Source organism: Neolamprologus multifasciatus, chromosome 4 (assembly GCF_963576455.1).
Source record: "Neolamprologus multifasciatus chromosome 4, fNeoMul1.2, whole genome shotgun sequence".
In the NCBI taxonomy this organism is placed as follows: domain Eukaryota; kingdom Metazoa; phylum Chordata; class Actinopteri; order Cichliformes; family Cichlidae; genus Neolamprologus; species Neolamprologus multifasciatus.
Window position 1 is genome coordinate 29332787 of NC_140442.1, and position 51779 is coordinate 29384565.

Here is a 51779-nt window from a genome sequence, read left to right on the forward strand (position 1 = left end):
AATGTCTCAAGGTTTCTGTAATGTGCTAATGCATAAGCCTGACACTGATGCACAATGATATCGACCGATACCAGATGATCGCGTCATCCAGGGGTTTCAATCGTCTCCTACATTTCCTGTATCAATAATGTAGTGTCAACTGTTCTTTGCCAGACAACCACTAAAAAATTCCTTTCATACACATAAGGATTACATTTCTAAACATAAAATTATAGAAATAATGACCACAAATTCTACTAAATTAAGGTGTGATGGTAACCATTAGTGTTATATACTTTACTTACTATACTGCTCAGGATGTGGCAAAATGTACAGATAAAATAATACAATTACAGACACTAAAATCAGTTACATAAGGACAATGTATTTACAGTGCAGGATACACAATGAAGACAGGTTGGAAGGGGTTAAATGGGAAATTTAATTGTTTAATGTGCTGTGACCTTAAACGGTGACATAACAAAAACAAAAAAATGACGGGAAATGAATAAAGAGAAGACACAGCTCTCGACTTCATTTGTCTGTGCTCACTTTGAGTTACAGTCATTGCTACCAAGTCTACATTTTACTTTCCGCGTCCACTAGAGTCAACTTGGCTCTGAGTGACATTACTTTCATCATTACATGTAACATGAACTAAATAGATCTTTTTAACTTATATATTTTAGCTGACATATTAACTGACTAGTTTTCTGACTTTTCAAAAATATAGTGCTTAGAAATTGAGTTCTAAGCACTATAAACCTTTCAATGGCTAATTGGAATGCAAATACTACAGAATAGCTACAACAACGTGCTCAGACAAAAGCAAAACTAGCTTAGACAGTGACAGGAACTCCCAAGCACAATAGAGTCAATAATTCACCTCTTTCTATCACATTGAACAGCCGTGAAGTAACAGTTACGAGTAAAATGTTAAGTGCATAGGGGTTTGTTTATGATAATTACCTTTCCACCTTTTGGAGCAATTACCAATGTAAAACCCCGCACTGGCCATTTCTACTGTTTGCATTCTAAGTGCATATTCATTACAGAAACAGTTGTGTAAAGCGCTTTGAGTGCTCAGAAGAGTAGAAAAGCGCTATATAAGAACCAGTCCATTTACCATCCCATTTACCAAACATAGTAAAAAAAAAAAAGTGAAAATAATAATGTAATTTATGATATATATCAACAGATATGCAATACTTGGAACTAAGAATCCCTTTTTTCTGATTTCACTGGTGAAGTACATATCTTTGAATTTATATTAAAAATGTCCGGTTGATTTTTTTTGTTTTGTTGTAACAATACTTAATAATGGATTGCATTTATATAGCGCTTTTCAAGGCCCTCAAAGTGCTTTACAATGCCACTATTCATTCACTCTCACATTCACACACTGGTGGAGGCAGCTACAGTTGTAGCCACAGCTGCCCTGGGGCAGACTGACAGAAGCGAGGCTGCCATATCGCGCCATCGGCCCCTCTGGCCAACACCAGTAGGCGGTAGGTGATCGAACCGGCGACCTTCCAGTTACAGATACGCTTCCCAACGTATCTGTAATAAGTTGGGAAGCGACCTGAGCCACGGTCGCCCTTTATTGCTACATTATTGCTACTTATTGCTACTTCTTAGCAATAATTCTTATACTATTGGAATGCCTTTTTATTTCCCTTAAATGGTGCCACATTTATACAAAAAAATGCATTCGTGGGTTGAGTAGCAGAGTTGAGCATGTGGGTAGCACCAATGAACAACTTGGACCAAACAGCTTATTCCGACTCTTGTTTTGAACTTGTGTCTGCTCAAAGCACACCATAGGGAGTATTTTAAAATGTGACCAAGCTGGTGACCAGCATTATGAGGAGGTATCAGGCTGTTGTGTATGACTCTTCCATATCCTGAAGCCCCTGCTTGTTAAATGAATAAATTGTTAAATAGCCAGTATGTCTTGTTTCTTCAGACTTAAATCATCTAATCCAGTAAACAAAAAACAAACAAGTCAGTAGCAGAATAACCTGTCTGGTACCGAAAGAAAAGATTTTCATGGGCGCAACCCACATAATCAACTCTGCTGCTCAACCCACAAATGCATTTTCGTTACAGATGTGGCAGCAAGTAAGTGTTAATAAACAGGCTTTCCAACGGTATAAGCCTTACTGCCAAGAAGCAGTGTTACAACAACACCAACAATACAAATATGCTTTTGTTTGAGTGACATACACTGGAATAAGGCTCGCTTTGGATAAAGGTATGGGCAAACTGTCATACAGTGTACACGTTTTATTTCAGTCTAAATGCATTTTTTGGATCCAAAATAACCAGTATTAGTTTTGGTCATGAAAAACAGGAAACCAAATTGGTTTCCTGTTTTTATAGAACTGTTTTATCCACTTTTTTCCTCCAAATACATTGGCCCATATCAAAATTCCAAAACTTATAGTTATCTGGGCACATGAGCAAGCTAGCCTATCCTATTTCAAGGAATTTCTCCCGAGCCCATCAGAAAGCTAGCACAAAGAGGCAACCACACACTCTCACAGTCGCATTCAATTAATAATCATTAACAACACTAACAAACATGTCTTTGCAATGTGGGAGGAAAAACCTGTTGGAAGCCAAACTGGCACGCAGAGCATGTATACTCAGGCTGGCTAGCAGATTCAACCCGATGACCTTCTTGCTGTTGCTGCTGTTCTGTTTGTGTTATTGTAGGGTCTTAACCTTACAATATAAAGTGTCTCGAGGTAACTGTTGTTGTGATTTGCTCCTTGCAAAATCGTGAGCCGTTAACCACAAACAGTTAGTTACTATAGAAATACGCAGAAATACGCAAAAAAGAACTTCTCTCGGTTATTATTTGGTTTGTTGTGTATTTTATTTTTGTTGTAACATAAAAGGCAATATCTCAAAATGGACACAGACGGAATAAAGATGGCGGGTTTAGTATCAGATTTCAAAATCACATATTCTTCCAAGGTCAGCACACACATTACACCTCGAGGCAGGGAAAGGAAAGTAAAGTCGGCTTCCAGTCTGTCAAGAAGCTGTCATAAACCTTTCTGCTGCTGATTTGTTCAACTTGGCTCGCATCAGGTTATGCCGTCACCTCTTCTCACCTCATCTCACCCTTTCAGCCCTTTTTTTAACTGCCACCTCGGCTAACCCTCCAAACACACTGCGCAACTTTTTCACATTAATATAATAAGACGTTCGTTTTCTCCAAGTGAGTGAACATGCTTGTAAAACTCATTCATGACAAAAAAAAGAGTCATAACTTGGCATGGTTGTCTTTGGTTGCATGAATATAAGCTGAAGATTATTTGTTAAAACTGTAATCTGTCAGGCAAAAACCCACAATGGAGTACCAGTCACAGGTCGCTACAAGTCTCTGTTTGCCCTTACTGTCTGTCTCCCTGTGATGTTCAGGTGCATTCCTACCTGACACCTGGAAGCCGAGGGCTCAGCACAGGAAGGTAAGCACCTCAGCAAACATGGAAGGTGTTTTAGTGGATCTATGGTTTAGGGTCCACACCCTGCACACTTATGGGTTCAGGGGAACGTGTCAAGCAAATGTAGACATCCAAGTATAGTTCTCACATTTTCCTCTGCCTTAGCAAGGTATGAGATTTCTTAGATAACATCTTGAAAACAAACGTTATTGGCCAAAGGAATGCCCGATCCAAGCTTTTGAGCTTTCAGTGTTGCTTTACAGCAATTCAGGAGTCATTTGTTATATGTTTACATGAAGATGTGATAAAATGCATGAAAATTTGAATGGTTCACATTACAATACAATACAATACAACTTTATTTGTATAGCACGTTTAAAAGACCAGCAGTTCAAGTGCTTTACAATAGAAACAGGAAAATTAAGACAATAAATAAAAGACTATTAACAAAGTACCACATATGTCATCAGGTTAAGGGCACTAATTATACAGCAATAAAAGGGAATATAAGAACAGAGTTACTAAGAACAGATATAGCTAAAAGATAAAGTACATAAATAAGAAATTGAACCAAATATAAAATAGTGACACTAACTAGATGGAAAAGCTATGTTGAATAAATGAGTGTTTAAACGGGATTTAAAAGATAAAACGGAGTCTGACGCATGGATAGCAATAGGAAGGTTGTTCCACAGATTCAGTGCAACCAGGGCAAAAGCACGGTCACCCCTAGATTTAAGTCTAGATCAAGGCTGAGCCAGGAGTAACTGGGCTGAAGACCTTGAGGGCTCGCCCAGGGACATATAGACTAAGAAGATCGACAAGATAATGAGGGGCTAAATTATTTATAATTTTAAAGGTGAGCAACAATATTTTAAATTCAATCCGATATTTTATGGGTAACCAATGCAAATCAATAAGAACTGGGGTGATAGAGGCTTTCTAGTGCCAGTCAGGAGGCGAGCTGCAGCATTCTGGACAAGCTGAAGTCTGTGAAGGAGAGCGGAGTGAAGACCAAAGTAGAGGGAATTACAGTAATCTAATCTAGAAGTCACAAAATCATGAATGAGCTTTACAAGATCTTTATGAGGGACATAGTGCTTAGCCTTAGCAATAAGGCGCAGTTGGTAAAATCTAGTTGGTAACATTAGAGAACAAACAGAAGTACAGATGTACAGAAGGGCAGATTAGCGGTTTTTGAGCATTGAGAATAACCAGAAACTGCTGACACGAGCCTGAGTATCCAGGATTAGCATCCACATAGCAATGACATACAACATGTGTTAAACATGGCATAATTATGGAAGAGCGTTTCTGCCACACACAAAAAAAAGTATCCATAACTCGAAATTTCGAGTTAGCGCTTCCAATCAGTAATCTAAGTGAATGAGAAAGTTTCCTTGTTACGCGGAAGCTGAAGCCCTCAGCTACAAATACTACAGCTAAGCTACCAGTATCACAGCCAGTCATGAATGCACAGATTGCTGAGTATTTTCAGTGTGGCTTCACAAATGATGAAATCCTTGTGTTATAGCTGAATCACATGGCGTTACTATCGGCCACGTACTCTCGAAAGCGTCAGCTTGTTGCCGTCTGGTTTTGAGTGTGCATTCCTCTGCGCCAATGACGTCATTTACATAGATTACAGACTGGCAGAGCTAACTCGAAATTTCGAGTTATTTTCTTTTTTGTGGCAGAAACGGGCTTCCATACTTAAAAGCACATGCACACACACACAAAACTGTAAGCCCACAGATATATTCAGTGTGTTACTTCAGTCAGCACTTTTAGTATTTGGTTAGGTTGACCTGTATGCAGATGAATGCACTTTGTGCTAGTGATAAATCAGAGTCAGAATACTTTATTAATCCATCCATTCGCTTCCGCTTATTCTTTTCAGGGTCGCGGGGGGCGCTGGAGCCTATCCCAGCTGTCATAGGGCGAGAGGCGGGGTACACCCTGGACAGGTCGCCAGTCTTGCTTTAATACTTTATTAATCCCAGAGGAAATTCTGTAGTCACAGTTGCTCCTAATGTATATGTTGAGGCTTTATGTATACTGAGCTGTTTTAGGAATAGTTTTAACATTTTCCTCCATGTGACTTTAGAAGTAGTAAAATCTAAGCATTCGGTAACCAGGAAAGAGTGCAGAAATATGAAGATGCCAATGCTGAGCACAACAGAATGCAAGACAGGCATCATAAAATCTAGAAATGCATTTTGATTAATGGTGTTGAACAATGGAGGAAGATTATTTTATTTCATAGGAGGTTAACATTGCTTTGCATAACTTTCCTTGCCATTCCTTTTAATGTCATGGTATTTCAGACAAGGACACAATGTCATGTTTGCACTCTTCCTAGTAACATTGTTTGAAGTCTGTGTTCTTCTTCCTTGTCACACCCTCTTTTTGTTAGCTAACCCATGGGTTTGGTTGGTTAAGTGTAGATTGTTTGTCACAGACACACACACACGCTAACACTGCCACACAAACATTTCTCCTCCCCTTTTCAAGTGTGTGCCACATGAAAGCGGCGTACAGCCGTCTCTCTCAGTGTCAGCGGTGTGTTATTAGCATCCAGAGACTCCAGAGTGTCTGCTGCGCTGTCACCTCCCACAGCCTCCTTTACACGCACCCTGCCTGTTTGTGTGTGTAAAATATATAGATGGGCGCAACCTGGATCTGCTGTCTGACTCACTCCGAGAGGCACACCAAGAGCGCGCCGTCAGCACTACGCCTTCGTGTGTTTGGTGTATTCACGCGTAAACACGGGTAGAAATGAAAACACCAGCAGCAGATTGAAATACACAAAATAGTACATTTTATTTTCGCTTTGCTTTTTCAACTTTACAGAAAAAAAAGCTCCAAAGGCACAAACTGTTGTGCTACTTCATATCTACACTTGACACTATAAATAAAAAACCTGAGCACAGCACACTTGTTGAAAGATTATAAACAACTTGTTTTTAAAAATATTTTAGCACCAACTTGCTAGGAAGTGAAAGGCCAGGGGATTTTGTTTTGCTTTGTTTTTTAAAATAAAAAAAGTATTACTGAGCTAGCGAAAAGACCAAAGGGCTTTAAAAGTGTGAGGAAATAACTAAAGTGATATAATGAGGGTTATCTCGGTTTAAGATTTAAATAAAGGCCGGGCTATGATGTTTAAAAGATGTGGGAATTTATACTACAATGTGGTGAATTATGGCACTTGTAGGTTGTACTTTAAGCATTAGCATTTTTACAGCTTGGCTCAGGCTCAGCTGCCCTTTAACTTTTTGTAGCTGCGCACCAAACTTCTGTTGGAGGCATTTATTATTAAAAAACGATTAACTGAATAATATGTCTGTCTTTGGATAGGCAACGCATATTCTGTGACCGGGAGTGGAGGATTCCAGCAGAGGAGTCATACTCCGCTCAAGTATGTGTGTTCACTGTGTAGCAACAGTTAGCAGCTAGTTAGCTTAGCCTATCTTAACTTAGATTAGTTCTACTTATATGCTCTTATAAACTTTTTAAAACCCTACACCACAACTTACGCCATAATCTGATGTGTACTTTCTTATAAATACAACTATGTTTCGGATCAGCGCCACCTGCACTGACACTTGAGACCAGTATCGCTGATTCCTCCTCTGCGCTAACGGCTACTTTCTCTTCTGTCTTAATTTTTTAAATTGACTGAAATAAAATCAACTTGAGGAGAGAAACTCTACTTCCAAATAATGTTTTGGCAGTGGTATTGCAGAGCAACAAAGGCTCACTACACACAATTGTAAATTTGTAAGCTAGATCACAGACTTTCTATAGAATAAATGCAAAGATCTAAATAAAGCTTAGGGCCCCAGAGCCCAAGAGACTGGTTACTGACCCCCCTGGTAACCACCCTCCACCAACTGGCAAATGGTTGCTGGCACGCCTAAGGTGAGATTGATCACAAAGAAGTATATGGTGCCACAAAAGTCTCCTTGTAATTGCATTGATTGCTAGCAGATTAGCATGTTCGCCCATAGTTTGTTTGGACGACTTCTCAGCAAACACTCACTAACTACTAGTTTAACAGTAGGGAAAACTGAAAAGGGGTGACACAAACCACCAAAGTGGTGAACATTTGCCTTCATAGTAAAAACTATGCCTTTTTAAATGTGATGGCTGCAGCACTGACATAACATTTACTGTGAAGGCAAATATTCTCCATGTGTAGTTTGTAGCACCCTTTTTAAGGTTTGGTAAATGGTAAATGGACTGATTCTTATATAGCGCTTTTCTACTCTCCCGGAGTACTCAAAGTGCTCTACTTGTCAATTAGTTGACTTGGAAAGTAGTTATCAAGTAAAAAGTATGTAAAAATTGACATTAGCTTTCAGGTCAGAAAAACAAAGCCAGTGCAGATGTACCTTATTCCTATCTAGGCCACTAGATGGTGATAGCTGTTGTTGCAAAAACGTTTTCTAACTTAGCCTCTGTAAACAATTTCCTGCTGAGTTCATTGTCTTAGTCACTTAGTTTGGGTCATACTGAGTTAGAGCTATTTTGGTAAAAACCAAAATCACGTTTCATCATACCATGTTTCAAAACTGAGAATTTAGCCCTGGTATTTTCCCCTCGCTTGCCCCTTCTTCTCACATTCAGTTTCTTGCCACCAAGACGGCAACGGAAGAAACGTTCACCTCATCTTTTATCCCATTTGCAAACAAGTCCATGTCTCCTATGCAAACTACAGGCAGCTGTGGCACTCTGCTTTTGATTGGCGCAATTACAAAGTGGTTTTTGATGCAGCACCCCCTTTGGGACCAATTTCACCCGTTGGCTGCAAGCAACCTCCAGGACTCATTCGCCAACCAGATGGGGATTATATATTTTTCACAACCAATATGGCAGACTGCATCATGCCATGCACTGACATTATGGGGTGGAATTGAATATGAGCCACTTTTTAAAAGAGCATCTATAAGTGTTTTTAAAACATATTTCAGCTAGTTTAGCTTTGTTTCTAACTAACTATATTGGCTAGAAGCAGCTATTCTGGCTTTTAGCCACTAGCCCCCAGAGGTGAGTTTAATACACTGCTTATACTCATGTTCAGATGCTAACTTTGTAGCTACAACCAGCAGCTGGTTAACCTGCCTAACCCTTGGTGTAAATACTGGAACAAGAAGTGCGGCTCTATCTGAAGGGGGGGGGAGGGGGATCACTTTTAGTCTAAGCCAAACCTCTAAACTGAGAGCACAAGCTTTGCTCTTCACTTCCACACAAACCAAAACCACCTGTTTGCTTGTGTTGCTAAGTCCGCTTTGTTGTTCCACAGAGGAAAACAAGTTTCATTCCTGCAAATGTGAAATTACATGCTGGTAATTTTTCTCCTCTGTTTCGCTGTTGCGTTGATCTGTTATGCGTGTAATGGTCATCAAGCTGTCATATTCTATTCTATTCTAGTGTGGCAGGCTTTCTTTTGATGGGCGACTTTCAGTAGTATTACCAGTTTTAGTGGAATAAGTCTGTCTAACTCCCCCTTACAGAAAGAAGAAACGTGTGAGGGAAATACTGAGCATTTCTATATTTTTCTGCATAAATATATTCATAATTCAAATATTTATAAACAAAACATGAACTGTTATCAGTGATATCGAATATAAATGTCAGTCTCTGCACTAAAAACCCATTTGAATCACCCCGGTCTCCCACGGTGTTGTGAGTTCACCGTGTGAGTGGTGGAGGGTAAATGAGGCCGACACTTGTTTTCAATCCACATTTGCAGCCTGTGTGACAACATGTGTTTCGGGTTTTTGCAGTTATGACTCGGATTAGATGATCACTGTCAGGTGTTTCTGCGCATAGCACAGCTCAGAATCATCCAAAAAAAAAAAAAAAAGCCCCAGGTGAAGCCCAGGACTCCAGTCGAAATGTTGTCCATTTTTCTACATCAGTAGACGGCTCCCATACTCTGTGTGGCCGACGGAGCAGTTGGTGGTGCGTGGTGCACTTGGCCTGACTGTGAGAGACCTAAGTGTGCACCCTGCTGTTGGTACCAGTTCTGGTGTGTGTACTCCCCCATATAGGCAGGTGAAGAATCCACGGGAGGCTGATAGGGAACCTGCCCCCTACTGGTAGGATCCAGCATTGCACTATTTTTGACGCTACCGTTGCTGACGTTTGGGTTGTTGCCGCTCCCGCTGCTGTGGTTGCTGCTGTTATTGTTACCATTGCTACTGTTGTTGTTTTCCCACACAGCTGGGGATGGAGGAGAGTTGCAGGCCATGGAGTCGCTGGCGTCTGGACTGTGTTCAAGAGGAATATCACCGAGCGGAAACTCTCCGTTCTTGTAGAGCTTCTTAAACTTGGAGCGACGGTTCTGGAACCAGATTTTGACCTGAAGAAGATAAAATGTTGAAGCAACTTAAATATTAGGATTTGGTTTGTGGCCACTTGTGGGTGACATATTGTAACTATATAGTTTGAGCATAGTGTGTAACTATAAAGTCAGAATAGTAAAATATCCTTATTTGGCTTCTTGTTTGGAATTTCACTAGGATTGATACCATAAAGGTGTCGCCTTGGTTTGGATTTTTTCCATCTTAGAATTTTGTATATTTTTGCCTTCACATGCAAAATCATCTATTTTATGCTTTTTTAAAAAAGCATCAAAATAACTACGGCAGAAACAGAGCTATTGAAGTTTGCCTCACTAGCCGTTTTTGTGTTTGCTGTAGCGGGGAGGTTCAACTTTTAAAGGTGAAACTTTTATTTCCGATCGACTAGCAGTGAGTGTTTGCAGACAAGTCGGCATCTTCCATAAGAACTACAGGCGACTGTGGCAATCTGCTCATGACCAAGGCAATCACAAGGTGGTTTTAAGTGCATGCACCTTGTGACAGTTGTGGAATACACATTGTTCCTCCGTGACCGGTTTCCACGTACTGGAAAACTCATGTGAGAAATTTCTATTCATATTTTTCAAAACCAGCTGTATATATTACTATATTACGCATAATTGACTGGTAAGATTAGTCAGAGATATGGGTGAATTATAGTGTTAATCTAAGCCACAAGCAGAATGGGGAGAGTTTGAAGATAAACTTATTCTTCCTTCAACTTTCTATGCTAACTCTATAGCTAAAGCTAGCACCTAGTTAGCTTACCGTCAGTTTTTAATGTACCTATTTTCTTCCTTCTTTTTAGCACTGTTTTGCAAATCAAGTAGAATTTCTCTGCATAAATGTGAGTTTTCTCAGGCTTTCTAGCTAAAACATGCAGTAAAAAGCTTAAATAATCTAATTTCAGGCAATTTGTGTTAATTATATGAATTACAGACAAGTTTAGCAGCTAGCTAGTAAATGCTATGTAGCATTTAGCTGCCGAGGAGGCAAAAACTGAGTTATATCCATTATGTGGCCAAGACAAAGTATTCCAAGTCTATTATAATATTTGTCATATTTCATTAGCCAGTATTTTAAAGAAATATAGATTTATACAAATCTTTTGAAAACTCACTGTATCATTGCCTTAATCTTATCTCAAAGTCATTTCTAAAACGCACCTATTAAACAGCTGTTACCAAATAAACCTTGATGCAGCTATTTTTAAACAATAAATAAGATTTAAAAAAAGAATGAGGCATATTAATTCTTGTTTTATGCGGACTTTAAAAAGATTATTAACCCTATTATTCTTTTATTTGTCAGTGAATGCAAATCATATTTCATGCTTTTTCAAACTGAAGGGAACTGTGCTCATGTCTGTGTTTGCTTAAAGCTTGGGAATGTTACCCGAGCATGACGCAGTGCAATGATTTACAACAGTTGTGATAAAACAACTCACACCTCAAGTTTTGTCTTTTATCACTCAAGCACAGATAATACGTCTGCTAGTAAATCATCAGCGCACGGAGATTACGACAGCAAAAACCAGACTGACACACTGGAACAACTCGCAGCGCTGCCTACAGTCGAGGTCAGACGTTCAGTGTAGTGCATTTGTCTTCTCCTCTATTTTCATCTGGGAGGTTTTAAAGCGTGATTTTTCATACATTTTACATTTTATTTCGAAGTGATCCCAGTTCAGTTTTTTGTAAATTTTATATATTGTAGCATCTTTATCTTCAAGTTTTGAGGCCTCTGAAACTTTAGAGTACACCTCAAACACCTCAGCTATCTGCGCTGCTTCTGCATCTCCACATTAAATGCTGTGAATCTTTGCATTCAGCTGACATCGCTGCTAAAAAGCCAGCGTCACTGTCCATTCAGCTGCTTTCATCTCTCACGTCTCTGATAGTTCCACTGCTTTAGGGCCTTTTCATTTTAGACCCTGGCTTACATATAAAAGGACCTTAGGAAGCCAAATTTGAATGTGAAATACTATCAGCGCATCCATTTCACAGGACACTTCACATCCTTTCCGTGCTTCCACTTCGGCCGGTACTTCCGATGCTTTTAAATTCTGCAAGTCATGACTGAACTGCAAAGTTATCACCCATAAAGTCTCACCTGCGTCTGTGTGAGGCCCAGCTGTGCAGCCAGCTCGGCCCGCTCTGGCAGGGCCAGATACTGAGCTGTCTGGAATCTCCTCTGCAGAACTGCCAGCTGGTAGCTGGAGTAGATGGTCCGGGGCTTGCGTACCTTCTTGGGCTTCCCGTTGACAAGCCTAACTTCCACGTCTGGTTCTTCTTTTACTGCAGTGGCGGCGAGGGAAAACAAAAAAGAAGTAAAAATACTGCAATATTTTACCTTTTCACACCTACGTTTCTCACACAATGAACTAAACTTGCATTGTTTTACTACAGGGCAGTTGGTGCAGAGACGTTTTAGCACAAAAATAGCCAGAGCCACTGCAAACCCCGAAATTTCAAAGAAATTCCGCACAGCACTCTGAGCTTATAATTTTGGTCTGAGTGTCTCCCACAGCTGGGGAGGGAGACAGAGATTTATAGGTGCTTTTCATGTAGCCTGGAGGCCTGACTGTATACAACGCCGCTCATTTGTCCTGTTGTTATTCTTGTATCCTTTTTGGGGGGTCTTTCTTTAAATATACAACCCCTTGTTGTTTGTATTTGAAGAACACATTGGGCGGCTCTGGTCCAGGACACAGTGTGAGTTATTTAGTAATAAGAAAGTCAGCGAATTGATCTTCGGCTCCTCCGGTCTGCAGTGTTCGACAAGCGAGTAGTAATAATCAATGCTAAATGAATCCCCATTGCATCATCAGTGTGTGATTTGTACAGGTGCATTGAATAAAGCAGCTTTTTAACAATAGTAAAGCACTGCGTGCATGCCTGAATCTGAACGGCGACTATTTACAAAGCAGTCTATATCGACGGTTTTTTACAAGCTATTTTAATTATAATAGGCTTAAAAACATCATTTTGAAATTGCTTTTCACGTGTAAGAGTTCCAAAAGAGACTCATCACATTCCACTCCAGTGTTTTTCTTGCAGGCTTTGTAGCCAAAGTGGGAGTTATTCTATACTAAACTTCTATATTCTATATTAAACCACACACTGTGGTTGTTTTAAAAGTCGTGTGCTAGACTCCGTACTTTTGAAAGAGAATTTAAAGGATTTATAAAGGAGAATAAATGTATTTAAAGAACCAGTTTATACTTTAAAAAAAGGTCTACATTTCTGGGCTGTGTTTAAATTCATTAATCGTTTGGTTAGGGGTGATAGGGTTTACATATTTGCACCTTTGTTTGTTTATTTATTTTTCTGGGCGTGGCGACAGGCTTTGCGTGATAAGGAACCATGCACGTTGAATGATTCAAAGGCCAAGGCTGACTGACATGTCGTGACACCTGATGTACGTGGCTGTGGGCCAAAGTCCCCCGGGGCCGTTTCCAGGAGTGAACTCCCAACTGGAATGCCAAAAACAGTGCACCAGTCTGTCAAGCTTGTTTTTTCCCTGTTGTTTGCGCCGGCACACCTTCCAAGCTCTAAAAAGGAGCCCAGAGAGAAATCTTTTTGAAAATGTTGACGTTGCTGTGCTGTAATACCGACACGGGATCAGCACGTTGAGCCCACCGTGAACCGGTTGCGTGTTAAGTCGTTCGCTGCTGATACCGGTGAGGTTGAAAAGTCACTGATTAGAGCTGGAACGTGGATCCCATCCAAAGGCCTTCGGCCTGCTCGTCATTTCCCTATCAAAATACCATCTGAATCAGGTTCAAAGCAGATGACAAACAGGAGCGTTTTGCACCGAGGCTCTGCTCGCAGTGGCTGAAGCTCACCGGTGATGAGCCCCGTTTCTTCGAGGAATATATACCCATCACGTCATCCTGCCTCATAGAAACTACACTGATGCCTTAATTGTTTATGATATCCCAGACAAGCTTCTCATTGATATGTTTATTGACGTTAAAGCTTAGATTTTTATAGACTTGTCTTTCCTTTTTTAAAGCGTTTGGGACTTTTAAAACAAGGTAACACAAACTGTAGCACTCCATCAGCTGCATATCAACATGGTTGTTTTTTTGTTTTTTATTTTGTAGAAAAAAAATACTTTTAGAGTTGAAGAACAGCTACTCTTCATAATATCTTTGTGAGTCTTCTTTCTTTCTTTACACAGACACGTTACAAGGTTATTTCTATAGCCAGCGCCTCTCCCCTGAGCCCTGCACCATTGTGTGTGGGATTTTGCTCCTGCCTAATCATTTTCTCGTGATGAACAATAGAAAGTTATTTGAGAATCCGTTGAATGCTTCCACGTATCTATGAAATGTGATGTGTGGAGAGTTTGACGCAGTGGAAAAATGAAAAATGAAAAACAAAAATAACTTCCCTTTTTTTCTCGTGCGTAAAACTCATGCGCAATTATTGGGTTCATGCGGCTAGACATGAGCTCTTGCCATACATCAGCCTCAGGTGGTCAGTGTGGCTTTGACAAAGATGGAGAGCAGCTTACGCAACAGTGCGTATCACATTTATGCGCATATTTTTTTTTTAAACTTTCCGTTACGGGTGAACTTACCGCTGTCCTGCAGACTTGGCTGAACCTCTCTGTTGAATGCTCCGTGCTCCCTGTATGCTGCATGGGGGTAAGGGTACTCTGCCTTCCCAACGGGGTAGGCACCGCCGGGACCCATTCCGTTCAGGCTGTAGTGGTGGTATGCGTACGGGTTCATGTGCTGAGCGGAGTACGGCTGCTGTGCCGAGTAGAAATCCTGCGAGCCGTGGAGCGCGCTCTGGCCGCTATAGAAGCCCATATCTGTGGAGGAGGACTCCGGCATGGTCGGGGAATCCTTGGAAGCCGAGATGGAACCGCCGGCCACGGGGATGGAGGGCTTCTTCTCCTCGAAGACAGGTGAGGACTGCCCGTTCATTTTCAGGCGTTTATCTCGCTGTTGTCGTCTCAGATCGGGTTTGCTCTGAGCTCCGAAGCAGCACTGTTTAGAAACTCCTCATACAGTCTGAAGCTTGCGTTCCCAAACTCCCTTGACGCAGCAGCCAGGCTGTCCACCGTGGCGGCGCCCAACCCAACTAGAGCCCCTAATTACAGGGCGCGCCGAACTGAGCCAAGCCGAGCAGGACAGAGAGGAGTGGATGTCTCCTTCTCATTGGCTCGCCTGCTCGTTCCCTGCCTCTGCCCTGAGGCCAAGACAGCGCTGTCGCCTGTCTGGCTCCCTTCTTTTCCCCACATAAACCTCCAGTAAGCCTCTCCTAGGGCCTTCACCAGAGCGCGTAAACAGCTGGCAGGACTTACTCAAAAGTCCTTATTTTATCTACCTCGAAATATATTCAAGTTAACATAGAGGACCGTGAGCAGAGCAGATCAAATATGTAGCTACTAACCAAACTATGCGTAATGGTGTTGCGATAAGGAGTGTTAACGCATTAACGTAATAGTGCTGCCTCCCATTTAAATGCAAATAGAGCCAGGTGCTGTTTAAGAACACGTTGGGAGTTATTTACAGTTAATCAAGGCTTGTCGTTTTCTTCTTTTACATGTGTCAATGTGGGGCCCCGGGCTTCTGCTCTGCCTGGGATGGGGGGAGAGAAACGGCCAGCAACAAACCTACTGTAAGTTTTGAGTGCATGTGACATTCCCGAGAGACAACACAGGAGGATGATGGGTAAAGCTTCCTTGCAGTAGCTCAGTTTGAAGTGAAACAGTACAAAGTGCTATAGTTTGCAGTAACAGAGGGAGTTTGTTAAAAACTGAATGCTAATTTGGCTTTTTGCATACACAAACTTCCATCTCCCTCACAGGCTCTTTGATCGAATAACACTGAATCTCACCACCAGGCGTCGCTGTTGAGACTACAGGGTTTTTAATGAAAACGCTTTCATGAACCAGTCGGACAGCCGGCCTGATGTAACAGAACTGTTCTTGCCTCTAAGCAATAATCGCAGGATTTGTTTAAAGTTTAACACTTTTAACTGAGAAGCTCCCTCTTTTAGGAACACATGTAAACCACATACTTGTTTCTTTTTAGCTAACTATGTTAGCAAGTTAGTCTTTACTTTTAGCTAACTATCGCCTTTAGAATGCATGTTTCCAACCTGAAACTGTTACTGTATCTATTCGTATATATGTTTCTTTTTTAACCATTCTTTGCTTTAAAGAAAACATCTTAACCATTTACTGGTTTTCCTCAGTAACAGAAATATACTTGAGCTTGCATCGAGTTTTCTCTAACTGCTCGTAAACACATTCAACCTGAATTGTAGCTACTGTCGCCATTTCCATATTCATTGCTATTAATGTATCAGCTACCTTTAGCTAATTATACATTTCTTTATTGGAATACATTTAAACACTGCTTTAGCGAAAAGTCCTTTGTTGCAAGAAACGTAATTTTTTACCAAGTTGTTCATCATTATCCTTCAGCCACGTACTCATTTTAGAAATATTTTTCATTTCAGTTTGGTAGCTAATTATTAGTCTTAGTAAAAGCAATTTTTGTAACCACTGCCTTCTTCACATGCTAGCTTTTACATGGCTCACCCAGAAGATGCTCAGCAGATTCCCCTTATAATTAACTGAACTTATCAATATCATTGGTTGACAGTTAGTTTACTACAGGCAAGTAAACAAGTTAAATGTCATTTTCAACATACTACCAAAGTTGCTGGAACAATAAAGAGTGAATGGGTGATTATTCCCAGTGTTGTAAAAGCACACCGCTTGCAGGTTTGACTTTTTTTATTAGCATTTTTCTTTCTCTATGTCATATATGGTAAACCTTTGAGTCCTTGCAAAATTAAGTTCCCAGAAATGTACAGCTTTATTTTCTTCAGCAAAGCCTGCCCTTTTCTGCACAACCGACTCATCATATCTCAGAACACAGAGTTCACCATCAAGTCATATCTTAAGCCTCAAAAGCTCTTCGTGTGACTGACCGAGCTCTCAGTGGCAAGGTATACTCTGTTCTTATGGATTATAAAAAAAGGGGAACAGTGTGAATACATCATCAGGCCTGGGATGAACAGAGGCGCTTGGCAATGTTATATACAAACAGGAGGTGGGAGTGCAGAGGGGAGGAAAGAGGAGGGGGTATTGGAGACCCCAGCATGGTGTGATGACTGTTCTCCCCTTTTCCTGTGGCATGGTCCCGAGTGGACAGAAGAGCAATTCCCTGTATGGTCCACAAATCCCAGAATGCCTTGTGAGTGAGCGAGTGAGCACACTTAGGGTGAAAACGTTAAAGGGAGAGGGTGGCAAAAGTTGTGGTAAGGAAAGAAGGGCTGTTTGATGTCCTGTGGACAACACGGGGTCCATTTTTCACAACAACAGATAAAATTCAAATGTTCGGTTTCAGGGCCGGCTGGAAAATTAAACAGAGCAGGTAGAATTCAGATCTACCAACCAACCAACCCACCTTCACCCTTTTTTTACACTCTGAGAACAGATCAAACATTTGTGTGTGTGTGTGTCTGTTTATAATACATTTATGTATAAGTGCTGTATATGTATTCTTTACTGGTATTTTACAAGATTCCCTGATGGCCAGCGCAGAGAGAAACAGGAACCAAAATAAAAACGAAACAAAAATAAAAAGGAAATGAGGCTCATCCAATTTTACATACAGTAAAAATCAGTGGTGGGAGAAAAGAAGAAAGGCGCAGTGCCTGGATTTGTCCATAGGGAGGAGCACTTTGTGTCTGATCAACCCCAATTAGATTGGAAGAAGAGACGGTGACAGGAGGGGCGGGAGAGCAGAGGGCTGAGGGAGGACCAGGAGGAGCGGGCAGTCCACCCTGTCAGTTTGCTGTTCTGTTGGGTCATCTTCAGTGGGGCAGCTGGTTGTTTTGCTTGCTGGGTTGTTGAGTGTTTTGTGATCTCCTCATCCTTCTCCCCTCGTCCCTCCCGGGTTGAAGTGAAGCAATCGACAAAGGTCAGACTGGCTCACGTCACTCCAGACAGGAGGACAGATGGTGTCACTCTGAGGAGAACCATAAAGAGAAACAAGACAGGAAAAATGATCAGCAGACACCAGGATGAGGTTAGTTTATGTTTGCCTTACAGGCAGCAGGACACAGCACACTCGGGACCAGGCTAGCTGCTTCTGATTTACAGAGCAGACAGAAAAGGCTCTTTTTTCTGTGCTACGTTTGTTTGAACATTGGATTGGGCACGTCGGGTGATGGAGGGATCAGACAACCTACCTACAAGGATTGAGGACGTACACACGCTTTTTAACCTGTCACGTACATATTATTGTGCCAAAGATAAAGTCATTGGACCTGTCACACACGTGACCCAGTACACAAAAACTCAGCTAAAGATACAGAACCAGAATCCTGGCTGCACAAACACACACAAAAAACACAATCAAGAACAAGCAGACCTTCAAATATTTTGTAATCTTAACTTCATTGTGTGTAAAAAATCTCTCAAAAATATGTCTGAAAAATATAATTTGAACAGCTTCTGATGAATAAACTGCAAATAAACAAAGCATGTTTGTAACCCAGCTCCTTGTTCAGCAAACCTGTACGCCATGAGGAGGAAACCCTGGCTCAGTGCAGCCACACCACCGTGTACCTTCTTCATATCTCCCCTCCAGGAATTTGCTGACATTTGTTATTCTTTATGAATGCTAAGATCATTATTCTTCATACTGAGACAGTGATTTTTATTCTCTCTGTGATAAATTAAAAAACTGCAGTGAAAAAGTAGCCGGTAATACACACGAGGAATCAACACAACAATAGTTGTCGTCTGCATCGCTGTGATGTGTTTTCACAATGAGCCAAAACTTTATTTATATAGCACCAAATCACAACAACAGTAGTCTCACGGTGCTTGAGGTATAGATTCTGCAGTTAGTGACACTGGTGACTTTTGCTTTTTCAGCAGTTTTAATGACAAGTTTAAACATTTACAATCGTTCTATAAGTGTGCATTTACGTGTTTGTATTATTACTAAACTACAATAACTCAAAGGATGGACTATTTTGACATCGTCATGTACAAAGTGTTTTGAAAGGCATAAATAAAACCTGTTTTTTTTGTTAATTTTAAAGTTTTTGTAATTTTAGGAAACATAAAAAAAGGAAATCATCAAAAAATATTTGACTTTAGCCGTGTTTTCTCCTGCTGCGTCGCATATCAGCCAATACTGGTGGAAAAACCCACAAAATATTAATTAATTATTCAATTTTCATCAGCTACCAGAATAATTGATGAAATCATTAAATCCTGGAGAACTATTCACTCAAACGATTCCCAATCTTACCTGTCAAAACACATTTTAAAACCTTTAAATCTCATCTCGTCGTCCATCAGTCCAAAACTCCAAAGAGGCTCAGTTTACAGCGATGAGATGGAGGTGAAGCAGTAAACACTCACACTAAACCGCTAACTACAGGACGTTCAACTCGCTGTGAGTCAATAATGATCATGCTGAAGCAAACACCACACCCAGACTCACAGTTGGCAGGTGAACACGAGTGATGTGACAGAAAGAGACGGCAGCGGCATCTGACTGAACCCCTGGTTCTGATCTTTAATTCAGTAACAAACAGGCTGACGGAGGTTTTCTATACTTTACAGTAAACAGGTCAGAGTCACCACAAATAAGCTCTGAGGTTTCATTTTTACAGGATTGGCCTCCTGTAAGATCTGCAGAGCCAGACACACATTTTACTGATTCATGGATTCAAAATATTTAAAAATTAAAATAAAATTCATACTTTGGAGAGTAACTCACTTTATTGTGTAGTTACTTCATCACTGCTCAAGACTGCTGGAGTGAAGTAAAAGCATCTTTCTACAGTGCATGTGAATGATCTCAATCAGACTCACCTTATGTAAGCTTCTTGGCTTTGTTGTAGAGAGAGTCCACCACTTTGCTCATGTTCTGAATGGTCTCTAGTGCCGCCTCGTACGTCTTATCCACCACCGGCTCATCAAACACAATCAGGACGCCTTCACCTTGGTCCAAAATACCTGTGGAGCAGGAAGGAGCCACAAAACATCATTATTTAAACAGGAAAACACTCGTACACAGTCATGGATAGAAGACCTGCATCAGGACTGTGAGTGAACATTATAAACCATACTGCACTAGGGCTGGGTATCGTCACCGATTTCTAGAATCGATTCAATTCCGATTCACAAGATCCCGAATCGATTCGATCCACGATTCGATTTAATTCGATTCAATTCGATTAGAATCTGGGAAATTTTGACAGTCAGAAATATTATAATTCAGATTAGTACATTTACATATTTTTGTATCTATAAAAAAGAAGGTGACACACGCAAGTCTTTATCAAAGGTGTGAGCGTCACAGCAGAGGCCTTTGTGTCAAAGTAGCTGAAGATAAAACACAGAAACACATGAAGGTGATTTTCCAGCGAGCTGTCGGCTTTCAGCCCCGACCGTGAGAAAGGCGACATCTAACTGATTCTGATCCGCGGGTCGCGCTGTGTGTTTACGTCTTTGTGCAGAATCAGTGCACCTGCTCTCATTTACTGTCTTAGCTGTTTGGTGGTTGTTGAAATTTTGTGAGATTTCACCTGAGATTCTGGCATTTCGGGCAAAATAAATTTATATTAAAAAATCGATTCAGGATTTTAATGAATCGATTTTACGTTATCAAAGCCAGAATCGATTTTAATCGATAAATCGATTATAAAAACCCACCCCTATACTGCACAATTTAATTCTATTTTTAAAAAAGACCTTTGACCAGGGATAATGTTTGACACTTGGGGGGAAAGTAGAACATAAATAGACAGCCGCCAGCTGATAGGAATATTTGTGGGCTTCTTGTTAAACTTTTGTAAAACTCCCTTAGTTGTTATATATTTTTCAAACATGTGCAAAAATGTGGAGGTCAACAGTTATTTAGCTACTCTACCTGTAGCTTAAAATATTGTCCCGAGGACTTTGCTTAAGCAAAGAAAACTTAGTGTATCAGATATCCACTCTATATACCTCGCTCAAGAATCAAAGAACACTTGTAGCATCACGTCAGTTAAACTTGTGGGACATTGATGTGAAGTAGCAGAGTTTCAGCTGATTAACAGCAACAATGAGACAACGTTCAAAACAGGACTGCTTTTACACTGACATTTTATCCTTTCTCATCTTTCACTAGTTTTGCATTTGGCTAAGGTGACCGTCACCACTGGTCGCATGAGGCGATGGTACATGGACTGGTTCTTATAAAGCGCTTTTCTACTCTTCTGAGCTCAAAGCGCTTTACACAACTTGTGCATTCACCCATTCGCACCCATTCGCACAAGCACATTGATCTAAGTGCTTTCTAAGTAGCATTCATAATATCTTGCAGGATATTTGGCATGCAGACTAGGGGAAGCCAGGAATCGAACCACCAACCTTCCGATCAGTGGATGACCTGCTCTACCGCCTGAGCTACAGCCACCCCCACACAATAGGATGTGTGTCATTGTCAGTCTCAAGAACATGAGACTGTGGAGGCTGCAGGACACAGACAGTTACTCTGGGAGAGCTGGACAGGGCCGTAGAAGATCCTCAACACATCAGCAGGATCAATATCTGCTCCTTTGTGCAAGCAGGAACAGGATGAGCACTGCCAGAGCTTCAAAGTGAACTCCCGCAGCCACAGGTGTGAATTTGTGTGACCAAACAATCAGAAACAGACTTCGTCAGAGTGACCTGAGGGCCCGATATCCTCTAGTTTTCCCTGTGCTCACTGCCCGACACCCTGGACTCCGACTTGCATTTGCTGTAGAACAGCAAAACTGGAAGGTCTGACAATAGCAATCTGTACAGGTGAGAGCAGGTTTACCCTGAACACCTGTGACAGGCCTTAAAGGGTCTGGAGTAGCCGTGGAGACGTATCCCGTCTGTAACATCGTTCAGCATGACCAGTTTGGTGGGTCAGTGATGGTCTGCGGAGGCATATCCATGGAGGGACACACAGAGTTCTCCCATGCTGGTCCTGGGTTATCTTTGGTGCACGACAATGCCCAGCCTTATATGGTGAGAGGATGCAGGAAGTTCCTGACAAATAGAGGAATTGATACCACTGACTGGCCTCCATCCTGGCCTGACTTAAATCCAACAGAACACCTCTGGGACATTATGTTCTGGTTACACCTCAGACTGTGCAGGAGCTCAGTGATGCCCTGGTCCAGATCTGGGAGGAGATTCTGCTGGACACCATCCATCACCTACAGTACCATTCTGAGCTGCTATTGTGACATTTTGGCAAAATGGACAAGCCCACTCCATCATTTTTTACTTGTGTGTCTTTGAATTCAGCCCTGTGTAGGTTGATCGTTTTTATTCCCATCAAACCATGTGGCATCCTTTCATTCCTAACACATTACACCATCCACATCATGTACACAACGCTCACACGTACCATGAAACTTCGAATCCAAGATCATTTGTGATAATTTCCTCTCCACGTCTCCCTGCAAGACAGACACAGCATGAGAGCAGCGATCACAATATAAACCTTTTGGAAATACTTAAAGCTGGTGCATAATGAAAATGAAATAACCAGCAAAAGCAAAACCTTACCTTAGAGAGTTTGATGAGGGAGGAAATGTGTGCTATCTGTCAGAGAAGAGAATACGAGTGCTTAGAAACACTAAGCAGTCATCAGCGCACTACACAGGTAGCTGTTATTCTATATGAGCCATGTTCATATCTGTCAGAAGTGACTGGACAGGATTACCTGGACCCTGGAGAATGGCTCGATGACCCTGATGAGGTTCTGCTCCAGCAGGTTATCATACAGCTTGGTCAGGTGGGTGCTGATGATGGGATCATCCCGCAGCTCTGCTTTGTACTCTGTTAGTGCCTGGGGAGGGGAAGTAGAGGGCATTTTTCATCACAAATGACAGGAGGGGGTTCAAATATTATTACAACTGAAAATGTAACCCACACAAACCAGTCTACTAACCACAATGTCAAGAAAAAAGTCATCAAACTCTACACACACTCACCTTTTCAAAGTCTGCCAGCGACCGGTTCTTGCTGGCTTGTGCCACACATTTCAGCGAGTCTGTCTGTGGGAGAGAAAGAGAGGGATGGATAACAGTAGAGCTAATGTGACTGAACAGCTTTTACTGACAGATACTGGACACAAAACAACCAAGTGTTCACAAATATACAGTAAATCCTGCAGAAAGAAAATGGTTACTGTTGCCACGGCGGCCCAGTCTCACACAGCATGTTATGCAGCTCATGGTGCAAAGTGAGGATCACGTCTGTGTAACTCTACTGGAGCGATGGAACGACATGCTTCCAAAACACATTCCCTCACTTGCTGTTGTGCTAACGCATCGGTCCAAAACCAACAGGTGTTCAGCTGGGGTGAGATTAAGCAGCAACATGTGGATGTTACAAACACCAGCCGGGTTTTTAAAGAAGCTCAAAGTTAGGGTGCTCCCACTCCCACTCTGACCTACAGGTGTGCTCACTCAGGCAGCTGTCTGTTTGGCTTTGTTGTGTTGAGGCCTTTTGCAGCATTTTTAATACTATGATCCATTCTAAAGAATTTGGCGTGCTGTGTGGAAGAGCCTGTTCAAAGAGTCTGTGCTTCAGTTTTGGTGAGTGCCTTTCTAGTATTCTACAGTCTTTACTTGGCACTAATGAGTAGCTACGTGTTTGTGCTACAACCACAAACACGGTTAACTGGGTCACTTCTGGCTCCAAAAGAAAGTCATTCAAAAGCAGACTTAAGCAATGCTAGCCCATCACTTAGTCCATCTTTATCTGGATTACAGGACCATGCACAGAGCAATCCAAAGCGCCACATCCTTTTTGAAGTCTGGCCAGGATAGAAATAATAGTTCCAGGCAAAGTCGATTGTTTTTAAGTTTTTAAGTAAAATAAAAAGTTGAAACAAAGAGTGATACCTGTCTGCCGGCATACCGCAGAGCTAGCTTGCCGCTAATGAGGGCCTGGACATCTTCTGGCCTGAGGCAGAGAAGCAGATATGTCAGACTCAGCATGGCGACTCCTTTGGAAACAGAGTTTTGCATTTCCAGTAGCTGTATTAACCTCTGAAGGCCGCAGTGATGTAGAGCACTTACGCATTGAGCATGATTTTGCAGAGCAGCATGTATTTGAGGGCTGTGATGGCTCGGGGGCTGTCGATGGAGTCGTAGCCCTCGAAGGCCTCGTAGAAGTAGGAGTAAGCCGTCTTCCAGTCTTTCTCCTCCGCTGCATGAATGATCCCTGGAAACACGTGAAATACACAAATGTCAAGCTGGCAACGCTGCAGAGACGCGCATTTTGATTTGTTTCTTGCTTTTACGAAGGGTACCTGACTGCATGTCTAAAGCTGCTTGTAGTTTGGGCGGGCAGTAGATGGCGTTGGCGGTTGTCCTAGCAGACGTGAGGGCTGCGCGGGCCTTGGGCAGGTTACTGAGGGCGTGGTATGTCTTACTCTCCAGCAGCTGAACCTCCACTAGCAGGGCCTTATCATCCATCTTCTTGAGCTCCTGCAGCAACTGGGAGCCTGGAGAAAGAAGACATGCAGTAGAGTCAGATCTCAGCGTGAGATTCTTCTTCAGACAGGCGGAAAACCTGGAGTCCTTAAATAAGGACTAAAACTATTTAAAAAAATAGTTTTATAGTACACTAATATGTTTTCTGCAAGTTGTACACACAAGGTTTGTCTTGTCAGGCAAATTAAAAACTGAAATGTGGGGAGATTTTCACCCACCAAGCTGCAGAGCCTCCTGGTAGCACTTTGTGTCGAAGTACAGTGAGATGAGTCGAGCCTGAGGAGAGAGGAGAGGTTATTTCTCCCCCTGAATGTAAACCTGATAAACTGTTCATTTCTGCTGATAAGAACATCCTGGGCTGATGAGCTGGGTTCCTTTGCTGCTCACAATCCAGATTACTGAGATTTAGTTTGTAGCTCTGCTACATGTTATTATTATTACTCTCTGGGTGTCTTCCAATCCTGATCCTGGTCTTCTTCCTGTTAAAAGGGAGTTTTTCCTTCTCACTTTTTCTTCCCCACAAGAAAAGGGAACAAAAAAGGGAACTAAACACATCCGCCTGTTCACAGAGTGTTACTGCTCGCCCAAATAAACGTGAAAGGTAAAGACCCGGCCACTGAACAAAGTGATCAGTGCAGTTGAGGCATAACAGCAGCACATCTCACCTCTAGCGCCTGTCTGAGGAAGGTCCTCTTCTCAGCCTTGGCCCACTCTATGCATTCAAGGCAGAGCTCTACCTCCTGACCCGTGGCAGCCTCCATGTCCAGGAACAGGTCCAGCAGGGAGCGGACCAGCCGGGCTGCCTTGGCCTTGGAGATGGAGTTGAGGAAGGGCCGGACATATTTTAGCAGCCCCCCGAGCTCTGAGAAGAGGATAAATGGAAAGAAATTATTTATCTGGGCAAATAAAAACAAACTGCAATTTCAGAAAAAGACAACTTCAAACTGTTTTCTCAGTAATGGAGGATATTTCAATAAAGCCACATGTCTTATGATTCATCTGTAAGTCACGAACCTCAATGTTTTCTGTGTTTGGACTCAACCGACAACTTAAAAGAATGGCCTGTGTCATTCACCGCTGCCAATAAAAACACAAACTCGACCCTTTAAAGTCCTCAGCAGTTGTCAGCAGTCGGGTCTTTCAGGTCTTTCAACATCGGACACCTACACCCAGACCCCATCAGACCCCAGCCTGCATCCCAGCAGCAGCCACCCATGGATCAGTCCTCTTTATCCACAGCCACCTTGTGGCTTCACATACAGACCAGAAAGCGCTCCTCCTAGCCACTCCTCTTAGGCCCAGTTGGTTTAGGACTTTGCAGAGTGAGCACCCTGCACCACCTTCTCTACTAGCTCCTGGCGCGTTTCCTTTCATTTGCCTCTTCCATATGTTCTTCCCAGGATCAGTCATGGCAGATTTCATGGCAAAAATCAGTCACCTTATGTTGACCTCATTGTGAAAACGTCATGGAGTTAAGGACAGATGTGAAGGAGATTTTAGGTTCTCCTTAAAGGCTTTAGGCAAAGAAAGCCTCACAGGGGACAGTGAATTTTGATGTTGTGGGTCTGAAGTGTTCAAACTACTTTGTCCCAAAGTCGAACTTCAAAAAGCACAGTTTCAATGCCCATATTATCACAGTCAGTGTTTTATTCTGGTTACACAAACAAGGAAACTCAAAAATACCACTTCATTAGCAGCCAAATCAAACAGCTGTATTAAGAAATGCTGCTCACGTAATTTCTTTTCTGCTACCATTATCCACATGAACTTTTTTCTTATAAAGGCTTTCATTATCTCAGCAGTCAGTTAATTAATGGTCACCCTAAAACATGGCAAAATTTCACTTTTATCGTTTCAAATGAAGTTTCTTTCAGTCGCTGCGTCCGCAGCAGGTGGATCTACATCCTTGACGTGATTTTCTTCCCACTTCCTGACACAACCCTCGCAGGTATTTATAACTCCTCCTGGTCTCGAACCCAGGACCTTTCATGTGTTAGATGAATATGTAAACATTTACACTACAGAGCCCACCACCATCATATTTAATACAATACCAAACAATTTCATAGCAAGGTTCAGAATTCAGCTGTGGGTGTTCAAGACACAGGCCTGTCAGTATACTAGGAAGTGACAGAACTCATTGACACGATCATCTTCGTCACTTATATATTATACTTCTGCATCAGATTTACGTCACAGCTTACATTAAAATTCAAACCCAATTGTCTCCCGTCGAAGCCTAAATCAAGCTTCAGCAGTGTTGCCTATTTGCTTCCCTGAACAGAGAGTTTTATTAAACCTAGCTGTGAACTGTGTGACACCATTATGTCCAGAGATCTGGCATCTGCACATGTCAGCCTGGAAGCCTGTAAACATGTTGGTCATTACAGTCCTGCTCACACTGAGAGGGCAAAAATATAATTTTTCATCCAGTCTCTTTGCCTTTCGGTGGTCCAGTGAATCCATAACTAAAGGGGGTAATGAAGGAAACAATGAAACACCTTTCCTAACTTCTGGGTCATTTCATTCACTCACTTATGAACCTTTCTTAGCAAACCTGATGATTCAACCAAACCCCGAGACCAGAACAAACTCCTAGGACACACAACAATCGTACTTGATCTAGCAGGGACCATAGCCCTAACATTTCATGTGACTCAGGTTTTTCAGGATTTTGCTCAAAGGTTTCATCAAGACGCCCAAACAAGAGTTGGTTAAAACTGGTTTCCTATTGGTCTAGCTGCTCAACATTCACAACGTATGTAAACAAATCATAAACAGCGTGTTAAAAATCAGGACACTGCGTTGTGTTTACCTGCGGCCTGTCCCGTCTTCGCCAGCAGCCCCCCCAGCTCCAGGATGCTCTGTTCTTTGACACGCACCGCCTCCTCATCGCTGTCCTGGATGTCCCGCTTCACTACAACACACATAATGATGATGTCATCTGATCCGTGTTAACGTTAATCACCGCGATATACAAACAGTGAAAATGCAGATGTCCCATTACCACTTCCGTCTCTTAACGCTACAAGATATAGCTATCATGAGCGGAATGAGGTGGATGGCGAGCAGCCAAGAGGCTCCAGAAGCTGCGAAATACCGGAGCTGTCACAGTGAAACAATAAACGGCATTGGCGACTAAACCGCTAAGCCTTTACAAACGACAGAAAGAATCACAACCCCGCACTGACATGCGTTATGATTAAGACGGTGATATTAGGCAACAAACTCATTTTCACTTAAGTTTCTTTGTCGGCCTGTCATCTGACCAGACAAGGGATAGCTGCTAACAACACTGGCTGCTAGCTAACATTAACTAGCCAGCTGTCACCCAAGTCACTGTCAAATGAATGAGCGGGGTAGCTAACATTAGCTTGTCTAGTAAGCTAGCCGGTATATTGCTAGCCGGCTAGCCCGCTGCTGCTGACTCACTGTGCAAAGCAGTCGGCAAAAAGACACGGGCAGCACTGAGCTAGCTAGCTCGCGTTAGCTTAGCCGCTACCTAGCGAGCAAAGAGCAAGCCTGGCTAACTGAGCTGCTCCAGGACTGATGGAGCAAAGTAAAAGGCTCTGTGTCTACTCGTGAAATAACTTTCTCTCTAGCGCCACGTTTTGCGGAATATATTTACCTATTGAATGTAAGATATCAATAGAGGCATTCCGGTCTGTTCCAAGAAGAGACTGTGCTCTCTGAAACTCAGCCACTGCCGCGGCTGCCATCTTTCCTCTGCCTGCCTCCGCTCCACTTTGCTGGTGGTTTTCCGGTCAGGTCGTTCACAGAGTCGGAACAATGTCTCCCTCTACAGGTCGCGCCCAGTACTACGCTGGGAAACGGCGCTTGGAAAACTTTCACGGCATATTAAGCTCTAACAGCAATGCACAGCATTAACTGTCTCATTTGTTAATTATGTTTTAACAATTTTAACATACATGTTTCCTCCAGTCATTAATTCCTCCTGCAGAGCCACAATGAGGCCATTTCTGTGACAAGTTTTTTAAAAATGCTGAGTAATGGGTTTTTAACGCAGCAAGGGAAAGACTGTATATTAAAGATGGACACATATTCCAGTTCTCAAACCAATGTGAAGGGGCTTTAAACCCCTTTCTCTTGTGCAAAAAACACATCACGTGTTACAGTAGAGGAGTGTCCTCAATAAACACTTTGCCGATGGGCTCAATTTTCAGTTTTAACTCATACTGAACACAACATGGTTTATATGTTCTAAATGATGTTCAGTGCAATCATTTACACAAAAAACTACACCACTCAGGTTTTACAAAGAGACTTTGCAAACCAGGGAGTTAGCAGAATGTAGCTACATCCTTTACATACAGTAAAGATGCAAATATGAACTTTTTCCCCATAAAGACAACATTTAACCGCCTCCACTTTACCCTTAACGGTGAGTTTTGCCATCTGAGTATATCAATAAAGACGTGATTTGACCATTAGAATAGTTTCTGGGTTTTTCCAATGGTAGCTGTATATGCAGAGACCAGTTTGACTAAGTTCTGATTTAAACCCAGTCATTTTGTTCTACAAGCATGAAAGAAAAACATAAAAAAAAACTCAAGCACGATTATCGTTTAGAAAACCAACTGTTTCTGTTTTGCTCCTAGTTTTTGGTGAAGTTTAGCAGTGACAGCTTTGCCATTTATGATATGCTGTGTAAACTCAGACAAGCGTAATAATGTTAAACTGTAAATTTTATATATTGTGTATATTTTTTGTTTTATTCTTGATTTTTTTTTTCATCATGACTGAGATAAAGTGAGAAAATCAGAGCTCGACTCTACCGAGCTAAAAAAGTAAAGAAAAGAAACATCATCATCCGTTTAATATACAAAATTGCCTTTATTTAATAAAATATACAAAGAGCACAAAAAACTCCAAATCAAATCTCACGAGTGGATCACTCATGACAGCCGTCTGCGTTCACAGGACGATGGATAGGTAGTCACAAACCTAAAGTGAGAGTAAACGAGAACATCTGGATGTTTTAGACCGACAGCACCTCGAACTCTGAGACGTTAATGACACTTGACGTGCGAGCTGTGTGGATGAACGGGCACCGTACCTTGCAGCTTATCATGAGGTTGGGAGAGCCTTCTATGTTAGGAGCTACAGAGAACACGGGGTTGTGGAGACAGTCTTCCATGTGCTCCGACACCCTGGACTCCAGAAGATGCTGCAGGACATCAGGAGTGATGCTCTGCTTCTAAGGACAATGCAGACATTTCATCATGTTTCAACTTTCTCTCCTCTTCCTTTACCTTTACAGGCTTTCAGCATATTTTAGCCACATACACTATTTTTATTTTATTCAAATCAAGATGTGTTTCCTTGAAAAGAAAAAGTCCGTACAGTCATACTAATAAGAAAGCTTTCAAATAAAACATCTGGTCCTCAGCAGGTTTGCCAAGTCTCTAAAAAGAGCACAGCAGCTCAGCTTAGGTCTGGGAGGCTGCATATGAAGGAACTACAAGCAAAACCAAAAGAACAAATTCCTTTTAATACTACAAGTGGAGATGTTTGGCCATAACAGCTGTGAAGCACAGTGGAGGAGGGGTCATGATTTGGGCGCCTTGCAGTAACAGAGTCACACATCTGTATACCGAAGAGTCAAATGTGAGGACATCAGGCCGACAGCTGCAGCTGGGCTGAAACTGGATCGTGCAACAGGACAATGATCCAAGAACAGCAACAACAACAGAAGGGCTCAGAAGAAGAACAAATACTGAAATGTTGTGGTAGAAACGTAAGAGCAAAATTCTTTCACAATGACGTGAGAGGCTGGTGGTAATACAGGAAACGATGGCTTCAGGTTATTGCAGCTAAAGGTGCTTTTGCAAGGTTGTGTAGTTGTATTTAGATCATTTTAAAAGCTTCGTTTTTATAATGTTCTTTTTCATGCAACCATAATTGTTGTGGTTAGGATGAACAGGCTAGGGAATACACTGTGCAGGAATCTCCTCACTAAGGCTACGTCCGCACGTACACGGGTGTTTTTGAAAACGGAGATTTTCCGTTTTCGTTTTAAAAAATAATCCCGTCCACACGTAAAGGCAGAAATGAAGGAAAACGCTGCTAGGAACATGCCAAAGCAGCAGGTGGCGATATATTCCTAACCGTGCAGAAATGTTGGCCAATCAGAAGTCTAGAAGCCTCGGTGGGAAAAAGTAAACAAAGCTGGGGCATAGAAGCAGAACCGAGTCGTATGTGTGGAGGGACAGTAACTGTGTGTGTATATGTAAGCATTTAAACACTGCAGAGAGAACAATTAACAGTAACAGTGTTGTAGAAATTCATTTCACCGAAACAATAACGTGGCGCACAGTGTGACGTCAAAAAAGGCGCACACCTTTGACGCTGCGTTTTCTGCGTTTTCTCTCCTTTTCTCGTCCACACGTAAATGCAAAACCTGAGTTTTCAAAAATCTCTGTTTTCAGTGACCGAAAACGCCGTTTACGTGTGGACGAAAGGTGCAAACGCATAGAAAAATCTGCGTTTTCAAAAGTACCCGTGTACGTGTGGACGTAGCCTAAGGCAATCAAGCTGGCACAGCTCTGTGTGCCCGTACACACAGACAGGAGCAGGTTGTCACTTTTGGGACATTTTAGCCAAAATCTAAACTCGGGACAGACGGCTGCTGGGATAGGTGAAGAACACACAGGCCTACGAAACTGTATCAAATTAAGGAGGAGAACAAAGACTGAATTTACGATGCAAACTGACAGAAATAAGGCTATCATGGACAATAACAGAGCTATGATTTCTAAAGTTAGTGAAGCCTTCATAATGAGTTTTTAATAGATTAGAGTTCAGCAGACAAACCTTAGTGTTGAGATAAACTCCACAGGGGCAGGAGATAAAGAAGCTGTTGATGTTCAAGTTGTTCCTGTAAGATTAAGAAGCAAGCTCAGGTTGAAGCAAGACTGACAGGATCGCATGTCAAAAATTCTGAATTTCATGTCAGTGTTTCATGACGCACTCGGTGTGAAATGGCCTTCAGATTCTGTTTGTGACAAAGAAGAAAGTGTGCGTGCGACCGCCCTGACAGAAAACATTTTAAGGCAAGTCGACCGCTTTAAATCCCAGTTAGAAATCGCGAAATGAGAAACAACCAATTGTTGCTGTCACGTGTTTAAAGCGATTGATTTCCAAACTCACATGTGACATACGGGGCAAATAATACCCATCTCATCCATTCCTTCCACGACAGATGATATGTACTGCTGCTCAAACAGCTGGTTCTTCTCGTACTCTTCAATAATGGACATCTCTGCAGCACAGAGAAACACAGAGGCTCAGGATCACACAGGCTGGATCTCCACTGAAAATACCCGTGTTACCTTCAGACATGAGCTCCTGTTGGATTTCCTCAAGCACCGCCAGTTCATCGTACTCCCTCATAACACCCAACATCTGTAAGGAAAAGTGTCAGACCAGTTCTCGATTACACCAACTAAGCTCTAATCTGCTATCCGTGATTGTAATCAAGCCTTTAGATGCAGCACAGTGTGAACGCCAACGCAGTTTTCACATTATAAAGATTTTTATCTAAATTAACAACTAAAAATGAGAGACAAACGAAATCCAAACACAGAAGACATTCCTAATAAGAAATGAGGATATGCTGGGAGAGACAGACCTCTGCCATGCCCGCAGGTCCCCACAGTGAGGGCAGCCTCTGGTCCTCGGACTGCAGCGCGCTCCACTCCTCCTCCATCACCTCCTGGACGATGATGGAGGCCCCGGAGCTGCTACACTGCTGGCTCTCCCCCATCTGCCGGTATTTCTCCAGCAGCCTGGCCCGACTGTTTTTTAGCCTGTCTACACAGCGCTTAAAAGCGCAAGAAAATAACGCACTGCAGTGTTAGAGTCATAGCCTGAAAAAGTTAGCAACATGCTAGCTAACTAGCTCTCCGACACCTTGCAATACCTTGCGATATGTTTCTTTCCATGGCGGAGTCGTTCCTTTATAAAGTGAGCGGTGCCTGTGCAGAGCGTCCATCAACCGTCTGTGGAGGCTGTCCGGTTACACTTGCTCTTTGACACAACCGGCTAAAGTTGGAGAAGACTTCAAAATCAAAACATTCCGGCTTTACGCCCCGCCACCCGGAAGTTGACGTGTACTGGCCCGGATTGCATGACGGGTTATGTAGTTTTTGACTGAAAAAATACTAAAACAATAGATAAATAAATAATAAAATAAATAAAATAAAAGTCCTGTCAGCTTTAAAGAATTGAAAAAATATGGATAAACGTCAAGAGATCTATTCTAAAGACACTTCTTCAGCTAAGAATCTAAAGGTAGAAACACACAGACGCTGCAGCTTTTACTTGCAAGGGCATGATCACAGAACGCTCACACCAGAGTGGGGGCCCTGTGATGTGCGCTCTGTTCTTGCACTTGTCTTTATTTATATACAAAAGTAATACAACAGTGAATACGTCTATTCATAGGCAGAGGAATGTTAGTGTGTAGGGAGTGAAGATAAGAGTGGTTCAGGTGTATGTGTGTGTTATGAGATTCAGAAGGACGCGGCCCCTCTTCTTGTTAGGGAGCGCAGATAAGTGTCCAGCTCTCCTCTTCCTGGCAGGAGTGAAATAATAACAGTTTGTTCAGCTATTATCGCTGTGAGAAAGAATTTATAAAACAGTCTTGTAGTGGACAACAGTCTAAGCCATAAAAAGGTCATCATGCAGTACTCTATCATATGCAAACTTATATCATTAAAAGCTTATACTGACTAATAAGTACAATTTTATATTGACAGTAATCAATAAGATTAGACATGAGTGTATTAAAATTCATGAAAGTCAAACTCATTTTACTTCATGGACCACACAAATCCCACTTTAATCTTCTGTCAGCATAAAGAGGTGTAATTGCATATTTAAGCCCTGAGATACATCAAAATAATAAGAAGTATAATTTCTACAGAGCATCTCAATGTTTCTACATGATAACGAAACTGTACGGAAATAAATGTGTCAAATTTTAGAAAAACTTCTGGAAGGTGTAGCTCAGTGACTCGCCTCTAAAATTGAAAGTTGGCGGGGGTGGTGGTGGGGGTGTTAAGTCACTGTGAAAAAGTGAAAAAACAGGAACTTTCCTCTTTCATGTATTTTTTAAATCTATTTCCTGATTACTTTGGTGTAACATTAGTAAAAAATAAAAAATAAATAAAGCTGTAAAACTTAAAAAGTCCAAAAATGTAATTTTTCCTCCTTCATGTTTTCCAATGCAGCAGGGCCAGAATGGAGCCTTTGCCAGGCCAATTATGGCACCCGGGGCTTATGTTTGACACCCTTGCTTTAAGGATTTCTAAACTGTGTCCAAACCACCATTTATGGAATAGATGTGAGAGAAAACACCAAAAAACGAATATAAAGAAATGTTTTTACTGTAGTAAGAAACTGACGATATTTGAGAGGTTTTATTGGAGGGGTGCCTTGACAATTTAAGATACTATACCATAAACAAAATTAATGAATTACACCTGAAATAATAAATAATAATAACAATAATAAGTTAAATATAATATTTCTAATTCAACAAAGCAAAACAATCAAATGTTAAAATTTTGAAAAGCTTTCCTGATCTGTTATACAGTAATGCATATACTATTATATACTGTACATATATTTATTAGTCTCAGATTTAGCCATTCTTATATTTTGCTTGTTTTACGTTATTGTATTTTTGCACAACTCTGTTACTTGTGAAGCTCGCACACAAGAATTTCACTCACATGTACTGTACCAGTGTACCTGCACATGTGATGTGACAATAAAAGTGATTTGATTTGATTTATTCAGCTGTTGACACACAGTCTTGTGTCATCCTCAGTCTCCTACACTCATTTAAATCCTAAAATGACTTCTGCTCATTGCCAGATTAACTACGGGGCCACAGGAAAGGAAAAAAAGATGTCGCTGGGCCAACTGGGAACCAACCAGGATGCAGAAATGTATCTGACAACAGTTTGGTAATTTAAAAAAAAGTTTTGTTCACTAAACAAACTGTAATTAAAGACAATTGTAAGTTGTAACCTTACACTACTTCTGCAGTGGAATAAGCTGATGGTTATACCACAAGACACAGGACAAAGGACCAGTGAGAGCTGACACGATGGTGCAAGAGGTGAGCCTGAATACTGCTTTGTTTCGGCATCCTGAAAGCATCATGCCACAAAGCATAAGCTCAACAGCAAAGCACTGATTGCTGATCAATACTGTATCCCCACTGTGCTTCATTGTACCTTTAAGAATATTGAAAATCATTAAGCATCTGATCCATAAATCTGAATATTGATTTATTTGTCATATATTGATACAGTCACCCATCAGCTCTGCTTTACTGTGTATCTTATTCTTTGCAGGATTCAGATAAAGCTTCCTCTTTAAGCTTTACAAAAGTCCCTCCTCGTGTCCCACTCAGTGGCCTCTGTTGCCCGTGGGTAGAGCTGTGTTTGTGAAGAGAGCCATTCAGATAAATCCATTTTCCAGCTCACTGCTTTTTTATGGAGTCTGGATCATGGATGAAAACAGCTGTACAGGCTGATCTTACACTGACTTTCATCTGGAGAGAGACTGCGGGAAGCATCGGGTTTTGGTGTCTGCTGCAGAGTGTCAGGGAAGTGGCTGCAAAAGGGTTTGTGATTTTCCTCCTGATCAGTGCTGGTTGTCATTTTTAAATAACGTCATAACTAAGTACATTTTGGAAATATCTGGGTCGTGATTGGCTGAACTGACAAACTGATTATTGTCTCATTATCTTCTTTCAGAGTTACACTAGTTTTTGTTCACTGACTTCATCAAAATAATGCCTCCTTCTTTGATTAATTGTGCTGACAGACCCTTAAGGGATTCTAATTTCACTGAAGTCACTGTTTATTTTCATAATAGTTTCCAATTTTAGATATCGTTTAATGTTACTGAAGTGTTAAATGACATTTTAGGTAAACACTCTCCTTAGCCAAAAAAGAGCAGCGGCGTCAGATCTGTACGTGTAAGTGCAATGTGTGTGTGGATGGGAGGGGGGGAGGGGGGGTATTTCCGGTAATCAGAGCTTTGATGAGCAGGAGGGTTGTGATGAAGGCCATAGCTCTGAGGAAGCAATTGTTTTTCAGTCTGTGTGTGTGGGCGTTGATTGTTCTGAGCCGTCTGCCAGATTGCTGTGATTTAATCAAGGGGGGGCCAATGTAACACGGTTGGAAAGAGCACGCTCTTCATGGTTTTTATTGCAAAAAATAAGTAAATAAATGTACCAGCAATATCTGCGTGAACCGAGCCAGTTGTTGTAGTGATGTCAACCAGCTTACGGATAAAAAGGTTCAGAAAGCAGGAAAGCAGGAGCCGTGGTTTCAGGATCAGAGTGGAAGTTTCAGCTCTGAGGAAATCACAATCCCAGTAAACAAGGACAAAACACCTAAGGAGTCCTGAGGTCCCTTCCCAGGCGCAGGATGAGGTGGGGGAAGATCTCATCTCATTACTGGGGTTTCACCCTTAATCCCGGTGATGATAAAGATCCACGCCTTTTTTCACACCTTGGCTCATGTGATGACTCACATGATTAACAGGGTTAGTGACCCTCGGAACTGTGGGAACAATCCCTACTAGAGGTTAAATACCTGGGACTTCCCCACCATTTGGTTTTAGAACTGAAGAAACCTCTTGGAGGAAGTCCATTTGACTTCCTTTTTTCAACCACTCAAAGAAGCCCTGACCTGGACAGCCACAACCTGCGTGACACACTGGGAACATGTATGTAGCTTTCTGTCTCTTTAAGAATGTATTCATGTTACCTGTTAAATAGAAAATATAGTCCCAGGGCGCTACATTTATGTAGATTGTGTATGTAAGGAGAAAATAATTTCTTAACATCTGACTAAACAGACTTGCTTGCGCACTTTATACAACCCCTTTCACTCATTTATACAACACAAGTTCTTTCTGACTAACCTTCACACACATTCATATTTCAGTGAACACATCAGAGAGCAACTAGCACATCCCTCAGTATTAGTCCTGTGATGGAAGGGTGTGTGTGTGTGTTGGGGGGGGGGCTTTCTTTGTACCTGTAAGAGGAGGATTCGCCTGTGAATCTGCTATTCTTGTTAGCAAACACGGTGTTAACAGGGCCTCACTCGCTGTGATGAAGTGATTCACAAAAATCACTGCGCTGATCCTCAGCAGCCACCCTCCACCACCTCCACCACCACAGCAGCAGCAGCTTCGACACGTTTGGCCGGCTGCTTCAGCACCTCGGAGAGCGATAGGCTGGAGCGCGCGAGCGGCCAATGACTTCAGCGGCGGCAGCAGCATCCGGGCAGCAGCCAATGAGAGAGCGCCGTTTCTCTCCCACATCCAACCCGAATAAGTGCTGATGCCCGCATCTCTCTCTCTCTCCCCGTCTCGCTCTCTCTTTGCTTTGCTGCTTTACTGAGGGAATAAGCTGCCGTCTATTTTTGGACTTTATCGTGGCCATGTTTTTCTGTCCCCCTCTCTCTCTGTCGCCGCTTTTTTGTGTTAATGTAGGTTTTTAGACCAGCGGGCCGGCGTGCTGTTTGATTCATGTCTGGGCGAGTTGTGAGCATCAAACAGCCTCCACCGTGTAGTTTTTCGGGCTTCTCAATGGAAGACATCTCTCCACTCGCTGCGAGCGAAGGAGTGCGGCACATATTCGCTTTGCGTGTGTATTCCCGCAGAGGAGCGAGAGACTCTTTCTGAATGAGGCTGTGAAGGGAAGGGGCGCGGGCAGCAGACCTGTCGGTGTTCGAGCGAGACCCGTTTGGCTGGACGAGCTCGTGCCGGCGGTTGTGGATACCGTGGGCGGAAAGCCTTTTCACATTTTGATCTTACCCAGCAGCGAGGGTACGGGGGGGGGGGGGGGGGGGTCAAGGTGGGATACATGGATTTCACAAGAAGAGAAGATTAATTAGAAGGTAGGAAACGTGTTTTTCCCTGTAACACCATTCTTGTCAGGTGATGAAATATTAAAGACGCTCAAATAATTCTCAGATAAACGCGGAATCAGTCAGTACACAGCCACCTGCTCAAAAAGAGAGAGAAAAGCATTTCCCCTAATGTTCAGGGCTGCCTCTCGGTGTGTGTTTCTGATGCTGCCTGGTGTTGGTGGTGTTCGGGGGTGGGGGGTGTTCAAGGCTTCCATTTTGAAGCTAAGATGGATGCTTGCGCACATTTCTTTTCCCTGCCTCCGTGGCCTTATCTCGGTTCTTATATAATGCTGGTGAACACTGGTAGGCCCATGCTGGGGCTACCAGTGCCGTCTATATGCAGCTTTATGTGGGGAGGTGCGCCATTTATACAGGACTGCTGTGATGGAATGCCAGCTATTTGTGTGGCTGCACGATTTATTATGAAGTTTCTGCACAGACACCTAATGCAGTTGGCTGACTCTTTCTCTCGTTGGTATATTGCTGTAACCATAAGCTCTGGGGTGCTTTTCTTCACTTAATGAACATACAGCACCAACAGCTCAATGTGGACCTTGGAAGCAGAGATTTGCGCAGTAAAAACAAACAAAAAAACCCCACTCCCACCACCTAACCTAAAATCCTCTTATTGACGTGTTCTGAAAGGGGGGAGCTGGTCTTGTGACCTGCTTTCATCTGCATTTGCAGGCTTTTCCTCCAGGCAGGAGCTTCTTCAGTTGTCATTGTTACAAGTGGACGGCAGATTCACTGTGTAAATATCTATCTGGCCGGTTACAGGTTGTTTCTCATTGTCTAGCAGATAAGAATCCAGGTTTTTCACCAATGACCACCAATGATATATGTGTGATTTGCAAACATTGATATGATTGATATTTATTGTATGTTACTGCAAAGTAGGTGGGTGAGGCAGCTAGCAGTGTTGCATCGCAACAAAATGTTCCTGTAGCTTGAAAACCATGTTTGTCCACTGGGTTTTCTCCAGGAGCTTGGATTTCTTCCTCCATCAAAAGAAAACAAAAAGTGTCTGAATGCTGTTTGCAAAAGAGATACTGAAATGTCATGAATTTGACTTCCTAGTTAAAAAAATTTTTAGCCAAGCTGAGGGCCTTGGAGGAATAACTAGCAAGAAGACCTTGAGAACTGTTGTTTGGGCCATTTTCATCTGACTTGCTTTTGATATCACAAAGTAGGAACCAGAGTGTCCTTTCTGGTCTCGAAAACTAACCTCACTTTCTAAAATCATATTCAAGGTCTTCCTTACTTGGAAACCCAAGAGGAACAAATAGAAAGTATATCTTGATAGGTTTTCCCAAACATTTTCCCATGTTTTAATAATAATGGATTGGATTTATATAGCGCTTTTCTAGGCACCCAAAGTGCTTTACAATTCCACTATTCATTCACACACTGGTGGAGGCAGCTACAGTTGTAGCCACAGCTGCCCTGGGGCAGACTGACAGAAGCGAGGCTGCCATATCGTGCCATTGGCCCCTCTGGTCAACACCAGTAGGGTAAAGTGTCTTGCCCAAGGACACAACAACCAGGACAGAGAGCCCAGGGATCGAACCGGCGACCTTCCGGTTACAGATACTCCTATTTTCCCTCACTAAAACAAATAGAATGTTTTCTGATCTTAAAGATATCAAAATATCTTTGGACTCTCAACCAAATTTGTCACTTTTTATGGTTAAAAGAAGGTAAGGGGTCATTTCTAGACTAGTGTGAAGACCTCGAGCACCAAAGTGTGTGAGGTCCTTTTTGGACTTAAATATTTATTACCTCACACTTAGTTCAAAGTCTGTTTGCTTATATTTTCCAGAGCGTTTCAACCACATTTCATGGTTGACTGGAGCAGACATTAGTCAAACTCAATGGGACCTCAATGGTTACTCTCTTTACTCTTTTTTCAAAAGGAGAAGTAAAAACTCTCCTTAGTCCTGTGCGAGAAAACTGTGAAAAGTCTTATCTGAAGGTCCAGCAACCATTTGGGGTGTTTCATCTGGATATGATGGCTGTAGTCTTCAGTTCATTCTGCTCTTTCAATTCAATTTTATTTATATAGCGCCAAATCACAACAAAAGTCGCCTCAAGGCGCTTCATAGATACAGAGAAAAACCCAACAATCATATGACCCCCTATGAGCAAGCACTTTGGCGACAGTGGGAAGGAAAAACTCCCTTTTAACAGGAAGAAACCTCCAGCAGAACCAGGCTCAGGGAGGGGCGGGGCCATCTGGGGTGAGAGAAGGAAGACAGGATAAAGACATGCTGTGGAAGAGAGACAGAGGTTAATAACAGATATGATTCAATACAGAGAGGTCTGTTAACACATACTGAGTGAAAACTTGGAAAACTAGTTTGTGTATAACCCAACCCATTTAACTCAGGGTCCACTTACAGATGTTTTGGGGAGATTTTAACAATATTTCTTGGTTTTCCTCTTTCTCTCCTCACCAAAACAAGCCAAAGCTCAGACGTGAGGATTGTAGCATTTGAAATAGTAAAAAGAAAACTTAACTCCTACTACAATTACTACGAGCCTTTCTTTCATCCCAGGATCTTTTGCAGAGTCATTTTTCATGTTTGACGAGGCTGACAGCAGCAACCTCATGAAATGATCTAACTGGATGGTTGAATTCATAGTGAGGAAAGTCTCTTAGCAGAGGAAGGCTCTTTTGAGTCAGTGTCTTACTTCTCTTCTGGTCTTGCAAACAGGCAAACATCATTCATGTTCAATATTCATCAGCTAGTGGAGTGTTAAGTTGTCATGGTTGTGCAAAACTTTAGCGTCTAGGTTAATTCTTTGCTTTGATAAACCACTCCACATCTACATCTCATTCTCTACTGAGAGAAGACTGATGAAACTTCATCAGTTGAAATGAAATCGAACTAATATCGCTGCTTTTTGTCTGTTGTTTGTTCACAGGTTCAAACTCCTCCAGAAGTGAGACGCTGACCCTTTCCAAGCTTTTTGTCTAGACTAGTCAAAGAGCTTTCCCCCACTACTTTCCACTGTACCCTGTTTCTGCTGCTAACTCTAACCAGTCATCATGGGTACAGTGTTATCGCTGTCTCCTAGCTACCGCAAGGCAGCCTTGTTTGAGGATGGGCCGGCCACGGTGGGCCACTACACCGCCGTCCAGAACAGCAAGAATGCCAAGGATGCCGCTGCTGCAGCAGCAAAGTCCCTAAAACGTCCCTCAATCATCAGTGTGCTCCCATGGAAACGTATAGTGGCTGTATCAGCGAAGAGGAAGGGGTCCAAGAAGTTACAGTCAGACAGCGGGGACGGAGGGAAAGGAAGCTCTCCGGATGGTCATGCAGCCGCCACCACCAACTCAGCCTCCAATAGCCTGAAGCTCAAGAAGTCGCAGTCCTGTGCTAACCTCTCATCCTATTCATCCAGCCAGGACCCAGCAGCCACCACTACCACTACCTCCTCCCACCTGCCCGCCTCCAAAACCTTGGCTAACGTAGCTACTGTCGTTGCCAAAAAGAATTCCCTCACAGGTTCTGGGATCCAGCCTTCCACTGCAGCTGGAACGCCAAAACGTGTCATTGTTCAGGTAACCTTCACTCTATAGCAAAAGAAAAACTAAAAACTCACGCATGCATAACTTGATCAAGTCTTCTCTCCTTCCCTCCTAAACACAGGCATCCACGAGTGAACTTATGCGCAGCCTGGGCGAGTTCCTGTGCCGTCGGTGTTACAGATTAAAGCGTCTATCCCCGACAGATCCGGTGCTTTGGCTGCGCAGTGTGGACCGCTCCCTCCTTCTTCAGGGCTGGCAGGATCAGGGCTTCATTACTCCAGCCAACGTGGTCTTCCTCTACATGCTGTGCCGCGACGTGGTCTCAGCTGAGGTGGCCTCGGAGCGCGAGCTGCAGGCCTCACTGCTTACCTGCCTCTACCTGTCCTACTCCTACATGGGCAACGAGATCTCCTACCCACTGAAGCCCTTCCTGGTGGAAGCAGAGAAAGAAGCCTTCTGGGACCGCTGCCTGGACATCATCAACCGCATGAGTGGCAAGATGCTCCAGATCAACACCGACCCACACTTCTTTACCCAGGTGTTTGCTGATCTGAAAAATGAGAGCAAGAAAGAGGAAGAGAAGACCAAGCTCCTCATAGGCCTTGACCGATAAGAGGGCGCTGGGAGTGGGGGGGTGGAAGGATAGACAGTGAATAGGTTAAGGACAGGAAGACTAATGTAATCCAGTGTAATGTTACCTTTGAGCTGTAATGTTGTCTGGCGTCTCTACTGGTGATGTTTAACCAACTTTTCAAATGTAGAAGATAGAGCTCCTTGTATAAATTTACCCGAAGGCTGCAGTTAAACAACAAAGCAGATAAAATCAGGGTTGCTGAGGTGTTTCTCAAACCGCCAGTCATGTTGACTGGATCTGATTAGATTCCCAAGATTAACAGGCTACTTGTTGGCGTTCAGCATCCAGGTCCCTGAGCTCAGGGTAACACGTTTTAAAGCTGAGATACAATTGTTCAGATTCCCAGCAACAATATATCTGACAATGAAGAAAAGGAACGTCATATTTCATCAAAAGCATGGTTAGCAGAGATCATGATGTGACATTAACAGCATGATAGAGAGAGCAAGAGATCCACTGTATTTACTTTTACCTTGGGTGTGAAGAAATTTGTCAGTCTGGCCTTTATGTTAAGAAATAAAGTCCCGACTAAGTTTTATTGAGAAAGTTAATAGAAACATAAATGGGTTTAGAGACGCCAGACAACACAGATTTAGTTACTGAGGCTGGATATATAAATATATATATATATACTGTATATGTATACAGTATATATTTAGCATTGAGGCATTTTTATCTATAGAGAATTGAACCACATTGCATGAGGTCACTTCATATGTCCTTGCACATGACCACTTGCTTATTGCCAACTCCGCTTTACCTTATTCCTAAAGTCCCTCCCAAGCTTTATTGCACTCATCAAAAGTGGTTCTGCAAGGTCCATTCGCATAACATAAAGAGTATTAACTTGCATAGCGTGGATGAGATCAAGTCAACCAGATTGTTTAATTGGCACTCCTATTTATTGTACTGAAGTGGATTCATGCATCCGCATATTATATAAAGTACTGTAGTTTTAAAGGAACATTTGGGTTTATCCAGGCAAATATTCTGGGAATTAGGAGACCATTTGTCTATTTTTAAGAGTATGACATGCTAAACCTTTTGGCACAGATGAATAATTATTAAACAAGCCCTTGTGTAAGCTGTTTACAAATACGTGGGAAAATGCAATACTGACCCCTCCAGGGCACATTTTACACAGGGGATGAGCTCGTTTATTTCTCTTACCCTGCACTTTCTCCTGCAGTCCATATTGGTGCTGACAACAGAAAGAAAGAAAGAAAGAAAGAAAGAAAGAAAGAAAGAATACTTTTAAACGATGTTGGGTGCATCACACTGTATGAATGACTGGTGGTGATGGGTCATGGAGGATATGTTCTTAGCAGATCATGTGATCACTTTCTCAGCCAATGACTACACACATTAGTAATCAAAAGTAAATGTGAGTATGCTCCAGCTGTGGAAGTGCAGAGCCAGACACAACAATTGTAGATGTGACTTTTCTTCCACAACAACACTTTGATGTTGCCGTCACCACTTGGTACCAGAGACCTCGGCTGCTGTTTGAAGTCCCATCACCCAGCCCTCTTTCCTCTGCTCATGGCTCTCCACAGCAACATGGACAAAATAAATCAACACAGATTCTCTCTCTCATTTCGATCGCTCCGGTCTGGTCTGAACCGGTCGTGTCCTGTCTGGTGCAGTTCAGTCCAGTTGTCCCATATTTAGAGACTCTCTGGTCCACTGACCTGATGGCTTACTTATTCACGGAGCCGTTTGACATGCATGTGTGCTTCTATAGGTTTCCTAGCATGCTGCTTTGTGTTGGGCACGCCATGCCTCATGTTACGAAAGAGACTGAGCAGTTGCTATGCTGAACTGCTGAAAGCTAGACTGAGCGATGTGACATCCAGGCGCAAGGACGATCCAATGAGGACAATATGTGAAAGGTTAGAAGTGGACATGCCATTACTATAAATCCATCAGTCAAGGCAAGGTCAAACACTTGCCCTTAAAACAGATTTTTGGTATTCATGTGCACAGAGGACTAAAAGAGCCCACCGAGATTAGCCTCTGTGTCTCTTTGGTCACTTATTTGGTATGTCCAAAGAGAAACGTGGGAACTAATGAACTGTAAAAGCAAAATGTTTTACATTTTGGATCAAACGTAAAAGCGATCTTAGTAAGAATTGATTTCTTCTCGTTTCTGCAACTATACCTGTTGAGCATGTTGCTAAAATGCATCTCATCCCTAATCCTACCCCTATGTGGCTCTACAGCAACCTATTGTACATTAACCATCTGAGATCTAAGCCCCAAACCTAAGTTTTGTAGACAAGAAAAACAGGGGTTTTTTTTGGACAAATGTAAACACATTTTGATGTGTCGGTTAGAACCAATATGTTCTTTGTTCCCTTATTGGTAGTCCTTAGAAAAAATGAACAAATATTACATATTCTGATAGTATAGGGTGAATACTTAGGCCTCAGAGGGTAAAGAGTACAATAGTTCTGACTTTTGGTAAGCAGCCACGTTTTCAGGCTGAAAACTTATAAAAGGCAGAATAAAATCTCCAGACTTCCTGTCTAAAAATGCGTGATCAAACAATTTCCATAATGTGCTTAAATCTGGTGCTTTTTTCTTCCTAAATCACCCAAAGTCCACCTTTAAAGACCCCACATCTTCAGATTGTATGGGTCTTTCTTGTTAGGAGTTTCAAGCCCAAAACTGAATTTTATGAAGAAGCTCAAAGGAATTATGATTCGGTTTTGGAAAGCTCCTCCAGAATCACAAGAGAGATTATAGAAGAGTTTTCAGTCTGTGTCACCAATAAATTTATGGAAAACTTTGATGGTCCATAACAGGACCATTGTAAGGGTAGTCCTTCAAAACATTATGATGGATAAATGGATATATTGCTCTTATACATGTCCCCCTGAGGTGAGAGTGTTATCCTTGATGATGTCATATCTCTAAGTCTAACAACAACCAATAAGATGTTTTCAGTTTTTGAAAACCTGCGCCCTGTCGGCAGGGCGGAGATCTTGTGCCATATCATTCTAAGACTCATTATTTCATACAAAAAGAAAAAGAAAACAAAAAAACATGAGCCAAGAAAGACTATAAAGTTGTCATGAGTAAGCTTTTCATAATGTTGCTGCATTGTACATCCGACATGTAGACCAGAAAAAAAAAGACTTTCTTTACATGGTAAGGACGACATGCCAAAATGGAAAGCTTGTAAATTCAATATACAGAGAAGTTGTGTGTGTCACTTTGCAAAATGTATGCCAAAATTGGAGTCATCCAACACTGGAGCGTTCAACATTCAGTTTAATTTGTGTATAATAATATTTGGCCTTCCCTTGTAATATGAAAAAACAAGACTTTGCTTTTAAAAATGAGGAAATGGATTTTTAATCAAACAGAATGTCATGCCTCTTTCCAGACTCGTGTCTTCACAAAGCAGGAGATGTTTCATGTTCAGATGATTACCAACTGGGCTGCAGCGCTTTCATGCTCTGAAGAAAAACATGTAGCCTTGTTCCAGAGTCAGACCTCATGAGACAAATATGCACTCTAAGAATGAATCCATGGCAAACATGCTTGTTTACATGTCCTTCCTCCTAGCTGTTTCTGATGGGTTGAATAGTAGACAAGTAGCATATTCCTCAAAGGCATTCACAAGATGACTGTTGAATAATCCTGTTTGTAATTTGTTGTACTTGACGATCCAAAAGGATCTCTCTCTGCAGGCAAAAGGATAAAAGAAAGGTCAAATGGTTACAAATCATCAACTCCATAACAAGATGTATGTGAACTGTAATAAGTTAATGTTATACAAGAATTTGCAATTTTTATTCATGTCAGTACTTTCAGTATCTAACAGATTTAATAGAAGAATGACACAGTTTTCAAATTAAAGGGTAAAGGTTTGCTTAGCCCCAAAACGAGGCCAGGCCTTTAGTTGTCTAATCTTACAGTGATAAGGGCAGCAGGTGTGGTGGCAAATCTTAGATTGTAATTGATCCAAAAATAAATAATTAATTCATTACTTAAAACAAATTTCTCATTTCTAGCTAACAAAGGTTACTGGCTTAAAGAACAACAGTCAAAGGCTAACTAACTTGATGGCTATTTGACATAAACATTAGCTAAAATATTCTCTAAATTATTTTTTATTATTATCTATAGCTGAGTCATGTCAAAATTACTTGTTGGAATAAATTCTGTCTGTAAAATGCACAGGTGAACTGTGAATGCTAACAATAGCATTTGCCTTGTTTGTGTCACTATAATAAACCAGTAGCTGAAGCGAGCTATTGCTTTAGTGGCTAATATTTTTTTTAAAAGAAACCCTATCGCTGCAGCCCGTTCTCACTCCCGAGGCGTAACATGCCGACGTTTTGTCACGTCCCGGGGCGTTCCTGAGGAACGCAAAAGGAGACCTTCGGCGTTCTTATGGTACGCGGCGGGTTATGGCCGAAATCCAGTGCAATGACGCTCCGGCAATAATAGACGTTCCAGCCCTGTATTCCAGCCCTAAACCTAACCTTATCCCTAGCCCTAACCATAACCTTTTTCCTGAGCTCAACCAGGGCTTTAATGATGTTAAATAGCGTGTTTCTAAGTGATTTGAAGAAAAAGAGCGAACATGTGTAGATTGAGTCCATACGGTTCTCATATTTCCTCGTTTTTCCGAGGTCGTCATTTAGGAACGTGGTGGGTAGCCGAAAACGTAATATGTTGACGATTTGTCACCTAGCGTAAAATGTTACGCTTTGGGAGTGAGAACGTGTTGATCGCTGACACTTAATGGATAAAGTGTGCATATATGGTTGCTAATAAACAGCTAAATTGAAACTGGGAAAGCAAGACAACAGGTTTCCTAATGAGATGTAATTGTCCAACACCCATTGCCCTGTTAAATGGGGATTAGATGTCACTGTGGTTGCCAGTGTTTTTTCGTCACTGGTAGTCTCTTACAAAACAACCTTTAACCAAAGTATGTTCAGCAAAACACACCAAAGTAAGGGTGAAGTAGATGAACATTTATCAAGAGTTTTAAGAACAGACACACTCAAGCGGATACAAAACGTTATTGATTTATTAGAGAGATATGAAAAGGCTTTTAATGAAGCAACTGGTTGCTACAAACAACTTCATGCTTGAAGACAAAGGCTACAGCTAACAAGCATAAAGTTAGCTTGTTCACCAAATAAAAACATTGGTCTTATCAACTTAGTCTGTTCAGTTCATACCTTATAGGGAATAATGTCAATAGGACTCTTATTTTTTCTTCTTTTAATGCTAGGACAGTAAGATGTCTGTTAAATGTGACGTTATCTTGGGTGATGCTAGCTAGGCTGATGCTAGCTAGGGTTGCTACAGTAAATGTTAGTGGAGCTAATGGACAACACTGCTAACACTAGCTTAAACTCTGATAGCATCAAAGTCACAGATAGTGTATATACAACTAAGTGGATGTGCTAGTGATAAAAGGGGCACTGCATTATTTAAAAAATTAGCTGCTTGGCCTTTTAGGTAACAACTGTTGGTTAAGCTAATGATTGTATCTTATGTTAGCGATGAGAAACACACCTTAACTCATTTGTCATGGAATGGCACCGATAAGGAACCACCTTAAACTCTGGAAATACGTCTTTCCACATTGTGAACAAACCCAAAGCTTGAAAGACCTTTTGTGCTGCGTTACAGTTGCTAAGCTGTGATTAAACAATCATTAAACAAGCCGTGATTTTTCACAAGCGGTCAGCGCTACTCGTTCTCTGATACACTGAATATTCTGTTTTCTTTATTCAGTACCCTTGTAGCGTCAGATTTTGAGACTGATGTTAGGAGTGATGATTCTTAATGTGTAAAATTACCAAAATATTTATGACCACTTTCCACCTGCTCCAGGCCTGTCAGCTGTGCAGGGACAACAAAGAAAGAGAAAACCGAAGGTAAAGGAAAGCTGTCCTCTACATGAACCTTTTTCTTGCAATGGAGAAGGAAAGTATGAGTTGATAACACCCCCTCCGATTCATGCTCTCATCATTGATTAACTCATAACCATGTGCCATATTTTATCTTGCGAGACATACAAGAATAAAAAACAACAAAAAAAAGAAAAAAACTATTGTGTGACATATGCTTCTAATGATGAAGTTGGTTTTCCTTCCTTTTCATTTGTGAATCATATTGTGTAAACAAGAATCTTTGGTGAACAAAGTCAAGGCTACTAGTGTTACTAGAGTGCTGATGCTGCAATCTGTTACTATGTGGATGTATGAATATGTATGTGAGAAATAAGAATACTTTGATCAACTGTTACAGGTACTTTATATAAAAACCTTTACAAGCATGGTGTTCTGTATTTTGTTCAGGTGTTATGACTGATATTGAGACAGTTCTTACTCGGACCACAGGATGGCAGCAGAGAGTCTCTGAAGCTGCACATTTGAGGCAACTGAAGCAAGCAATTACTGCTCACTAGCTCCCTAACCTGACCCTTGAGAGTCATTAAGAGCAGGTTTAATTTTTATTGGTGATAAAAATTTTAATACCAAATCCCTCAATTCATTGATTATTCTGCTCTATACATCTGACATAAAGAGAAACGTACTGATAATGCTAAACACTTAAATACTTAAACTTTAATCGTAGTTTCTGATGAGTTTATATTCAATTGAAAAACTGATCATACTAACCTCTATAGTCTGATAAAAAGCGAGAAACAAAACAAAACAAAAAAAACAACGGCTGCTAGGCTTTTGAGCATATAGTACATACAGTGTCACAATCAACAGGGCTGACTGTGTGTAGAGTGAAGGGTGGACCCAAATTCAGACGGAAACAAAATGTGAAACATGACTTGAATAACAGAAAACGAGCCGTTTATTGAGGCTGACAAAATAACTGTAAACAAAAGGCAAAATGCAGGGCTAACAATAAACTAAACTGGGTGAGCTAAATTAACTAAAAACCTACAACTTGATGCAACTTCTTGGCTTGCAAACAAAGCAGACGATCTGACAATGACACACTGGAAACAGAAGACTTAAATACACAGGAGGTGATTAGGGGAAGTGGGAACTGATAGGTTTGTAGCTTAAACCTATTCGCTGGAACGTTGAAGACAATATAATTACACAGCAAAGCAAGACCCAAAGTAGGCAAAGTTCTTCATGTTACTCATGCATGAGGGAGACCTGCCTGGAGCCAAGTGTCGTTCCACCACTTGACCTCCATCAGACTCTCAGCCGGGGGGGGGGGGGCGTGGTATGAAAAGGGAAGAAAAACAAAACAAAACAAACAAACGCTTGGACACTGCCAGCACGGGCGCCCACACAAACGCAAAGCAGGAGATGAAGCATCGCTGAATATGTTTCCAAACCAACTTCATTCTAAGCCAAAGACTAGAAAATATGGTGAAGCAAATCTTCCCTTTGGCTTCACCTGCACAAGTGCCGAGGTAGGTCTCCCTGCAGGATTGGTTTTCCCTGCGTCGGGAGCAGCGCTGGGCTGTTTAAATCACGGACAAACAGGATCCCACATTCTTGATTTGTAGTTCACAAACACTGGTTGTAACTACTCCTGACATTTTGGAGATGTTTGCTCTTTATACAGTAAAGTTACAGCAGGATACAAATAACATCAGGCTGATCCTGCCACGATTTGTTCCCCGGTTCAAATCACGGACAAACAGGATCCCACAGCTGTTTATGTTTTTAAACCCATTTTGCACAGAGAGAAATTTTTTGGAAAAATTATTGATAGCAATGTTGAATATTATTACACAGGAAAAAAAACTACACGTAAAATAATCACATCGTGACGCCTCTGCCTTTGTAAATGAAGGAACAGTAACTGCGTGTGTATGTAAGCGTGTAAAACCTGCAGATAGTCAGATTAACAGTATTTTGTCTCTATCTGCCATTCTGCAATTCATCTCATGTAAACAGTGTTGGGAAGGTTACTTTTAAAATGTATTCCATTACAGATTACAGATTACATGCCCCAAAATGTATTCTGTAACGTATTCTGTTACGTTACTCAATGAGAGTAACGTATTCTGAATACTTTGGATTACTTAATATATTATCATGCTGTTTACAACTACATGAATGTACTATTGCTGTGATTTATTACTGTTACTGAAGGTCCGCGGCTCCGAACTGTAGTAAAGGGACCTCTGGCTAATACGGTGGGTTCTGTGTCGGCTCGTAGCCGAAAACTAGCTTTACTTTGTTGTCTGGGTCAACTTTGCTAGCAGAGACAGAGAGAGGCGTTGAAAGGCTGCTCCAACAGAACTTATTGTTTTTGGAGGAAAACACGAACACGGTGTACAGTCGAGTCTTAATAGCTTACTTACAACTGGGCTCGTCAGGCTCTCTTCTTGGCTGCAGTGGTTATTATTATATTTACATGCTTCCAGCTCCCGTTTCTGCTCGATGACAGCTCGTACTTTTCCTTTTTCTCCCTCCCTCGCTCACAGACACATAACGTGTGTGGCAGTCCATTCTCCCTGCAGCACGGACTACACTGCCTATGATGCTACATTCTTTAGAGCTATACCTGTAGCATTCTGCCTGTTAGCTTAGCACAACAACAACAAAAAGGCCTCTCTCACCCAGGAAACACGCAGAGAGAGAGCGTCACCCTGTAACCATGGCAACCGTAACGCTGCCGCCTGGAACAACAGAACGTAGCTGTCAAACAAAACCCAAACAGGCCTGACCCGAGACAATATGAAACAGGGAAGTACCGCCGTGTAATCCATTTATTTCAACAAAGTAACTGTATTCTAAATACCACCTTTTTAAACGGTAACTGTAACGGAATACAGTTACTCATATTTTGTATTTTAAATACGTAACGGTGGCACATGTATTCCGTTACTCCCCAACAGTGCATGTAAACAATAACGTGCACACAGCATGACGTGAAAAAAAGCACATACCTTTGACTTGTGTGACGAACTCTGTATTCCTCGTCCACACTTAAACGCAAAAAAGGAGTTTTAAAAAATCTCAGTTTTCGGTGATTCGAAACGCCGTTTACATGTGGACGAAACAGCTGCGTTTTCAAAAAATACCCGTGTAGGTGCAGACGCAGCGTAAAAGAGTTAGCAGTTAATTTTCTTACTACCTGTAATTTATTGCAGATTACTTGTATTTGCTTAGTTGTTTACTAAATGTTTGAGGTGTTAAATAAACAGCAATGGAGCAAAATATGGGTGTGTGTGATTGGAGGATGTGTTTGTGCGTGTGTGTGTGCGTGCGCGGAGGGGGGGTCGAACATTTTTCTTGTAAAACAAACGGGGGCTTAGCAAAAAAGTTTGGGAACCACTGCCTTAAAGGGTTTAATGATTTTAATGAGAGATCACCTTGAATATGATTGCATCAACAACACGTCTCTAAAAGCTCGGAAGGGTCATGTTTACATGTTTACATGTTTATATGTTTATGTGTTTGTTTGTGCAGCATCACTTCTTCTTTCAACAACAGCACATCCACTTCTGGGAACTGAGGAGAGAAGCTGCTGGAGAGGAATGTTGTGCCGTTCTTGTCTGATGGAGGATTCTGGCTCTGCTTTCTGTTTTATGACACTTCAAATATTTTGAGTTGGTGAAAAGTCTGCATTGCAGGCAGGCTGTTCCATGCTGCTATAATAGATGCAGTGTGTGGTTTAGCATTGTCTTACTGAAATATTCAAGGCCTTCCCTTAAAGAGGCGTCACTGGATGGGAGCAGATGTTGCTATGAAATCTGTACATAGACCTTTGAGCACCAATGGTCCCTCCCCAGGTGGTTTCTTTGCTTTCTGTCATCAGATTTTGGGTTTTTGAGATCTGCAAATCACTGTATTCTGTTTTTATTTACATTTCACACAACTTCCCAACTTTTGATAGAATAGAATAGAATAGAATAGAATAGAATAGAAGTATGCTTTTAAGTTTTAAGTTTCAATGTGCTGTTGCTAGTTAGCTAAGAGATCTTGCAGGAATAATATTAGAGTAAAAATAATCATTTAAAAACACTCCTACATTAATGTCCAGTTTATGTTAGAGTGTTATCTGTTGTGTCAATATGATTCTTTAATGTAAACACAGAAGTCAGCCGATCATCGTTGCAGTTTGCCTGAGACTTTCTTCAGCTTCCTGCTTCTTCTTGCTCTAAGTTTGTACGTCTCAGCTGCTGTCAGGACCTTTAAGCGATCAAACAAACATACAGCCTGGAGCGCTGCTGTCCGTGGTGCTGAATTAGTTCAGCCGTGGGGTGGTGCAGTTCAGCAGCGTGTGGGGCAGAGCGCTGTCCGTGGTGCTGACATGCAGAAATCTGAGGCTCTGGCTTCATTTACCAAAAAATAAAAAGCCGATA

At 41.9% G+C, this 51779-nt stretch overlaps 4 protein-coding genes across 5 annotated transcripts; 1 reads left to right on the forward strand and 3 right to left on the reverse strand.

Annotated features, from left to right (window-relative positions):
* Positions 1-5294: 5294 nt before the first annotated feature.
* Positions 5295-15149, reverse strand: LOC146520772 (homeobox protein Dlx3b-like). The gene is made up of 3 exons (XM_085157430.1): positions 14390-15149; positions 11915-12099; positions 5295-9801 (listed from the first exon to the last, which is right to left on the reverse strand). Exons 1-3 carry the CDS (start codon positions 14739-14741, stop codon positions 9355-9357), a joined length of 984 nt encoding a protein of 327 aa, XP_085013556.1. The 5' UTR covers positions 14742-15149; the 3' UTR covers positions 5295-9354.
* A 1386-nt stretch (positions 15150-16535) lies between these two features.
* Positions 16536-28082, reverse strand: LOC146520773 (26S proteasome non-ATPase regulatory subunit 11A). Its single transcript, XM_085157431.1, has 13 exons — positions 27950-28082; positions 27137-27238; positions 24987-25183; positions 24540-24597; positions 24138-24332; positions 23905-24049; positions 23728-23788; positions 22813-22875; positions 22542-22667; positions 22385-22420; positions 22224-22275; positions 19670-19813; positions 16536-17804 (listed from the first exon to the last, which is right to left on the reverse strand). The coding sequence occupies exons 1-12, from the start codon at positions 28038-28040 to the stop codon at positions 19671-19673; spliced, it is 1269 nt and encodes a 422-aa protein (XP_085013557.1). The 5' UTR covers positions 28041-28082; the 3' UTR covers positions 16536-17804; position 19670.
* Positions 28083-29155: 1073 nt separating this feature from the next.
* Positions 29156-32465, reverse strand: rpain (RPA interacting protein). 2 transcript variants are annotated; one of them, XM_085157434.1, is made up of 7 exons: positions 32264-32465; positions 31973-32164; positions 31674-31746; positions 31492-31603; positions 31156-31219; positions 29399-29536; positions 29156-29286 (listed from the first exon to the last, which is right to left on the reverse strand). In XM_085157434.1, exons 1-7 carry the CDS (start codon positions 32333-32335, stop codon positions 29257-29259), a joined length of 681 nt encoding a protein of 226 aa, XP_085013560.1. In that variant the 5' UTR covers positions 32336-32465; the 3' UTR covers positions 29156-29256. The 2 variants fall into 2 exon arrangements, with proteins under 2 accessions (XP_085013560.1, XP_085013559.1); XM_085157433.1 differs by having other exon boundaries at positions 29399-29539; positions 32264-32463.
* Positions 32466-36714: 4249 nt separating this feature from the next.
* LOC146520775 (cyclin-dependent kinase 5 activator 1-like) lies at positions 36715-43721 on the forward strand. The gene is made up of 3 exons (XM_085157683.1): positions 36715-37274; positions 40212-40851; positions 40940-43721. Exons 2-3 carry the CDS (start codon positions 40336-40338, stop codon positions 41429-41431), a joined length of 1008 nt encoding a protein of 335 aa, XP_085013809.1. The 5' UTR covers positions 36715-37274; positions 40212-40335; the 3' UTR covers positions 41432-43721.
* The last annotated feature ends 8058 nt before the right edge of the window (positions 43722-51779 follow it).

Bases quoted from the DNA above. Each gene is read 5' to 3' on its own strand.
- LOC146520773 (XM_085157431.1), bottom strand. From the start codon at position 28,040: ATGGCAGCCGCGGCAGTGGCTGAGTTTCAGAGAGCACAGTCTCTTCTT. The intron at 25,184-27,136 runs GTAAACACAACG...TCCTCTTCTCAG, and splicing joins GAAGACGGGACAGGCCGCAG to AGCTCGGGGGGCTGCTAAAA. The intron at 22,421-22,541 runs GTAATCCTGTCC...CTTCTCTGACAG, and splicing joins AGCCATTCTCCAGGGTCCAG to ATAGCACACATTTCCTCCCT.
- LOC146520775 (XM_085157683.1), top strand. From the start codon at position 40,336: ATGGGTACAGTGTTATCGCTGTCTCCTAGCTACCGCAAGGCAGCCTTG. The intron at 40,852-40,939 runs GTAACCTTCACT...TCCTAAACACAG, and splicing joins CAAAACGTGTCATTGTTCAG to GCATCCACGAGTGAACTTAT.
- rpain (XM_085157433.1), bottom strand. From the start codon at position 32,335: ATGGACGCTCTGCACAGGCACCGCTCACTTTATAAAGGAACGACTCCG. The intron at 32,165-32,263 runs GTATTGCAAGGT...TGCGCTTTTAAG, and splicing joins GGAAAGAAACATATCGCAAG to CGCTGTGTAGACAGGCTAAA. The intron at 31,604-31,673 runs GTAACACGGGTA...TCTGTGCTGCAG, and splicing joins ACAGGAGCTCATGTCTGAAG to AGATGTCCATTATTGAAGAG.
- LOC146520772 (XM_085157430.1), bottom strand. From the start codon at position 14,741: ATGAACGGGCAGTCCTCACCTGTCTTCGAGGAGAAGAAGCCCTCCATC. The intron at 12,100-14,389 runs GTAAGTTCACCC...CCGCCACTGCAG, and splicing joins GCCAAGTCTGCAGGACAGCG to TAAAAGAAGAACCAGACGTG. The intron at 9,802-11,914 runs GTGAGACTTTAT...TATCTTCTTCAG, and splicing joins TGGGCCTCACACAGACGCAG to GTCAAAATCTGGTTCCAGAA.